Below are 71,515 nucleotides of genomic sequence, written 5' to 3'. Positions count from 1 at the left end.
TACTACATTCCAGCCATGAGGACTGCAGTTTCAGAAATGGACGTGCCATGGACCTGGCCCTCCAGGAAGACACAGCTCAGTGGGGTAAATGATGTCTGAGGAGGTAACGCTACATACCGACAAGGACTGTGACAGAGGCACACGTGGTGTTGCGAGGGCCCAGAGATGGGGTTAAAACCAAACTTGTTGGAAAAATGAGAGTTGTACACGTGATTTATAAAGGGCATTACATAATAGCATTTGGGAAATGAAAGCCCTGGGAGCTGGGGGGAGGGGGGACCTTTTCTATTTTAAGGATGAGGAGCTTGGAATTCATTTCTGCAGTAAATTCTCAGCCGTTTGAAAGCCTTTTGAGAAAAGGTGTTTCGTTCTGTAATAAACATACTTCTTTTTCACCAGAAGAAATTGTGGCTGTATAAAAGGGGGGAGGTCTAAAATTTTTTTTGGACTTTGTGAGAATACTTCTGTCATTCTCCAAAGGAGACTATTTTGAAGAATGGTTTTTATTTACATATTAAAATCAGGTACTTCTGAAATACTCAAGATACCAAAGCATGACGTGCCATGGTTATTGCTGAGATTAGCTGTGTAGCTTGTGGGAGACATGAAACTTACGGCATCTCTAAGTATAACTTGGAAAAGAAAAGGCTTCTTCATGTCCTCTCTCATGTTTCCTGCCCTAGAGACAGAATTTCTGTCCTGTAGCCAATAGTAGATCTTCCTGTGGATAAGTTCATTTAACAGTTACTTGTGGCGTGTCCCTCAATGCCAGGTACAGTTCTAGGAGCTGATCAGAAGCTGAGCTGATTAGCTATAGACCCTGGATGCTGGTGCTACTCAGAAGGACTCTGTAGGGTTGCCACCGTTTCCTGGGTGTTTTTTCTGAGCATGGCAGTGTGGGCGTGGCCACGATGCTATCCTTGTAGAACTTGGAGTAAGATTCCGTGCACAGGTGACAGGATGAATGTATTAACATAGAGAGCTAACTAAACATACCCCGTGTCTGCAGAAAAGAAAGCTTGTCTGTGACCAGGATGATCACGAAATCATTTATGGATTAAGGAGCATTTGAGCTGGACATTGAAAGAAGACTCAGGGAGCATGTTCCAGTCCAGGGAAAGCCAGGCAAAGGCCTAGAGCGGGATGGGAAATTCCAGTGTACCGAGCAGGCAGTAACTGATTCGTTGTTGCTGGGCAACCATGTGTGCAAAAGTGACTAATGAGAGGATAAGGCCGCCAAGGTCCCTTGAGGCCAGATCCGGGTGGACCATGTATGTCCAACAACTAAATGCTTTAAACTTGATCCTGAGCCATCGGGGAGCAGTGGAAGTGTCCCGGTCAGGAGAGTGACAGTGGGATCTCTCCTGCAGGAAGCCTTGTCTGATGTCAGTGTGGGGGGTGGTTGGCCAGTGAGAGAATCCAAGCGGAAGGCATGTGAGCTGCTGAGACACAGTCCAGGACAGAGGGGAAGAGGGTCCGGGTGAGGGGGGACGACTGGAATGGAGAAAACTAGACAGGTTAAAGAGGTGGGCTTTAGGAACTGCCTGGATAACAGAGATTAGCTGGTGGGGAGGTGGGAGCAAAAATAACTCCAGATTTTAGAACCAGGCTCTGTTTATTACTTCTCGGCCATTCGCCAGGCATTTCACATAGATCAGTTCATTCAGGTGTATCCTAATTCCATAAGGTTGGTATTTTTGTCCGTATTTCAGAGATGTAGAAAACCAAGGCTCAGAGAAAGATTTGTCTAAAGTTGTCCAGAAGCTAATAGGATATTGAACAGGGCGTTGCAGGTGTTCCTGATTTCCATGCCTGTGTTCTCTCTACTGGGTTTGGAAGAGAGCAGGCGTGAGAGAAAAGGTGATCTCTCGTTGTTTTGCACATATTCAGTGTAGATGCTGGTGAGATGTCCGTCAGGTGACTGGAGACACAGAACCAAATCTCTAGGACAAAGTCAGGAGGACCAGAGCTTAAGAGCCAACTGTATGTTTATTTAGCAAATACTTGTTGAGTGTCCTTTGGACCAGTGCTGCATGGCAGGAGTACACTGGAAAGCAAACAGGCCATAGTCTTGATTCACAGACCCGCAGGCCAGGGAGTGAGACGCCACCCTGTGGGTTGAGTATAATGCAGGGGGAAGTGCAGATTTGCCACGGGAAGAGCCACTGAGGGGAAGCGAACCACGTCTGGAGACACAGAAGGCCTCGGAAGAGGTTGTAGCACTTAACATGACTCTCGATGATGAGTGCCAAGATAAAGTGGAAAAAGGCCTATTTGAGGCAGGGGACCTAGAATGTACTACACCCAGAGGCAAGAGAGAAACACAGTACGTCTGAGGAACTGGACATGGTATGCGTGGAACGAGAGAGGAGTAAACCAGATAAGTTAGAGAGGTGGGCGGCAGCTAGGTTAGGAAATGCCCCAGAAGAACAAAGGTCAGCATGCAAGTTTCTGAAGGCAGCCGTGTTGTTGCTGGTACCTGCGGGCGGGGGGGGGGGGGGGGTCAGATTTGGGGCTTAGAATTGTTAGGTTTGGTTATCCTGAGTAACCAGTGGCCTAAATAATTGGTGAATACAGTAATGGAGAGCTCAAGGACACGAGGTTGCGGCCGAGAGTGGGATGTCCAGATTTATTATTGCTCAAGTGCAGCCGTTGGAGGGATGATGAGAGAAGAAGGTCATGAGAGCGGGTGGGTGAAGCGGAGGGCAGAGGCTGGCTGTGGGAGGTGAGGGGGTTGAGGAACTAAGAGACTCCGTCCTGTGCTGGATGTGGGGTTCACGTGGAGGTGGGGTTCACGGAGGTTGTTGGCCCGACTTGGAGCAGAGAAGGTCAGCGTGAAGGTCGGCTGAGGAGGCGTGGAGGCCGGGCACTGAGGTGGGCCCTGAAAACGTGATTTCCGCAGATCGTGTGACGGCGTTAGTGAACGAAGACAAGCAAGGGCACAAAGACAGAGTGAGTAGGACCTGGGGCCAGGGGTGGGAGGAGATCAGGAAGGCGTTTTCAAAGAGGAAAACAGGGAAGTTCAGAGTCCCGAAGGCCAGAGGAGGTCCGTGCCAAAGAAGGAGGCGTTGAGCAGCAGCCACTAACTCAGGGCTCAGGAGGAAAGGACTGGCGAGGGACCCTCCGGCCAGCGAGCGCAGAGCGTTCGTTGACTTAAGGAGTGTAAGGGAATCCCCAAGTACAGGCAGCGAGTATAACCCCCACTTGCAACACATTTTTGGTTGGAAGAAAAGAAGAAGAGGCCTATGGTAGCTTGAGAAGTAAATCTACTGTAGCAACGAGTCTTGTTACTTTGTTATTTCTTTGACAGTCTTCTAGGACTCTCCACTGTGTGTCCTGTTGCTGGTCAAACTGTTTACCCTTTCCATGCTTCGTTTGTCAAACGAGTACCTGCCTCATGGGGCTGTCTGTCATAAGGAGTAAATAAATGGGTTGTAAAGCGCTGCCTTGGACACAGTAAGTGATACACAAATGAAGGTGACAGAAAGCAAAGAAGGAAGCAGATACATACGTTACAATAATCGATCATATGTATTATATGTAACATGTAACATGCACACATGCACCCTCGCATTTTAGGCACTTATCCCTGAGTATTCACGATAATTCTGTAATGTGAGTGAAACAGAGGCCCTGAGAGTTGCAGGGAACTTATTCCAGGGCGTGCTGCTGACGAGCGGTCATCCCGGGAGACAGGGCCCCGTCTCCCGACTCAGAGTCGGTGGCCCTCGCACTGAGCCAGGCTGCGTCCTTGGGCTGTTGCAGGAAGAGTGCTGGACCTGCAGCTTCACAGAAGCAGCTCTTCTGTATGTGGTGTGCACTGTGCTCTCCACACAGCCCCCGCCCCGTTGGTGTCACCCCTCTGTGCTGCGTACTCGGCTGGTACCGGCGCTGAGTTTGCAACCCTTGTTCCAAAGGCTTGGTCCCCGGTGACTGGAGTGCCTTCCTTCTCCTGACTGATCCTGCCGTGCAGATGCCATCGTCTTCTGCATCTCCTTTGTAGGGTTTCTTCAGACTTAGAATTCACCTCTAAAGAAGGGGGTGCCTCGTCAGAATTTCTTGCCTCTAATCTCATCTCAGAGTGAAATTGCTGTGCGTTCTAGAGAATTTTCCCACTGGAAGGAACCGTCTGAACATCATCTCTTTTGCAAGGATGGTGTGATGGTCAATCTTATGTGTCAGCTTTAGCTAGGTCACGGTACCCAGATATCTGGTGAAACCCCAGTGTGCGTGTCACAGTGCAGATAGACGTCATTTAGTTTTAGATGAGGTTGAACATTGAAGGCAGTAGACTCTGAGTAAAGCAAATGATCCTGTATAATTACCCTCATCCAGTTGTGACAGCCTTAGAGAAAAAGATTGGTCCCCCTGCCCCCACCACCACCAAGGAAGAGGGAATTCTGTCTCCAGACAGCCCTCCAGCTTGGACTGCAACACAGCTCTTCTCTGGGTCACCATCCTGAGTGTGGGTTTGCCAACCCCCATAATCGCCTGAGCCAGTTCCTTAAAATAAATCTCTCCGTCATTCTCCATCTCTCTCTCCACCATACGTGCACACTGAGACAGACAGACACACACACACACACACACACACACACACACACACACGTGCGCACATCCTATTTGTTTCTCTGGAGAACCTTTATTATAGATAGGAAAATACAGAAATTGAAATTGCTCAGCTGCTGTTGATAGTAGCAAAAAGCTGCATCAGCTCTCTCGGCATTCTTGGTGTACATGTGTGTGCATGTGTATGTACATACATATGTATACATACATGTACTTATATATATATACACACACTTTTATTTATGTATAATTTGTTTTATAGATGGGAAAGTGAATTGTAGAAAGGATGTGGGGTACTCAGTGTGATGCATAAACTTGATGGGAGAGTTAAAGAAAGAACTTGATTTCCTCTGGTGTGGTTCAGTTGTTGTCTTGCTATTTGGCTCTCATGTTTTTATTAGCAAGATAATAAAGTTCCTGGGTTTGCCATACATAATTATTGCTAACATTTATGGAATATTTTCTATATGTTGGGTACTAATCTAATTGCTTTATAGCTGTTTATGATTTTTATCCATACAACTACCCAGTGAGATAGGATCTAATATTATCCTCATATTACAGATTTTTTTAATGTTTATTTATTTTTGAGAGAGAGAGAGAGGCAGAGTGCAAGTGGGGGGAGGGAGAGTGAGAGAGGGAGACACAGAATCCGAAGCAGGCTCCAGGCTCCGAGCTGTCAGCACAGAGCCCGATATAGGGCTCGAACTCAAGGACTGCTAGATCATGACCTGAGTCAAAGTCAGACACTTAACCGACTGAGCCACCCAGGCGCCCCCCTCATATTACAGATTTGAAACACTGAGTCCCAGTGAGCAACATGGTCACTGCTGTGGAGAACTGAGTGATGGAGAGTGCTTAGGGCCCCGGCAGCCTGGCTCCAGAGGTTATGTTCCTAACCATTCCTTCTGCCCTACTGCTTCTCAGCATAAGACGTCTTGAGCAGAGCTCTTCATCTGTCCTTGTGGAGTCATCATCCAGAACAGTCTTTATGGTAGCGGTACTTTCCATAGGGTTTGTTTTAAAAGAGAAAATGCTTGGGGTGCCTGGGTGGCTCAGTCTGTTAAGCGTCCGACTTCGGCTCAGGTCGTGATCTCGCGGTTCGTGAATTCAAGCCCCACGTTGGGCTCTGTGCTGACAGCTCGGCACCTGGAGCCTGCTTCGCATTCTATGTCTCCCTCTCTCTCTCTGCCCCTCCCCTGCTCATGCTCATGCTCTGTCTTCGTCTCTGTCTCTGTCAAAGATAAATAACATTAAAAAGATAAAAAATAATAAAAGAGAAAATACTTATAAGTTATATCAGTTATAAGAGGCCATCTAATACCTGCATGCTACCTCCTTGAGAAACAGAGAACATACCCATTGCAACAATGGTATGGGCCTCTTGCTGGGGTAAACTTTTAGCAACTAGACTTTCCTGTCTAGCTTGGTAACCATCTAATTTGTAAAAATCATACAGAAATGTGATAAAGTGGTGATGTGGTTTAGTTTCTTGTCCAGCAATTTGGTGAGTGTCCCGGGGAAGGAGATGGCATGCTTCTGTGTATATGTCCCTTGGTTCTCTGCAGCAATAACCATCAAAACTGCCATTTACTGGGCCTTGTGTGCACCAGGAACTGCTACAAGTGCTTTACAAACATGCCTCATGGAGTCTTCTCAACATTATCCTTCCATTTTACATTTAAATAAGGCAGTGACGAGGGAGTTCAAGAACGTTTCTGCGGTAAGTGGCACAGCAGGACTTAAACTTCATCTTAATGACACCAGCCAGTGCTCTCAGTCTCTCTGCTGTATATCCCTGAGACCCACTACTCTTCCCTGCTAGACTGTAAGCTCCGTGAGGACAGGAACTTTTTGTTTCACTGGGTTCACCAGCATATTTGAGCATCTACCAAGTGCACTGCCTGACACATAGTAGGTACTTAGCGCCCGATGTTGAGCGACGAACTCACTGTGTTCTCTGTGATCGCCACCAGCCAGCTATGGGCCAGGTAGAGAGCACCGACCTGGGAAGGGTACTGTGGACTCCTGCAGATTCAGCCCTCAGGTACCTGTTGGAGGATATTTTCTCTGTGTCTCAAGATGAGCATATCAGCCTGACCTTCAGGTAGATACTGCATAGCTCTGTCAATAGTCTCCTTCGCCAGAGAAATCTAAATGATGTTATGTACGTCCCTGTCATTAGAATTCAGGACTGATATTTTATAGCTTGTACTCTACACTGATCTGGACAACATCTGAATAATATTGGTGCTTTTTAAGGAAACATCAAATTATAAATTACATATAAATAGTTTTAATTTCTAATGAATTTTTTTTTTTTTTTTTTAGAGAGAGAGTGAGAAAGTGAGCAGGGGAGGGGCAGAGAGAGGGGGACAGAGGATCCAAAGCAGGTTCTGTATTGACAGCAGCAAGCCCAGTGTGGGCTCAAACTCATGAACTGTGAGATCATGACCTGAGCCAAAGTTGGATGCTCAAACCGACTGAGCTACCCAGGTGCCCCATCAAATTACATGTTCTTAAGACATTCCCAAAGGTCTCTGTTTCTTCCATTTTTCCAGATCTCTCCCTCTCTCTTGTGTCTTTCTTTCTTCACACATGCACTCGCACACACACACCCGCACTCAAACATGCACTCACACACACACTCACACACTACTCATACATGTACACGCATGTACATGTGCTCACACACACATGCATTCACACTCATACCCCTTAGTTTCTCACTAATTAACGAATCTTCTTTGTAAATACTTTGTAACCACTTTATAAACCAAAACTGCATTACTTGTATTTGTATTTTGTCCCATTTTTTTTCCTTAAAGTTTAGTTTCTTTGCTTCGCATAACTGGACACTAAGTATTGCAATCTGCACCATTATATAAGCTTGTTTTTCCTCTTGGAAGTAGTAAATTATGATGAGTTTGATAAAAAATAGAAATCAGAATAAGCAGCATTCAGTACTTAGCCTTCTAGTCTAGCCTATATTTGTGCAGGTGTATGATTATTTATGCAGACCTATAGTAAATAGTGTGAATTTTCTTTGCAAAACAAATGGTACGGTCCAGAAGAACCACCTCTGGGCTTGTATGTTTTGTAAACTACGTGGGTCTGTATACACACTTGACTTGTGAGCCACGGCTTACACCTTTTATAATTTTTTTCACCTTAAAAAAACCCTGCATGGCAAGAAACTCCATTATTATTAGTATAAAAAGCCTTATAATTTATAGCCAAATCAAGCCCAGGAAAGAATGCAGATTCACTCAGTAAAAACTCGTTAACAGCCTGCTCTGTACCAGAATGCACTTCCTTGTAGCTTTGGAAAGCCTCATAGTAGGGCGGTTTCTGTTTGAGAATGAACAGTCACAAGAGCAAGGCAGATATAGACAAGAATGTAATTTTCCAAAATTTAAATGAGGGGTGGTAGAGTATACATCCAAACAAAATACAGGGGCAGGCACCTGGGTGTCTCATCTGACTTCAGTTTAGGTCATGATCTCATGGTTCGTGAATTCAAGTCCCACATCAGGTGAACATGAATCCTGCTTTGGGTGAGCCCTCCTTCTCTCTCTCTTTCTCTCTCTGTCTCTCTCCCCGCCCCTCCTCTCACTCTCTCTCTCTCTGCCCCTCGTGGGATTCTCTCTCTCTCCCTTTCTCTCTCCCTCTCTCTACCCCTTGCTCACTTGCGCCCTCTCTCTCTCAAAACAAAACAAAATACAGTCCTATTAGAGTTACAAAAGTAATAGATAAATTTGAAAAAAATCTACCTTTGCAATCTTCTCAAACTTAAATTTTTTCTGGCATTCCTCTTTTTGAATCTGTATGCTGAATTGTTTATTCTTTTTTTTAGTAGGAAGGAAGAAAACGTTCTCCTTAGGAATTCATTAGAAATTAAAATTAATTTCAGCATTTAGTATTCTTTAGACTCTGGTGGAGGCTGATTTGAAAGGGTGTGTTTAGTTGGATCGGCCATGGAGAAAGAGAACAAGCAGTTGTCCTGGCCAGTACATCTTTGCTATGATGGGGAAATGGCGTCGCTTTAACGTTCATTTATTTTTGAGAGAGACAGAGACAGAGTGCCAGCTGGGGAGGGGCAGAGAGAGAGGGAGACACAGAATCTGAAGCAGGCTGTGGGCTCTGAGCTGCCAGTACAGGGCCCGATGTGGGATTTGAACTCATGAACCTTGAGATCATGACCTGAGTTGAAGTCGGACGCTTAACTGACTGAGCCACCCAGGCGCTCCGAGAAATGGCGTTGCTTTAATTGCAACTCTTTCATTGCCTTCCTTGCCAAGCCCAGTGGCTCCTGTTATAACATGTGGTGACTTTTCCCTTGGAGACTAACTCGCTCCAAGTTACCGTAATATTTAGGACCAGCTACAAAGACATTTCTTCCCCTAAACCCATGCCAAATCTAAATCAAACTATCGTCTCCTCCCTGGCCACTCAAATAGACCCGGCTCATATTTGAAAAGGACAAGAAATGCACAGGCCTCTCATGCCTGTTTGAACAGATAGATAAACAAGGCACATCATGCCTAGTGTTGCTTTGAGCTTGGTCATTTCCTTCTAAAATAGACTCTGATACTATGTTCACTTAAGACTTGGAACTTAGATGTTCTAGAAAGAAGCATATTTTAAGTCTAGCTACAGCAAATTTAGTCTGCTGTCAGTGCTGATGCAGGAAAGAGGAGTAAATCTAAAATCATGGGCCTTCAATAGGTGTGGCTCTGAGCTTCTCCTACACAAACCTCAGTCTCGAGTGCGGGCGGGTCAGCTAGACGTCCCCATCCTTAGTGGCCGCAGGTTGTCTGCTCACCACAGGTAACGCTAAACAAATAATGCTAATCCATTTTGTTTTGAAGAAGGCAAGACTGGGTGGCTCAGTCGGTTGAGCGTCTGGCTTCAGCTCAGGTCATGATCTCACTGTTTGTGGGTGCGAGCCCCACATCGGGCTCTGTCCTGACAGCTCAGAGCCTGGAGCCTGCTTCGAACTTTGTGTCTCCCTTTCTCTCTACTCCTCCCCTGCTCATGCTCTGTTTCTCTCTCTCCTTCAAAAATAAATAAAAACATTGAAAAGAAGAAAAAGAAAAAAAATTTTTTTAAAAAAGAAGGCAAGTCTAGCAAAATAGGAAAAATATTCCTGATAAATAAATTTGTTCTGACCTGTAAACCTGGTGTATTTCAGTCATCCTTGATCAAGTAGTTCTGTTCCATAACCAGCATTATTAGCATACATTAATTTCTTCCTAGTTTTAGCAAGATTGACTTCCTGTGCTGCTTAGCTTATCGTTTTGAAATGTAACTTTCAACACAATTCAGGTTTATAGGTTGTATTTCTTTTTAATTGATTGATTATTTTACATATACAAAAGATTATGTGTAACATCTATAAGCGAGCGCTAAAAATAATTTCAAAAAAAATGTGCTCCAGTGAACCACCACCCAATTTAAGAATTTAGAACATGACAGTTTTGGATCTCTACTTCATTCTGTCCATTCTCTGCCTTCCTCACAATTCTGAAATTTGTATTTAGAATTCTCTTGAGTGTTTTTAACAAATATATATTTCATCAGATAAATGTACATTGCTGCAGGTGTTTTGAGATGGGTAGACAGGTACGCAGTTTTTTGCAGCTTATGAAAATTTTCCTCCATATTATGTTTATAAAATTCATTCGTGTTGTCGGGGGCGTGGAGTAGCTGTTCCCTCATATACATTGCTGCAGCATTCCAGTGTGTGTGCATATATCCTGATTCACCCGTTGTCTTGTTTACGGGGGGGAGGAGAACAAAACAAGGAGTCTCGTTTTGGACATGTTGACTTTGAGACGTCTGTTAAATCCTCAGGGAGACGCCGGGTTGACGGTGGATATTGAGGTCTATAATTCAGGAGAGAGATCTGAGCCAGAGATACCAGCACGTGGACGGCATGGAAATCGTTACTTCCCCAGCTGTTCCTAGAGTCTCCATTGAGATACTTACTTAAGAGACTTTTTTTTTTCCTTAAAACTTCTTTTCGGTTTTGTTTTTTCCAATCTGCCTGGTGTCTTTGCCGAAGTGTGACTTGTGAGAGAATAAATGAGAATATGAGCTTCAGAGAAAATAGGGAAAGTGTTCTGCAAACTCTGAAGGGTCGTGTAAAGGTTAGGTGGTGTTATTATTACCTGTCTCACAGAGTCGCGTGAGGTACAAATGAAACTGTATATATAAAATGGCTTTGTAATATGGAAAAATACATACTTAATTATACTTGATTTTTATGCCTTGTTAACTTTTGGCTATGAGCTAATACTCGCCTCCCCGAGTGCAGACAATAACTCAGCGAATCTTCACAACCATGTGTGACCAATAGATACTATTTCTTCCTGTTTTACAGATGCGCAAACTAAAGCTCATAAATGGTGGACCCAGGATTCAAATCCGTAGAATTGGCTCCTAAAAGCTGTGCTCTTGGCTGCTATGTGGGACTGCCCCCCTTTTAAATAAGTTTCATCCAGTTTCTTCAGCTTCAAGATGTAAAAAATTTTAGGGACGTATTTCAGGGTGGCCACTTAGAACCCGGCTAAAACATGGCGCTCCAGGCAGGGGCTCCTGGCAAAGGGCTTTGTCTGTACTGAGTTTCACCATTGAACCTGGCCTCAGACCTCACAGAGCACTGCCCACCTACCAAGTGTCCATTCTGTGCCTGTTGAATGTGATGTCTACTTGATTTAAGCGAATTTGCCTGCAGCCACCCAGTGAGTCAGTAGTGGGCCAGGGACTAGAATCTGGGTCTCCTGCCTTTCAAGCATCACATTTGTTTGGTATTAATAAACCATATTTCTCCAGGGGATCTGGCAGAAATTTGAAAGTGCTTAATTTTACTGCAATAAATACTAAGAATCCTTTTTAAAGCAAGGAAGCCAAGCCCCAACCAGGGAAAACCCGATTTGCTCTGAGGGCCTTTGACAAACCCACACTGGCACTAGGGTTAGATCATAGATTATTGGCTTCGATTCCATCTCCCTCCAGGGCTTTCTGCAGGGGTTAAGACCTCTGTTATGGCCACAGGCCGCAGCTGGACCAGGAAATACTCTTGCACATGAAGCTGGAATGCACAGTGTTCTATCCACAGAGTCAGCAGGTCACGGCCGATTGCCAGCAGGAGGGCGTGATGGCAAAGGTTACATTCCTGGCACACTGCTGATGCAGGTCGGGACCCAGGTGTGTTAGCTCGGCTGTCGGAAGGGAGACCTCTCTGCCTTTCTCACTGTGATGGGTGCTGTGCTGTTAGCTTCCTGTGTTTGTGAGTGCATGGTGTTTTCTGAAGCCACATCCGGCAAGGAAAAGGTGTGGGCATCCAGGAGGAGGGAGAGGAGCATCTGAGTTACAAACGACTTGAGTGCAGAGAGTGAAGGGGGTGATTTATTTTGTCATCAGAAGACTGCTAGACATGCGGTGGACCCTCAGCTAACAGTTGATTTTGATAAATCGATTGAGAAGCAACTGAGAGAAAGGTTCCGGCAAGATGAAAGCTGGATTTCCAAGGTTGGTCTGACTGCGTTCAGACGGGAGCTGGGTTTGAATGTATTTTTCACAAGGGAGATTACCACGGGAGACCCGCAGTATTGGGGTACAAAAGGCACGTTTTCTTTCTTTTAATTCTCACGATTCCCAGGGCAGGTGACAGAAGGTTACGTCTGTCTCTGTCTCAACAGAAGGGCTTCAGGCAGTTGTGGCAAAAGCGGACCAGATGAGGGCTGTTCTCAGCTCAGCGGGTTGTGTTTTCTGCCACTAACCGTTCCTGGACAAGATACTTCAAACCATACTGGTCTGTTTGGACTTTTCCTTTCCCTGAAGAAAAAGTCAGCGTTCACATTTTCTCTGTGGTGCACGTGATTTTGCCGCCACTTCCTGCCGCCCATGTCACCTGCAGAGACTGAGCAGTGAGGCCCGCAAGGAGGCATGCGCAGCCTCAGATCTGGGGCTTTGTGAGCCTGGCGAGTCCTTACCTGTCCTGCGTGGATCACACTGCCCACTTGGGGTATGTTGTGTGAAGGGGAACACTGCGGGGCTCCCTCTCGGAGCCAGGCGCCTGATCAGGGTTCACAAGGATCCCCTTGGAGACATACTCGCCTTCCTAGCCGTTGAGTCTGAGGTTGCCCTGACCCCAGTGACCCTGCTTATTGTTGGCAAATGGTTTGCTCATTGACCGGGGTCTTATGTGAGTAGTAAAAATGGAAAGGATTTTTTTTTTAATCTCTATATTTTTTAAGTAGCAGTATTGAATTTTTTTTAATGTTTATTTGGAGAGAGAGAAAGAGATATGGAGAGAGTAGGAAAGAGAGAGAGAGGGAGGGGGAGAGAGAGAATCTCAAGTCGGCTCCACGCTGTCAGCGCAGAGCCCAACGCTCGATCCCACGAACCGTGAGGTCATGACCTGAGTCGAAACCAAGAGTTGGACGCTCAACCGACTGAACCACCCGTGTGCCCCGGGAAGGGTTTCTGGAGAACTAGTTCTTCCTGCACATAAATTGATCCAAAGTTAAAAGTGGGGCTTTGTGTTTCCAATATACGTTGAATGAATAAAAAGGGAAGAAACTCTCGACCTTTATCACAATTTTAAACCATCCACTTAGAGAAACGGCTCTGTATTTACAAACAGGTAACTTGAAAGGTCAGTAAGCAGAGCAACCTGCTTTAAGTGGCTGTTGTATAGACACAACGTAAAAGATGTAGGAGCAAATTATTCCTCACTTCCGTGCTTCTGTGTCATAAATAATCATTTTAATTTAATGCTAAAAGATCCCTTGGGGTTATGAGATTTTATAAGGTAATAGTTACAGAGACTTTTAAAATCAATGAGTGTAAAATCTGATGAAACTGTGAAAGTCTTCCTTCTGTTTACTGAAGCTGGAACTAGCATGGCTCCTGTTGAGACACGTCTTCCCTTCCTTTCCACTTCTCTCTTCTTCCCTCCTCCCCTCCCCCTTCCTTTCCCTTCCTTTCCCTTCCTTTCCCTTCCTTTCCCTTCCCTTCCCTTCCCTTTCCCTTTCCCTTTCCCTTTCCCTTTCCCTTTCCCTTCCCCTTCCCCTTCCCCTTCCCCTTCCCAGTTGCATCCAGCCACAGTGTTGATCCAAAGATAACACAGACATTACTCCTGCCTTCGTGGGATTCACAAGCTAGTGGAAGAAGCAGGTGGCATACAAGCATGCAAAGGCGGCTGCAGGTTATGATGTGCCATGAAGGACAAGACCATTACGGACAAATCTAGAGAACACCGGCATGTTACTCTCTGTGAACATATTCAGAACCTCAGGGTAATGACAGAACTGATCTCTTGTTACCTATTAGAGGGTAGATTTGTAAGCATAAAGACCTTGGTTTTATAAAGTATCTAGTAAAGAAACACTCTTGGAGATTAGTATTATGAGTTTGTTTTCCTATAGATAAAGAATACATAGGTAGGTACACTGATACACAGATGTAAACATACATAGACATTTAACATCCAAAGTTTTTTTTTATTTTTTTTAAACTTTTTTTTTTCAACGTTTATTTATTTTTTTGGGGACAGAGAGAGACAGAGCATGAACGGGGGAGAGGCAGAGAGAGAGGGAGACACAGAATCAGAAACAGGCTCCAGGCTCCGAGCCATCAGCCCAGAGCCTGACGCGGGGCTCGAACTCACGGACCGCGAGATCGTGACCTGGCTGAAGTCGGACGCTCAACCGACTGCGCCACCCAGGCGCCCCCAAAGTTTTTTCTAATAAGCACAAGTGACAGTGTATGGAAACTTAATTTTTCATGTGTGCATTGTAGGATCAGATGATGGCATTGGTTGAGTTGTGATAGACTGGAGGAGAAAGATCTTTTTAAATTTTTTTTTTTTTTTTTTTTTTACAAATACAGTTAGAGCTCTACCATTTTCAAAGAGGAATTGGAAAAAAGAGCGGTCATTTCTGTGGTGTTTACAATGGCTGTCTGTTCTAAAGAAAATTCATACAACAATCCCATCAATGCCCTTAGACGGAAAACAGGGATCAGGTCTGCTGTTCATACAAGACTCAATGGGCGAGAGAGCGTGGATGGATGTAAGGAAGGCACCATCCCTGAGGGTGGCCACCCTGGGTGGCAGGTCGGCCGGCACAGGAATACCTTCTAAACACGGGTACCTTTGCACGTGTGCTGGGGGCTGCTCGGCCCTGCGCATTTCCGATTTCCTGTTGGAAAGAGGGGTTTGGCCTCAGGTTCTTCCCAGTCGTCACTCATCATGCTTAAAGTAAGCAGAAAACAGTGCCTTCAGCTCAGGGAATGGGTCCGCTGTCCATTAATTCTCAGGTCTGTCTTTGAGTCCCCTGGGGGACAAATGTTGTGTCTTTTTCTTTGGCCTCCCGACTAAACGCAGCCAGGGTTTTTAAACCCACTAATTTTCAAAGATTTGCTAACAGAGTAGCAATAGGAGTGGAATACTCGACCTTTGAAAGCTGGTTCATGTTTGTGGTTGATGCTGTATTTTTAAGTGATTTAAAAACAAACACCTCATTTTAATAATAGTTCACTGTCCTTCTCACCACCGTCATTTCCATGAGGTTCTAGGTCTTTTGTGAGCAAATTAAACACGGTACTTTCTTTATGGCATGAATTAAATCTAGACCCCAATGATATTTGGCACTTTCTAAATACCCAGATGGGCACAGCGTTTGCCTTGAAGTGAAGACGTGCGCAGGGTTTTAATCAACATCATGTTTTATTTTTTCCTCTTTTAAATATCGCCTTTTCAATAGTTGCTCCTTAATGAATGACTGATTGTTTACTGTGGTTTATAACCAGAAATTTGAACATCAGAAAATTCTAACCAAGATCAGGATGAAAAAAAATTTCCCCTCTCATTCTCTCATCCCTTACATTAGACAAAAATAAATTGTCTTCCTTAAGTTTGAGAAATCCCTTCGTTTTCTTCTTGAAAGCTTAAGTGTAATAAATCAGAGGAAGTTTAATTATAGTTCTTAAACCATAAAAAGTTCTTATAAAATAAAAACACAGGTAGGGCTAGAATAAGTTTCATGAACTCTTGAGTGTAACCAGCACTTGAAAGAAAATGTAGTTAAAAATCTATTTTTGCTGCATCTTCTCCATTATTTTTCCATTATTTGATCACTGTGAACATAATTTGGGGGTTTTTTAACAGTAGAAACAAGACACGGAGTTTGTTACCTACTCAGGTAAGATCATCTGAGTCCAAAGACCAGATTCCAGAACAGGGCTCAGACACCTGTCGAGGGTGAGGGTTGTTCAGGACAGCCTGAAGGCAGAAGGGCGGTATTGTTGTAGGGGGTCTTAAATGAGAGTTTGGGATCAGAATTGTACCCTCTTTTATCTTTGAAAGTAATAAGTGAATCTTCGTAGCAGATTATTCTCTTGAAGCAGATTGACTTGATGACCACATTGGAAGTGAAGTGCCCATCTAATTAAGAAAAGAAATAGCTGATTAAAAAAAAAAAAGGCCAGGTAGCTGAGAAATGGTGTTTCTTCTGCTGAACTTCTTTTCCAAACGTGAACACAGAGTCATGGAAGCAGGTGATCCCATTGCTATCCGTGTGTTGTGCTTTGCCACACGTCACACACACACACACACACACACACGCACACCCTCACAGACAGCCTCTCAGCCCTTGGTTTTCCAGCTTCATCTGTCCCAGAGGGCCCCACGCACTGTGGGTTTAGGCTAGGGCTTGGGTTTGGTGACAGTCAGTGCTCCCAAGGCAGAGGACTGAACTTAGGGCAGACGTGACAACAGAAAACTTGTCTGCACTTTGCCTGGTATGTCTGTAGTCAGCATTGCATTTATAATGGAAATAAATGATCCGACACTCACCTAGATAAATATAATTTTGATGTAAGGTCGAAACAGGAAAGATTATGCTTTTCAAACTGCTCTGAGGACTAACCCACACCACTCATTTTAAATAGTGGTGAGCTGAACCTGGCAGCATCTGAAACAGTGTTCACCATTTGGTCAAACACCTGCAGTTGGGTACTAATGTGCATGTTTAATTGCTTGAACTTAAGTGATAAAATCCCTAAAAGGGTGTTCTTACCCCAGAAAACAAGACAAGTCTATTGCAAAGACTGTCTGCCCGCTCTTACAAGCTCCATGCGTTTCATAGGACTTAACACTCCAGTCCCTCTTAGAAGAGCCCTGTTTTGAAATACAGGAAGTTTAGCTCTTGAGGGAAAAGCCCAGATGGCTGAACCATCAGCAGAATCCCTGCATACGCTCCCTTGAGAAGTGTCCTCTGTCCGAAACACGTTCAGTTCAGGAGCTGTAGTTCTGTGGGTTTCTTGAAGGTGCTGATTAGCGTGGCCAGAAGTCTGTTTCATCAGCCCGGAGACTGCCGTTATTTTCACCTCCAGCCCCTCACCTCCGCTCGTGTTGACTCTCTGGGGCCAGAGGAGATACCAGAAGGCGATTAAAGCAGCCCTGCAACAGAGCAGGGCGCTCTTGGCTTGTGCCTTGTTATCTGTCCCTCCAGCGGTTCCTCACTGTTGTGACGTCAAGGCCGCCATTCAAGGCAGAGAAAAAGGAAACCGTGGCCTCTCTTCGCATCAGTAGCCCGGACAAGCTGTTGTTTCTCAGGCATCCAGAACGCTCTCTGTCTGGCAGAGCTGTGCATTCCATGCCTGGGTGACCTGGTTAAATGGAGGAAACCAAATGCTCTCCACTGGATGCTCTCCAAAACAAGCATTCCACCCTGAGCTCCTGAAGCAAGGGCTTCGCGGCTCCTGAGGACTGCAGATGGAACGGCAGCACGGCCGTGCGTCGTCTACTTGATCTTGGGCTTCTGGTTTGTCTTAAAAGACAGAATACCCTTATCAGTGGCCTTCGCTAATCTACTCTGCAGCAGCATCCTGATGCTACCCTTTGGACCAGTGCTAGAAAATCCTGTTTGGAAAACCAGTCCTGTGTTACATGTCTTTTGGAATCATGGTCAGAGGTCCAGAACCGTTGACTTGCCACCTCTTCCCTCCCATCCCACTTCTGCTCACCCCCGTTCCCTGGTTCCAGACTGCTGGATTCCAGAAAGGCTCTCGGATATACTTACATATTAATTTTGACTGTGCATCACTCAGCTTCTGTACCCTTTGCACGTAGGAGAAAGGAGCTCTGCTATGATGTGTCAGTCACCGGCTCTCGATTTTTCTCAATGAAGAGTAAGACTTTTGCTTTTCAGAGGGAAGGAGCTATTTGAAAGTGTCACAGACCTGCTGTCTCTTTAGGAACAGGCCAAGATCGCTACAGAGGATAATAATTTTGCAAGGCGAGAAACTCACTGGTAGTGTTCTGATTGCTGACACAATTTACTAACTTGAGAATCCGTCTTCTGAGGGCACACCTTCTTGGGTTTCTTTCTGGCATGGGAGACCACATTATTTTATTAGATTTCTTGGAAGTGGACATTATAGTCACTAGAAAAAGCACAACAACCACAATTTGTTTCCAGAGTCGTCCTGGTTAAGTCAATATGCATTTGAGGTTTTATATTATAAATCCCATTAAATCATTCTCAAAATAGCCCTTTGGCGAACCTATGATTGAAGGATATTTGCAGGAACCCCAACCATTTAGTTGTATTTTTTCTCATCATTGTAAGTGTACTCTTTAATCCCCACCCTGTTTCCCCCCACTCTACCACCCCCTTCTGGTAACCATCAATTTTTTCTCTATAGTTAAGAGTCTGTTTTTTACCACTGCCCCCTTTTGCTTATTTGTTTTGTTTCTTAAATTCCACATATGAGTGAGATCATATGGTACTTGTCTTTCTCTGAAAGAGTCTTAGCATTATACTCTCTAGCTCCATCCATGTGGTTCCAGGTGTTAAGATTTCCTTCTTTTTTATGGCTGAATGATATTCCATTGTATATATATATATATATATATATATATATATATATATATACCACCTCTTCTTTTTCTTAGTGTTTGTTTATTTTGAGAAAGAGAAAGAGCACATAAGCAAGGGAGGGGCAGAGAGAGAGGGAGAGAGAGAATCCCAAGCAGGCTCTGCACTCTGTCAGAACGGAGCTCGACACGAGGCTCAAACCCATGAACCATGATACCATGACTTGAGCTGACATCAAGTTGGATGCTTAACCAGCTGAGCCACCCAGGGGCCCCCAAAACCATTTAGTTTTATATATGAGCATATATACAAGTTTTTGTTGGGAAGGATTTGGATACAGTGGGGCCTTTTTATTTTTTTATTTTTTATTTTTTTATTTATTTTTTTTTTTTTAAATTTTTTTTTTTTTCAACGTTTATTTATTTTTGGGACAGAGAGAGACAGAGCATGAACGGGGGAGGGGCAGAGAGAGAGGGAGACACAGAATCGGAAGCAGGCTCCAGGCTCTGAGCCATCAGCCCAGAGCCCGACGCGGGGCTCGAACTCACGGACCGCGAGATCGTGACCTGGCTGAAGTCGGCCGCTTAACCGACTGCGCCACCCAGGCGCCCCAAAGTGGGGCCTTTTTAAAGTGAATTCTTACAAGACAGAATTCTTTCAGATTATAAACTCTTGTCTTCCGGGGGGAAAAAAAAGTAAAAATCATCAGGAAACTGGGTAAAGATGGAATGGATGGGGGTGAGTCTTATAACGTTGGGACTTAAACTAAGTTTACTGGACTGCAATCTAGCTTCACATAGACAGTCAGACTTGACATATGATGCCACACCTGTGCCCCCATAGATGCAGTGAGGGGAGCGGGGCAGGAGCTGATGAGCGTAGCTTCTTCATGGGTGCCTTGGACTAGGGGAGCCTGAGAATCTTGAAGTGAGAGGAAAACTAGGACGTTACTTTTCCTTTGTGGACCAGAGAAGTTCTCCCTTTTTTTGTTGACTGCCATTTGCCCATCAATAATCCCTTCATTCTTCTTTTTCTATCCCTGCCATTTCAGAAGGTCCTTATTATCTGAAGAGAACTGGCACCAGAAAACTGCTTTAAGAGAGTCAACTTAAAACTGAATCAGATATTTGAAACAAACAGTAAGAAAAAACTATTTTAAGAGATTGGTATTAGGACTAAGCCTTGAAAAGTTAAAAATAAGCGGAATCTAAATTTGTCTTATATTATAGAAAAGAAACTTGGGATATGATGCGCCAATATGTTACTTCTTAGAACAAAACTGCACGGTGACTTCTGCCACAGAATCGTAAAGACGGTGATTTTGGTGTAAGCGTTCAAAGTTTCCCAAGGGCCTCTCTTAGCCTTTGGATATACAAACCATGGTCTTGAAGAGGCTCCCTCTCATGAAATCACCTCTGTTGACTTTGACTTCCTTCGTCGTCAACTATTCAGCACAAGTGAACCACATTGCATTTGCGTTCTGTGATACGTAGCAACCAAAGAGTGAGCCAGAATAGATGCTGATGTTGAGGACTAAGCATTAAGTGATCATTTTATTTGTCAGTGTTTTCATGTTATGATGACATTTGCTTCCTTGTGCAGCCTGGTCACCACAGAGACCCAGAATGATTACTGAAGTAATCATGGACCGTTCCATATTATGTTACATCTAAAGCGCTCAGTACGGCTTAGTGGGCTTGATAATCAAACACACGTACGTGTGTATGCACTTCCCTGGCACTTAACGAGGTTCTAGAACCCTGGGTAAGTTATTCACAGAACCTCAATCAGGTTCTTGATATGTAATGTAGAGTAATAAAACCAGCCTTTCAGACTGGTCATGGAAATTCGAGCCCATGGATATAAAACTCCTGGGTACTACATAGCACATGCAAGTCAAAATGAGAAACGTTCCCTGTTAGGGTTCGTGTTGCATTTGTGTGGTGCCTTCCGGTTTATGTAAGACTCTCACGTTTAATTCAGACTGAAGAACTGAAATTTTAGGAAAATCACTAAAGATTTTTAAGGTCTACAGTGACCTGAGGAATCTAAATTTTGGAAGACTATATTCGGCGACCCTGTACGTCATGGATTAGGCCACATGATTTGATCACCATTTCCTTCATGCTGTAGGTGGGAACAGTGAGGCCCAAGGAAATTACACAACTTTCTCAGGATCACATGGTTAGTATCTGGCAGAGCTCTACCTAGAACCCCATCTTCTTACTCCTTACTGTGTTTTCCCATCACATAGTTGCTCATTGTCAAGAGAACCAATTAAAAAGGCCACTGTACTTGTCCAGGAACAGAGGTCCACCATGTTTATTGGCAGTGGGAAAGGGAGGGGGAGGGAAAAGGCAGTGGTCATTGAAAATGGGTGCTTTTTTACCAGGCTCCGTGAAGAGGGGAGTCAGAGGCTGAGCTTGCAAACTTGGCTGGATGGCCATACAGTTAATTAAATTAAAATAAGTAGAATTTGTTGGTTTTGGTTTTGTTGCTTCCTAACAAGTTTAAAGGGACCGCCCCATCCAGATGGAAATAGGTAGGATTAAAAGTAGGAGAAAACGCCAGTGCTGAAGACATAAATTCGAGACCAAAATGCTAAAGCAGGAGCATTGAAACAGTTTTTGTCTCTATATGTGAACATATGCACCTGGACTTTGTGACATATTCTCAGTTTGACACCAGCCCACATTGTTGTAATTTCCTGCCCAGTTATAATCACTAACTGTTGTACCTTCATCAGAAAGAATTGTCCCCATAGATTCTTCTGCATTTGTGTGTTTGTTTTGTTGGATGGCTCCTGCTGTGGCACCGAGAGACAGACTTTGCCGGGCCCTGTTTTATAAACAAATCTGTTCGTGCACACTTTTCTTCTATCATTGTGTGTGTACAACTGTCTCTGCTTTTCCCTCTAGACACACGGAAGCCCAGGAAGTTAGAAGCTTGTTTTCTTTTAGAACTATGCAGGCATCAAAGAAAAATGTGTCCATGCATTAAACATGTACACATCTATCCTGTGTAAGGTTTTGAATCTTCACTATTTTAACTCCAGGCAGTGACCTCTCCAAACATACATTGCAGCCCACTACACACACAGTAGCCCTGAAAGACATCCTTAAAGCTGCCACAAAAGTTTTGATTAAGCTCAGTGAATAAAGCTCTTTTTACTTTTAAAGTTCATTCTGTGGACCATAAATGGGACTAGTCACCCAAGATGATGAAAGCATAATGCTGAAAGATAATTCGTCCCTTGCTTAGATTGGAAAGTGAATTTATAATAATATATATTCATATGGTCACTTCCTACCTGTAGGGGGTGTGTGTGTGTGTGTGTGTGTGTGTGTGTGTGTTTTATTTAATATTCCAGCCAAGTTCAAGTTTTTATGACAGGAAGTATGTGAATGGTTATGATAGGAGCAAATAACACTTGATTTTATGATTATATAGTGCAGGAAGTAACTTTTCATGCCAAGTAAATCTTTGGGGGAAAAAAAGTGCCGGCTTATAAATCTAACGTATGTAAGTTTCCCAGAATCTTTGCTCTATTAAGTAGAAATGACACCAGCATGTGGTCTTATTTCTTCCTTTTCCTAACTTTTCTTGTCAATAAATGTCTCTGTTTTAGGAATGGGCATTTTCAGGTATTTTGGTGTGACCCAACATGACCCAGAACCACTCAAAAAGTTCTAAGTGAATATATAATAGGGCCAGACTTGATGGAATATATAGCATGAAAAGCTTGAAGGCACTGAATAGGAAAGTTCTTTTTCCATGAAGAGTAAATGGCCAAGTCCTCACTCGCCATCAAAGCGGAGGAGTCCCCTAAGTTCTCTTACTCGTGGGGCCATCCATGTTCAGTAAGCAAGTGGGAAAGACAGTTTGTTTAACATCCAAGAGTCTGTATATGAGCAGGTTTAAGAGAAAAGAAAGAATTGGGTAGAACTTCGGGTATGTTCCTCACCGGCAGACCTTTAATGGAGGCTTTTGTTTTTAATAGTGATGATGATGATGATGATGATGATGATGGAAAGAAAAGATGATTTTTCCTCATCTTTCTCTTTTCTTCTTAAAGCCTGAGGGACTTATAGTGAGAAGAAAGTTTATAACTGATGCTTGTTCTTAGGACCGACCGGTATTACACACACATGCATCACATGAGTGAATGGATGCCAGTTAGTCAGATAAGAATACCCGAGAAGTGTCTCATAATTCCGCGTGCCTCCACAGCTCCTGTGGGCTGTGACACAGTGACACAGCACCACTGAGGGAGTGACTGGGTGGAGATTCAAACTTTAACCCTGTAACCGTGAGCCTCCCTTAACTACACTGATTGAAAACACAGTGTCTAAATACCTTTTACCTCTAAAACTTAGTATCACAGATTTTGCAAAGAAGTAGTTTGCAAATTTATGAAAACAAATGTATTAGAGTTACCAGTACTTGGTTGTCCTTAATTTCCTTTAAATCCGGTAGAGAAAATATTTGCATGTGGCCTGATGAAAAATCTGCCTCAAGGAATAGTGCACAAGGCAGTTTCCCGAGTGCTATTTTACTTCACGTGCACCCAGCCTGGTGTGACTGGTGGGCATCCCCGTGGAAGGCTCCGGAGCAGAGTGGTGAAGGTCAGGCTCCCTGGTTTTGAATCTTGAATCCTGGCCCCACCACCCACTGATGGTGTGACCCTGACCAGGTCTGTAGAGTCCCAGAGGCTCAGTTTCCTTGTGTGTAGGCCAGGGATAGTGATGGAATTCAGGGTTGCGGTGGGAATTCAGCGAGTAGGTATGTGTACAGCTCGTGGTAGTGTAAGCCAGCCCTGTATGTCGTTTTGCCTTTACCACTGATGATTAAACTGGGCGAAAGGGGTCGGGTGACCCGAACCAGAGCAAAGCATAGCCAGAGGAAGAGCCGCAGCTCAAGCACAGGCCTTCTGTGTGCCCTCCCCATGGGAGGCCGCCCCCCCTCCCTTTCTGTAAAAGTGCTACTAAAGATTGCACTCCTTTTCACTGCTTAAAAGAAAACTTGGAGTCAGGTTAAACGTAAAAAACATTTGTCACAGGGTTTTATTTTGTTTGGGAGGAGCGGGGCAGGGGATGGTGGGCCCAGAGATCTGGAGGGTGAACACTGATCTATAAACTTGGACCTGAATGATGTCTGCAGCACACCAGATGGCAGCAAGACCTGGGTAGTCTGTGTGGTTCAGTCACGTTCAAAATACTCACCCTGAGAAGTAATCCCCTTAGCACCCCCAGTGCACAGGCGGCAGCTTCTTGGGGGCAGCACAGCTGGAGGGTCCGTGTTCTGTGTGCTGTTCCCCCCCCAAGCACGTATTTCGTATTTCATGGTCTTTATTCTGTGTTGCTCTACTTTTCCTTTCTCTTCTTAAAACATCTGCATTGGCCACCCAGACCTTAAGAGAGAGATTCCTGTGAAGCACAGTCTGAAAAGGGAACCAAGGCACAGAAGCTTTGAGAGCTCTGGGCATGTGTGTGACTAAGGCCCAGTGTGAGAGAGAAGCTGGTGTTTTAGTGAGCGAGGACACTAACCTATTCTGACACGTGAGTAGTTGTCAGGCCTCTAATCACTGCTTTTTTTAACGTTTATTATTTTTGAGAGAGAGCGCAAGTGTGGGAGGGACAGAGAGAGAGGGAGACACAGAATCCAAGGCAGGCTCCAAGCTCTGAGCTGTCAGCACAGAACCTGATGTGGGGCTTCAACCCACGAACCGTGAGATCATGACCTGAGCTGAAGTTAGGTGCTTAACCAACTGAGCCACCCAGTTGTCCCCCTCCCCCCTTTTTTTTTTTAATCTTTTTTAATGTTTATTTATTTTGGAGAGAGAGACAGAGCACAAGCAGAGGAGGGGCAGAGAGAGAGGGAGACACAGAATCCGAAGCAGGCTCCAGGCTCCAACCTGTCAGCACAGAGCCTGACGTGGGGCTCGAACTCCTGAACCGTGAGATCATGACCTGAGCTGAAGTTGGATGCTTAACCGATTCAGCCATCCAGGTGCCCCTTCCCCCCATTTTTTTAAATAATTTTTTTTTAGGGGCGCCTGGGTGGCGCAGTCGGTTAAGCGTCCGACTTCAGCCAGGTCACGATCTCGCGGTCCGTGAGTTCGAGCCCCGCGTCGGGCTCTGGGCTGATGGCTCAGAGCCTGGAGCCTGTTTCCGATTCTGTGTCTCCCTCTCTCTCTGCCCCTCCCCCGTTCATGCTCTGTCTCTGTCCCCCAAAAAATAAATAAACGTTGAAAAAAAATAATTTTTTTTATTATTTTTATTTTTGAGAGAGAGAGAGAGCGTGAGCAGGGGAAGAGCAGAGGGAGAGGGAGACAGAGGATCTGAAGCAGGCTCTGCAGTGACTACAGAGAGCCGGATGCAGGGCTCGAACTCACAAACCACACGAGATCATGACCTGAGCCGAAGTTGGACGCTCAACCGACTGAGCCACCTAAGTGTCCCATCATTGCTCCTCCTTTCACCGTGCTTAGTATTGATAGGATTTTTTGAAGTTGTAGATACTTAAAACTGTTCTCCCTGTAATGGGTTCCTCTTCTTTTGACATTATACAGAATGTTCCTCTTGCTGTTGAGGAGGCTCATAAGGTCTTAGGAGTGAGGGCAGAGGATAGACTCTTACGCTGTGTTGTCGTTTTGGATAGAATTCTTAACATCAATTATTGATGCTGTTTTTACTCGTTCTCAATTTGAAGATTATATTCATGTCATGCAAATGGTTCCCTACTGTTCTTTTTAAAATACCAGTTTGAAGGGCACTTGGGTGGCTTAGTCAGTTGAGCATCTGACTTCGGCCCAGGTCATGATCTCCTGGCTTGGGTGTTTGAGCCCTCTGTCAGCCTCAGCACTGACAGCTCAGAGCCTGGAGCCTGCTTGGGATCCCGTGCCTCCCTCTCTCTCTGCCTCTTTCCCACTCACAACTCTGTCTCTCTCTCTCAAAAACAAAAAAACGTTTAAAAAAACTAAAATAAAATAAAATATCAGTTTGGCAAAGGTTATAAAAATATATCGCATTAGTGAACATTGGCTCCCAAAGCATAAAACACAATGGCTTTATTAAAAAATCTTCCCATGTGTTTTCCATGTTTACCTTGAGTATTCAAAACCAAGAAGAGTCAGGATAAAAGTGGCAGAGTGCCACCACATTAGAAATCACGGGCTGAAGGTGCTGGGTCACAACTGTCCATTCATTGGTCTTTAGTCTTGAGTTTGCACTAAGTGGAAGCTGGTATTTTTCTCCTCATACCTTCAGGAGCCCCGCCCCTTCCCCACCACTTCCACCCAAGACAGAAGCACAGTAACAACCTGAAAATAAAGGACAGGATTTTTTTTTTAATTAATTAATTTATTTATTTTAGAGAGAGAGAGTGTGTGAAGTGGGGAGGGACAGAGAGAGAGGGTGACACAGAACTCGAAGCAGGCTCCAGGCTCCGAGCTGTCAGCACAGAGCCCGACGCGGGGCTTGAACTCACGAACTGCGAGGTCGTGACCTGAACCGAAGTTGGATGCTCAACTGACTGAGCCACCCAGGCGCCCCAGAGGGCAAGCTTTTTTAAAGCCCCTCTTTCAGCACGGTATCTACTAGTCCCATCAGAAAATGGTCTCTGTCACCATTGGAACTCTCTAGGATAAAAGCAGTTTTTTTTTAAATTTGCCCAGTTGTTAAGAAATTCTGCTCCTCTCTGACATAAATGATCATGTTTGGCTGAAGCCAAGAGAAATACAAAATGTCGTATTTTAGCCCTACACGACCAGTTTTCAAAGGGTGCTTTGGTGTGAACGCCACATGGCCATCCTGTTAATGTGATGGATGGGGTCTTACAAATAACTATTTTTCTGCCCCCATCATCAACAAATCTGAAAAACTTCTCTCTTTCCACAAACCCTAGGGATGGCCCTCAGAGCCTGGGGTCTTCCGTGTCTCAGTGCCCAGTAGGAGAGAAGATTTCCATATTCGAAATTTGGGGACAAGTGAAAATAACTCTGTCTTTCCTTGAAGGGTTAATGCTCCAACCAGCTCTGGATTGGTTCGCTCGAATCTTAAAATTACTTTTCTGGTCACGCGCACTGAAGGTCTAAGCATTTGTGAAATGTCTTTTTTTTCCCCCCCTTCTTTCTCCTGATGCTGTTCTCTTGGCTGTCTTAATTACACAGGGGTTGAGAAACCAAATTAAAATTAGGCGTGGCTGGTAAACAGTGATCACGTTGCATGCTTTTAGTTTTGCGTGTTGGAGTTACTTCTCGTCCCTGTGTTGCTTGCCTCCCACTTTTTTTTTTTTTTTCCGAAGGAAATATCATAAGCTCTTTTAGAAATACTCACAGGAAGTGAGTATCCATATGCTGGTTTCTCGCCAGCGACTGAGCGTTGACAGGTGGAGAATAGGGCTGCAGCCCTCCCAGATTTATTTGCACATTTCCACCAGAGCAGAGGATTAATTCAGGGTGTGATAGACCAAAGGGGTTTTGTAGAGCCAGGGAGTCATAAGAGGAAATTGGTCAGTACGCGTCATCTCGAGAGGGAGGGTGATTCAGGTTGCTGCGGTGGGGTCAGCAAGGCACGTGGCTGCTGTGTCTGAGGGTTCTGCTCGCTGCTCCGAGGGCAGGCTGCCTTCTAAAAATGAATGCTCCCTCCACCGCCAACAGCGATTCTTTCGCAGTGAATCACTTCCAGAAATGAATAGCCACAGTTTTTCTGGAATGAACGTTGTGAAATCCCTCACTCATAATGGCAGGTTTTCAGTTGGTGGTTTTATCAGAAATTTCTCAAGATCAAAACGAAACCTCCTCTTTAAAAAGAAAGAAAGTACTCTCGATACAGAAAGCAAAAGTATTTCCAGTCTCTTCACGAAGAACTGTCACAGAAGATCTCCGTACCTGTGTTTAGAGACGCACGTCTGTGTATTTTGCCTGAAACGCGTGAGTTCTCAGAATTAATGGATTCGTTGCCGGTGGCTGGTGGTTTCCGATGCAGAAGGTCGCCAGCTAGAAGAAATGTTCTGTCCGGTGAGTAGGTGGTAGATTCCGATGATTTTTGCTAAACCAGCGTTCGTGGTCTTGAGTTGTGGATTCAAAAGACTGCCAGCAAGCTCTTAAATGCTACTGCTTCATATGATTTAGTGGATGGAACCACAGGATGCACAGAAGCCTGTGAAGGGTTTTTCAGAATGTGGAGTAACTGAATAACCATTGGATTTTTTTTTTATTTTTATTTTTCTGAGTTACACTAGTCCTTTTGAGGAGGAAAGGACGTTTTACAGAAGGAAGCGGTTTGTGGGGGGCTTTTAGAGCTACAGCTACTGCTCTTCTATATGTAAAGTACTGTTCTGCCCTCTTAGAAGATAGAAACAAGTGTACGGTCTCAACAGAGAAAAAGTTATGGCAGCTCTTTCTAAATGAAGAAACTTCATCCACGTCTTACTCCTAACTGGATTTTTTTTTTTTCCTCCTCAATACTCACAAGGAGAAACTGGAAGAAGACTAACCTTCTGGCAGTGCCTGCGATGTGTCTCATTCAGAACCCGGTGAGCTCTCCGTAGATTACCGGCCACCCTTTTATCCAGGGGGCGAAGAGAGGGAAAGACAGTTACTGGAAACAGTGAGTGCAGTTTAAGGAACTGTTCTCTCTCCCAAGCGGATAAGTTGTTTGACCTACTGACTCATTTCATAGGAATTGGGAAAACAACCTAGTGTGGTTTTCATTGTTAGTCCTGGAAGATTCCAAAATGTGTGTGTGCCTGCAAATAAGAGGAGTTGGAGAAAGGTAGTGTTGCCATTTGCTGTCTCTGCTTGCCTGTTTTCCTGACGGAATTCAATCGCTTGTTTCCAGGACAAGACCAGCCTGTGCTCCAGAATCCTCTGTGCACTGCTCAGTGGTGAGTATGGATGACAGCAGTTTCCGATTTCCACTGGTTCTTGCTTCTAAATTTCTAAATGGCTTTTCGTCCTAGGAAAAGCTTTAAAGAGCATCTTTTCCTGGCCCATTTATACTACATTTCACATTTACCTGTAGAAAATACTGTGGATGTGGTGATGATTCTAAAAGATGGTATAACCTACAGACGACAATAGAAGTTAGGAGTTAAGATAGATTGATTTTTGCAGCATATCGTCCTAAAGGCAGTGTTGATTTTGACATATTTACATTAAGGGTTTTCGTGATGTTCTTTAAAACACACGTATGGAAGATAACAGTACGTTCTGGCAAAAATAATAAAGTTACTAATAGTTGGTGAAAGGCATATGTGTTTGGTTAGTAACATTTGTGTGCAGAGAAACTTTTTGATTCCTGATGTTTGGGTTTTAAAGCAATGTTACCAGATAAACTAAAGGTATCAAAAGAGGACAAAGAAAGTATTACTGAACTTTGTTTAAAAGTAGAAAGCTATTTGAAGTGATTAACACTCGAAGTGTTAGATTATCGCCTCTTATCTTTTCGTGTACGTTGGGTTTCCCAAATCACACCTTGAAGTTACGGTCTCCATTAACGCAGAAGATGCTTAATGTAGAATTGTGGCAGAATTTCTCTTTCTCTTTGGAAATGGCAGAGTAGAAAGTTGAATCGGTCATTCTGGTGCTGCTTATTCGGTTTACTGCTTTATTGTGTCCGAGTGCCTTAGAACTGAGGTACTTAACCTTTTCAGGGTGTTGGGCCCCTTTGAGATGATGGTGGAAGCTATGAGCCCACTTAGCACACTCACAGTAAGTTGCCTACATTTCAGGGCATTTGCAGCTCAGTAGGGTTCATCTGGGGCCCCCAGGTTAAGGACACAGCCCAGAGCCAGACCTTACCATGATTCTGCCATACCTGAGTTCCCTAGTAAACACTGTGATTTAAAAGAGGAGGCATCCGAGTCAGAAAGAAGTCATTCTCTGTTTGCTAGGTAGGGGTGCAGAGCCTGAAAAAGGGAAGGAAGAAAGGTGGAGTGGAGAAAATATGTGACTGATACTAAATAAGTAAGGAGAATGGATAATATTCTCAGAACCTCCGAACAGATACCGCAGGATCCCTAAACACTTAACCGTGTATCGTTGTAGAGACTTTAAGACTCATGGTTAACAGTTGGGGAGGATTTTTCACATACATAATGAAATCTCTTTTCTTTTTTTTTTCTTTTCCATTGTGTACGTTACCAAATTAGGACTACAAATCATCCAGACTCCAGAAATGTAATTGAAAACAAGTGTAACAAACTGGAAAATGGTTCTCCATTAGCAGAAGAAATCTGGTGGGGATAGATGGAAGGTAGTTTAGTTGAGTACAGAAAAACACCATTTAAAAAGAACTGTAGTCCTCACTGCCCATCAAGTCAATTCAAGTCAGTACTGTAAGGCTGTTGTGGAAAAAAATAGACATATGAGTCTTGGCTGTATTAACAGAAGTATGACATAAAAGGGTAAGAAAACAAGGCTTGCATTAGTCACACTCGTTATTGTGTCCAATTTGAGTCACATTTGAAAAAAAGATTTGGGGTGATTATAAAGAGCAGATACACAAGCAACAAAAGTTGTATACTCTTTCAGCAAAAGATAAAGTGGCTGAGAGTTTTAGCCTGAAAAAGTCTAAGGGATTTCTTGCTAATGGTCTATGAGTAGTGGGAGTCTGATTTATCTTTAGATCCCTGGGGCCCAGCACACTGCCCTGCTTTTCAGTAAATTGCAGTGTTTTAGATGACTGTCTTGTGTGAGGACTTTGGTAACACTTCCACGATAGGCTGGGCAGGAGCAAATGGATTCACGTAAAACCAAAGAGATATTGTCAGGACGTAAGGTATATAGGGGCGCCTGGGTGGCTCAGTTGGTTAAGCGTCTGACTTTGGCTCAGGTCATGATCTCACAGTTCATAGGCTCAGGCCCCACGTCGGGCTCTGTGCTGGCAGACAGCTCAGAGCCTGTAGGTGCCTTCGGATTCTGTGTCTCCCTCTCTCGCTGCCCCTCTCCCACTTGCACTCCCTCTCTCTTTCTCAAAATAAATAAATAAAATTTTTTTTAAAAAGCATATTGGGGTGCCCGGGTGACTCAGTCGGTTAAGTGTCCGACTTCGGCTCAGGTCATGATCTCATGGTTCGTGGGTTCAGGCCCCGCGTCAGGCTCTGTGCTGACAGCTCAGAGCCTGGAGCCTGCTTCAGATTCTGTCTCCCTCTGTCTCTTCCCATTCCCTGCTCGCACTCTGTCTCTGTCTGTGTCTCTCTCTCTCAAGAATAAATAAACATTAAAAAAATTTTTTTAAAGAACATAAGGTATATAATAAATTCGTTGGCTGATGAATAGATAAGAAAGACTACTTCCGTTGCCAAGATTATCAAGTAGATGAGTGGCTGGCCGAGGGAGTTGTTGAGATCTTGGGTTGAGATCTTTCCCAAGATGAGAATAGGTAACTGTGTCTGAGATGGTGGAAACGTTTATTAATTCATTCAACAAACACTGAGGGCCTCCTTTGCGAGGCCTCACATTCTGGGAGAGGAGGCAAAGGCACAAAAATAGAGATCACAGTGTGCGATGGGGGCTGCGGTTGCGTAAAATCAGCCTGCCGTGGGACCTGGTAACACCTAGCTGCCACCCGTGAGGCCTCCTGATGAAAGGGATGTCTGAATTGACTCTTGTTAGCTAGGAGTTAGCCAGACAAGGGAGGCAAGCATTGTGGCGAGACGCTGGGTCAGAGGCTCAGCGCCTGAGCTACAGTGGAGGGTGTGAGAGAGGAACAGTTAAGAGAAGGTGAAGCCGGAAGGGAGTCCCTGACAACGGTTCTAAGATGCCACACCACCTTAGCCTGAACGTCTCTGTCTGGGAGGGTAACGTGGGCAGACGCACTTTGGAAAGCTCACAGGGGCTGCAGTGAAGAGAATGAACTGGGGGGAAGGGGAGCCGGGCAGGTCAGACAAGGCCAGGAGACCAGATGGAAAGAGAGCTGCCCTGCCCTCGTGGGAGCCCTCCAGTGGAGAAACGACGAGGACCCCTGCGGCGGGGGATGCAGGAGAGGTTGGTGAGGTGGGAAAGGGCAAAGGGGGAGTAAGGACAGTGGCTTAGGTTATTAAGTGGTATCATTCACCACAAGAGGAACTTCCAGACGAAAAGCAGGGCTGAGGGAAGATGAGGCAGCATTTGGACGTAGCAGAGTGCACACAGACAGGCAGGTGTGCAGGAGACCGGGGGAGGGTCAGGGTGGTGGGCACGGTTGTGGAGCTGGAGGTGTAGACCTTCAACACCAGCTCACAGTCATTATTTTACCGGTGGGTGGTCTTGACTGGTGCGAGACCTGTTTCTGAAGCAGTGGATCTCTTCCAAACTGTTACATGGTATTTTCTATTTTTTCTAACTTGTTTGTAATAAAACGCCTTTAAAATATGAAATAGTATAAAGAAGAAATATAAATTATCCCTGATCTCATCACCCAAAGCTCTTAACATTTGTATTCTCCTCCAGCGTCTTCCTGTACACACACAGTGTTTACAGAATTAGCATCATTCTGTGTAGGACCTTCTATATCCCATTTCTTCAATGAGCATTTTCTCCAAGTGCTTCTTAAAAATGCCCTAAAAACATTTTTAACAGTGTGTTATATTCTCCAATCTGAGAGTGTTTAGTCAGCTTCCATTTTTTTTAAAAGCCAGTTTTACATTATAATAATTGTCCTTTGAAGTTTATGAATCTTGGACATTTTTCATTGAAATATAGTAAAGTAATGCAATAATATTAATATATATTAATAATAATGACATATTAACATAACATATTAATATTAAATAATATACTAAAATACTTCCTTAGGATAGATTCCTTGTAGTGAGTTTATTAAGTTAAAGGAATTAAACTTTTTATTTATTTATTTTTATTTTTCTTACTCTAAGTAGGCGCCACACCCAACAAGGGACTCGAACCCACAACCCTGAGATTAAGAGTCGCATGCAGTACCAGCTGAGCCAGCCAGGAAGCCCAGAATTAAACTTCTTAAAGATTCTTGATGCCTCTTTGCCAGATTGTTTCCTAGAAAACTTGTACCAGGTCACCCACATTCTAGCAATGAATGAAACGCCCATCTCACTGTATCTTCATCAGTATTGAGTATTACCTTTTAAAAAAATCTTTAGAGAAAAATGTTACGTTATTTTTGGCTCACTTATTCGACAGCTAGGCAGTGGCTGCCCTCTCTGTGCTAGGTTCATGGCATTCCGTAATTGCTTCCAGTAAAGGTTAAATTTTTTGTGTGTTTCTTAACCCAGTTTCTTTTTGTAAATTTCTGTTCACATCCATTATCAACTTTTCTATGGAAGTGTGACTGTTTCTGTAATTTTTTTGAGGTGTGTGTGTGTGTGTGTGTGTGTTAGCAATATTTGGGCAAATATTTTTCTCACCTTCTTTGATTTTTAATTTTTGCTTATGATTCTTTTGAGACACAGAATGTTTACCTTCTATTTAGTTAAATAAGTGATTTTTGTCTTTTTCTTTTCTTTGTGACTCTCCTGTTAACTTGGGCTTTGGAATTCCTTCCTGACCAGAAGTTACAAGATATTCTTCTGAAAAATAATTTCATTTTGTATATTAAACTCACCAAATTAGAAGTTAGGTATAAGGGATTTTTTTTTCATGTAGTCAATCACCCAACGTCCTGTATGAAATCATTTGTCTTTTCCCTGTTAATTTTTAGTGCTTCCTTTATTTTATACTTCAAGACCTTTTGCTATTATGTTTAGCTCTAAGAGTCCATGAATTTGAGGGGATATTGGTATCTGTGTGGAGGATGTGATACACTTTTTTTCCAACATTTCATTATGAAAAATCTCAAGTATATAGTAAGGTTGAAATAATTTTACAGTGAACCCCCTCATATACCCCAGCTAGATTCTACAATTAGCATTTTATCATTTTTCCCTTTATTATTTACCTATTCATGTGATCATTTTTAAACCCCCTGAGTCATCATTTAAATTCAAAAGCGGGATATCAGAGACAGTTCCTTTCATTCTGTTCTCTTGTTTTTCCTTTAATTTGTAGGTTTGATTTCCAAGAAAGTTTCAGCAATGTATCTTAGTACAGTAAAAGAATGAACAGTAATATGCACCAAGAGAAACTGCATGCCAAGATACGTGTCGGTCATCTAATTTTATGAATATGGTTCGATTTTTAAGGCTTATGATGATTACTCACATACGATGCATTTGTGTTTCAAACAGAATTCCCTGTTAAGGACTCCATCCTCCCAGAGCTGACAAAGGGGCTGCCTGGGCACAGTGGGCTTTGAAAGAAAACTTTTGTCAGAATCCGATCACTTTCCCAAGTGGCCGCCATCAGGCCCTGCCATGGGAGCCCTTAGCATACAGGTGCTTTTGCCCAGGGCAGCGCGTACTGATGTTTGGCATTGAGTGTCCCTGGTTCATGGTGGCGATTAGGTCAAACCTCAGGTAAAGGAGCTTGATCACCTCTTCCAGCCTAATTAATGAGCTCCCTAAATTCCCATGAGTTCTTAAGGCCTGATGGGATCCCAGCTTAGAGACAGGTTTGCAACCGTGTGTTAACAGTAAACCGAATTACCACATCTGCCTCTTAGCGCAGCATACAGCTAGTTGAATGGAAAATGTACAACCTGATTGAAAGACTCGCCTTTGGTCACCACTAGACATTAATGATGGTTTAATTCTCATACCTTTTTTTTTTCCATCTGAGCCTTAACTTCCTGTTTGTAAAATAAGTTGATTTTATTAGATTATGTAGAAAGTGTTTGTCTTTACCCAGAATCTGTGATTTTCATCTAGAACTTTGAATGTCGTTCAGTATCCACCACTCTCTCAGAAATCTGGGAAGACAGTTTTTTGCAGCTTCTCTGAATAATCCTTTCCAGGGTATGACCGCTGATGAAGTTCACCAGACGCTGGATCTAGGGCTAGAGTGTCAAAGCCGTTAGCTCCTGTCAGGGATGAGGGGCATTCCAGAGATCATTCAGAGGAAGCCTGACTCACAGGAAGCAGATGAGCTGACTAGCTGCTTATGGAGCAAATTCCCCCTTGACCTTCAGGAGACTCCCTCTGTGGTGGTCCCCAGCGTCACCTTTGTTCTAAATTCCCTGCTCCTAGGGAATAATGCTATAGCACTTTAGAAGCCTAGCCAGCAAATGCTTAGGCACTTAAGGATCACTTTACCGAAAAAATTCAACAGAAACTAAATTGATACTCTTGTACTGTCAATATTCAAAAGAGGCATTCTGTTTGAGTGAATGATTTTCAGAAAAACAGTGAAACAACCAGAGTTTTTCTCTTGCTGCTGTCCCCTCTCAAGTGTCTGTGCTTCAGCAAGAGTCAGCCTGTTACTCCCCATACCTGCCATGTTGTTTCCTGTTACCCTGCCTTTGAGAAGCAGCTCCCCCCGTCCTTACCTGTGCCCACCTCTCCGGCCCAGAGGAGCCCCACCAATACTAACCTCTCCCAGCCTAGGGCTCCCTTTCCCTCTACGGATAGGCCAGTCCTAGCGGGTTGGTTTATTTGGCATCCATTAATTTGCCAGGAGCAAGGGAGGAGAGTCCGAAAGCACTGCTATAACTTGTTATTTTCCTTACCGTCGCGGTGGGAGGAAGACAGACGCTTCCCACTGGCCACCACCGTGCTGTGCATCAAGTGCCTCAGCCCACAGCTCTTTTTTTTGTTTTTTTCAACGTTTATTTATTTTTGGGACAGAGAGAGACAGAGCATGAACGGGGGAGGGGCAGAGAGAGAGGGAGACACAGAATTGGAAACAGGCTCCAGGCTCCGAGCCATCAGCCCAGAGCCTGACGCGGGGCTCGAACTCACGGAGTGCGAGATCGTGACCTGGCTGAAGTCGGACGCTTAACCGACTGCGCCACCCAGGCGCCCCCCACAGCTCTTTTTAAAAGTTAGCTCCCGGGCTAGATCTGTAGGAAATAAGATGGTGAGATCATAAACGCTATGGAATGAGGATGAAGTTAGCTTACCAGATCCCAGCACGTGAGCCCTGGGAGTCCTGAGGAGGCTGCTTTACAAGTGAGTCGCACCTGTACGGAACCTCGTGTCTGCAGAGGTGGTAACGTGCCAACGATACAGATAGCTTTAAAATGAGTTTAAATGCAAACAGCAAATAAAGTTGGGACATACTCACAGGCACTGGGATTATTTAACGGGTTAGGAAGGAAAATACGAGATATCTGAGGTAGTACATCCTTTAACTTTTAAGGCAGCTATCTTGAAGAGAAGGCTCTAATGAAATACACCCTGGTGTCGCCGTGAAGGACTGTCTAAAAAGCCAGCACAGGGCCCGCAAACAGTGTTTTAGAGAGATTAAGAATCTTTTCCAGGGTAGGGGCGCCTGGGTGGCGCAGTCGGTTAAGCGTCCGACTTCAGCCAGGTCACGATCTCGCGGTCCCTGAGTTCGAGCCCCGCATCGGGCTCTGGGCTGATGGCTCAGAGCCTGGAGCCTGTTTCCGATTCTGTGTCTCCCTCTCTCTCTGCCCCTCCCCCGTTCATGCTCTGTCTCTCTCTGTCCCAAAAATAAATAAACGCTGAAAAAAAAAATTAAAAAAAAAAAAGAATCTTTTCCAGGGTAGCCTTCGTCCTGGGCTGATTTAACTGAGAGCTCTCTCTTGCGAAACTGAAGTATCCCCACCATAATGATAAAGTGTCAGTTAGCTATGACCTAATACGTACCAACCATGACTAACCCAGAATGCCAGGTCGCTGTGGTTGCATTTCCCGTGGCGTCAGTGTTCTGGGGTCAGGGTTAACAGGGGTAATTCATTTCTGGGTTCGGGTCTCCACTCTTCACTGATGTCAGCCATGGGTGAGAGGAGACCTGCTCTAGTCCAGGTGTCAGGGAGTCCTGATGATGGCAGTCACAACAGGGGCTGGCGCTGTCAGCTGAGCAGCGGGTGCCAGGCGCTGTGCAAAGTCCTCGACTTGGTTATCTCTTCTAATAAACAATCCTGTGAGGCAGGTGCTATCATCATACCCATTTTTCTGGTAGAAAACTAAGGCTTGGAGAAGTCAACTCATTTCTCCCAAGATGATGCAGCCTGGTAAGTGGGGGGAGGGGGGGGGAGCCAGGATTCAAATCACAGCTCCTAAGCCCAAGCTTTTGATTTGTATCATTTTCAGTTTCCATAAATGACTCTTCTTTGGAGGCGTGTTCGTCCTGTGGGGCCACCCAGTTTCATTTGGTCTGCTGTCTTCTGTGGTACATCCCCTAGTGCTGGGCCTTCTCCTGGTACCTTGTTGTGGGTCACCAGATCACAGCCTGATATTGATGGCGCGTATTACCACAGCCTGCCCGCGCGACTCCAGCAACTGTGCTGATACTTACAAGAGAGTATGTCCCAAAAAGGTAATTAACAAAGCAGCTATCCCAACCACTGAAAAAACCAACTTGGCATGGCCCATGATGGAATCTCCTTTCTTTTATTTTTGGAAATGAATAGGAGCTCATTAACGTTGTACCTTCCGGTAAGTTCAGGCCCACTGTCAGGACCCCAAAATCTGTTGTCTTACGATATTGTTGCTGAGTTGGCTACATAGAGTCTCATGAGGGAAAGCTGCTGTGCCACCAACGTGGCACAAAGGCCCTCCACGCGCTGCTCTCGTCTTAAAATTCCTCCCATCTTTACCTTCATTCAGGGCTCTCTGGTCCAGATTTGTGGTTCTGCAAATGAAGCAGGTCGTGCTTGCCCTTTGCATGGAAACTCTTTCTTTTGTCCTCTTCCTGGCCAACCACTCCTGTTCCTTTCAGATGAATCCTCCTCCAGGTAGGCTTCCCTGACTGCCCAGGATCAGGTCAGGTGCTCCTGGGTGCTTCCACAGCACCCTCTCCTACCTACCCCTGTGGGTACATACCATACTAGGCTCTAGCTTCCTGTTTCTTGTCCGTCTGCCCTGACTCGCGGTGGCACTGGGAGAACCAGGCTCGGTACTGTTGACTTTGGGGTACACACCCCGACACACAAGACGGTGCCTGACTCATGGCAGACACCCAACGAGCGTGTGAATGAGAGAGGTAGAAATGACATACTTGGTAACGGTGGGAACTAATACATGCGGTGTCTAATATTTGCAGATCATAAGGCGTTTTTGTACGTGTTCTGTTACCGAATCCTCACAGCAATTCTAGGAAGATTTCTTGATCCTCACTGTACTGACCTGGAAACATCTGCTAACACAGTTAGTCCTGTGGTCCCCTTATGTGCTGGGGGAATGTGTCCAAGATCCCCAGCAGATGCCTGAAACTACGGATAGGACCAGACCCTATAAATACTGGCTTTTTTCCCATGCATACATAACCTAGGATAAAGTTTAATTTATAAATGAGGCTTAATTTGTAATGTATATAATTAGGTTTAACTTATAATTTATAAATTAGTGTAAGAGATTAACAACCATAACTAATAATAAGATAGAACAGTTATAACATTATACTCTTGTAATAAAAGTTAATATAAATGGGGTCTTTCTCTCACAGTATCTTCTTATACTGCACTCACCCTTCTTGGGATTATGTGAGATGATAAAAACGGATTTGTGGTGAGATGCAGTGAGGTGAATGACACAGGCACTGTGACGTAACCTCAGGCAGTCATTGACCTTGTGACGATAAGTCAGAAGGAAGATCATCAGCTTCCAGACCATGGGTGACCGTGGAAGACAGACCACAGGTAGCTGAAAGTGAAACCATGGATAAGGGGCAAAGGGGGACCACTGTAGTGGCAAAGCCAGGATTTGAGCTTAGGTCTTCTGACCCCAGCTCTTGTGCTCTACTGTACTGTGTGAATATTCCGAGGCTGGTCTGTAACACAGGTGTTAGAATCTGTAACAGAAGCAGCGGCATTTCTGTCCTCACCAGCGAGACCCAGAGGGAGAATCGACAGACTTTTCATTTCTCTGCCTTTCCTCCTTGACATCTTCCTACCTCCCATGTTTCCAGTGGAAGCCTTACGCTGACATGTGATGGATTCTTTCCAAGTTTCAAGGTGCTGACAGTGAATCTTTTGTTTGTATTCAGACCAGACTGGCTATAGCCCTTCTTTCCTTGGGGTTTGAGCTTTTTGGAAAGGTGGAGAGCTTAGGAGTTCAGGTGGAGTCCCTGAGCACGTTGATATGTTAAGATCGCGGTGTGTTGGGGAGAAATCGGTGTGGTGCTGAGACCGTGAGTGAGAGGATGCAGGTGGGGGGGCCAGTTGGGTTGTCGAGGAAGAGGCCGTAGAGAGGTTGCTGGCTGGCTGGGCTGTGCAATTAAGCAGTTGAACAGGTCTCAGTAGCACACTGGGGTGTCCTCCACAGGCCTGCAGGGGAGCAGAGTGGAAGCAAGCTGGCTGGCAGCATCTTTGGACACACGGTGCTAGGTGTTAGGGGCTTAACCTGGAACGTCTCCACAAGCAGGTACCCCAAGGAGCAGAGCATAATCGGAGGAGGGACAAAAGTGAGATTGGGGGTAGCAGCTCCTGAGCTTTAAAATTCACGATTTAATCTTCAACCCTGCTCCGTTCTGGGTGCTCCCAACACCGTTGCCGAGGGGGAGGAGTTTTTAATTTCATAGAGAAGTTAATTTTTTGCCACCACAGTAGAACATTAGACCCAAGTTCACAAATCTTTCCAGCAGTCCCATGTCCGTTACGAACTTCTCACTTTATAACTGGTTATTTGCAGTCGGAGGATATACCAGCATTTATTGTGGTTTTATTGGAGGGCAGGGGAGTCAGGAACACATGGAGATGGGGTTAGAGGTACCTCCTATGGGACATTCAGAGATCAGAGCAACTCGGGGAGAGGAAGCTGGTGTCATTGTTCATTCACTCAGCAGAGATTCCCTGAGCATCCGCCGTGTGCCAGGCACTGGTCGGCACCGGGATGATGATGATGGTGGTGATTAAAAAAACAGGCGTGATCTCTGTCATCATGGAAGCTAAGTACGTGTGTGGGAAAGCAGTCCAGTTGCGGGGGATGAACTCAGGCTTCGTGCTGTGAAGGAAAAGGTGCTCCAGGATGAAAGGGGGACTTCCTTTGAGTGGTTCTCTGAGGAGGTAATTTCTAAGGTGGGAGCCAGAGGTTGAGAAAAGAGTGGGTGGAGGAGTTGGGGGTGAAGCTTCCAAGCACAGAGAACAGCACAGTTAAAAAGCACTGTAGTGGAGATGAGATTGGCCTTTGAGGATTGAGAAGAAGGCAGATGTGGCCCACGATGATGGTGGGAGAGGCGAGCAGGTGCAGCCCCTCCGAGGCCTTCGGTTTGGTGTGGCCCTGCTCTGAAAGGCGGCCATCCTAGAAGTCTCCTGGGGTCTCTCGATCACCCCTGTAAGTGTCCCCAGCCCAGGACATCCCCAGGCTCCTAGAAAAGCCCTCGTCCCCAGGAGACTGCCTGCCACTTCCCTCTTCCTGCTCATGCCCCTTGTGGAGGGGAATAAACAAGAAGGAGATTTTACAGTGAACGCAGATTTGCATGAACTTGAAAGCAGGAGTCCTTTCAGGTGCTAAAAACCACGAGAGACAGGCCCAAGGGACTTTAAAATGGCTCTGAATAGATGGGGTTGCTCTGTCGTGGCTCCCACACGCAGGTCTTGTGAGCTCAAACCGGTGGTGAGTACAGCAGGGCAGTAGGAGTAGAAAAGTACAGTCTTGGGGGGACGGGGGGGGGGGTGCCTGGGTGGCTCGGTTGGTTAAGCGTCCGACTTCGGCTCAGGTCATGATCTCGTGGTTCGTGAGTTCGAGCCCGCGTCAGGCTCTGTGCTGACAGCTCACAGCCTGGAGCCTGCCTCAGATTCCTTGTCTCCCTCGCTCTCTGCCCCTCCCCATTCATGCTCTGTCTCTCTCTCAAGAAGAAACCTTTAAAAAATTAAAAAAAAAAAGAAAAACACAGTCTTGGTTCTGAAAAAGCGAAACCTGCAGCATTGGCTCCCCGAAGTCCTGGGGAAGATCGTTCCCTGAAGTAAGTGCAGCTGCTTTCTTGGGGGCTGTCATCTGGCCCTCTTTCTAGTTTTAAACTTCCACGAGTTAGGGGATCCCAAGCGAGCATCAGGCCGGCTTTAGGCGGGCGCCCGTCTCACGAGCCCCTCTCCCTGCTCCCCTCCCCCCCGTGACACCAGTGGGCAGGCCTGCCGATAAGCAGGTCTCCTTCGCTCTTGTCCTTTGTGCTCTTCAGCTCACCTCTGCCCCTGTTTTAGAAGAATGAACTTTGAACCTGGGGGGGTGGGTGGGGGCTAGAAGGAAGAGAGCCCTGGATAGTGTTGTGTAAACACTTCGGTCTGATCCTTCTAATCTTTTACTACCTGTAGGGACAGGTGGCTGCAGCAAGGCTGCTGGCAGGAAAGCCTGATTTTTTCTAGGCTGTGGGTTACGCAACAGAGCAGATCTTTGAAGCTGCAAAGGGAGGTCAGAGCAGCCTGTCCACAGGCATATTACGCACAAGTTTCCCTTTATAAGACCTAATTTGCCTGAGTATCACTAGGAACTTCTGTGCCAACATTGAGCTGGCTCTCTGGAGTGAGTTGTTACCGCCAGGCTCTAGTTAAAGCAGTCAGTCTTTTTTTTCTTTAAAAAAGGTCTCTACTTTCCAAGGTCTCAAGCAGCTCTCTTCGGCAGCTGTGTTTGGATAACGGGGTGCGTTCCATCCTAGCCTGTAACCTCGCACTCACATCTGCGAATGTTCGCTCTGTCCAGAAGTGGAGGTAGATGGCGATGTAGCAGGTCCGGTGGACCAGGCGGTGCTGAGCTTGCGTCTGGGACGGTGACCAGACCGATGAAAGGAGAAGGAAGAGATATTTTTAGCGCGTCAGGGCCGCTTGGAAACACTGGTTCCCGCCATCCCCCCTCCCCAAGTAATTCCAGCAGGGGGTTCGGTGGGGAGTGCATCTGCTCTAATTTAGTGTATAACGCATTTCACTTCCGTATTATACTTCAGAATATTCATGAGGGCTGGTGAGTTGCTGACTTGACAAAGGAGTAGCTTTGAAACCCACATTATGGGCTCGGTTTTTAGGGTCCCTAGATGCAGCCTGAATGTGTGATGTTATTGCAGAGGGCCTCTAGGGGGGCTCCCGGGCCCCAGTGTGGACTGGGAGAACCAGCCACTCCTTTTGCCTCAGAAGTGTGGTTTTCCCTGGAGGTTGGGGCCTGAGGACATAGTCCACTCTATTTCTCTTCTCCCGGGAGTGGATTCAAGCAGGCGTCGCTGTTCTGATGTTGAGAACAACATGACCTCTGCCGTTAGGTTCTTACAAGTTGTGGTGCGCCGATTTAAACCACCGGTGATGTTAAATCAACTGAAAAACTCCAGTGAGGTTATAAATTAAGTACAACTTAAGGGAAGGGATGGAAGGGATCCTGTCTGGGGCGTAGGTGATCCTCTCCAGAATCACTTTCGAGACCGGAGGACTTTTGTATGTGCTGAGAAAAGCGTGAGTTGATTTCCGTACAAGGGAAGGGTTTCTCTTCGTAAGCTTCTGCTTAGCTGCTCGGTTTTGATTGAGGTTCCATCTGTCTCTCCTGGCCGTCAAGTGTAGAAGAAACAACAGAGTGTGTGGAGGAAACACAGGGGTTGGGATTAGGAGGCCGGAGCCTGGGCTCTTCCCTCCAGCCCCCGACATGCACCGCGCCCCGCGGGTGCCCGGTGTGGTTCTGCAGGTTACTGGCCTCTCTGTCCCTGCTGATGTGATGAGGCAGGAGACCACATCTGAATCCCACGCTTGTTAGGTGTGTGACTTTGGCCGCTTAAGGTTACCTAATGTCTTTTTGCCTCAGTCTCCTCATCCATAAAATGGGAATTGAAATAGTACCTGCCTCGAGGGGCTGCTGCAAGGATTTGAACGTGCAGTAAGTGAAGCGTGCAGGTGATGGGATCTGTTCCTCTTCCTTCAGGCTCTTCAGGCTCTTTGGCCTCTGAGTGAGAAACAGTAAATGGGCCACAGGTTCACGGGAGAGCCAGTCAGAGCGAGTGACGGACCAGGGAAGCTGAAGGGGCCGTGGGCGCTCGATGCCCTTCCGTTGTGGAGCAGTGCTCAGCTTGGCACCTCCTCACGTGCCCCGTCTCCCTCCCCTGGTGCTTAGACAGCAGTCCTTCCCTCAGCGGAAGAAGTGGCCCTTCTCAGTCCCACGTGGAACACATGCCCCAGCGTTGCCCTCAGATGACCTACGTGGTGGAGACAAGGGGCCTCGGGTAGGCGTCGCCGCTGACCTGGAGGTGGTGCCCCCCTCACCCCCCACTTGCTGAGGTCCCCCGCAGCGTCCGCCAGTTTTCCTGCACTTTCAAGGGTCGTTGTCGGACTTAGTCATGGCGGCCAAGCTCTTTATTAGCTGGTTCTCCTTGGTGAAAGCCCTTTCACTGAAACTTCCTTCTCAGCCTACACGTTTTAGACTCTCAGCACATTTCTGTGAGGGCTCAGCTGGCTGCCCTTAAAAGAGCCCCCCTGAGGGGTAAGGAGAGCAGTTTTCACGCTCCTCCCCCCAAATCAGCCGATACGTCATGGCTTCCACCATGAAAGGTTTTCAGAGGGAGGAAACCGCTTACGAGGCAAGCTTAGAGAGCTTGTGGCTCCTTTCCAGAATGTACTTAGTGGTTCTGCCCTGCGTGGTGGAGAGCCCCGTTCTCTTATGTTTGGGTGGCTCCATCCACTCTCCACCAAGAATGACGTCCTTAAAGGCTGCCCCCAGGCAGAAGGTCCTTCTGCTGCCCTGCCAGGGGCTTGGGGACTTGGTAAGCGGCACTGCAAATCTCGGGGGGGGGGGGGGGGGGCTAATCAGGTGATCAGTCTGGGGATGGAAAGACAAGAAGGTGGTAGAAAGTTGTGCTGATTGTCTTGCAAGTCACAGATCTGAAATTTTGTCACGTCTCATGGGGGTGAGGAGAAGCCAGCCTGAGTAGAGAACGTCTTAAATTGACTTCACAGTGAACTAAAGTATGAGAATGGTAACTGTTCTTTGTCACTCAAAATTACTAGTCCCAAAAGCCTTTAAAAAGGCCAGCCACTTCTGGTGATCAAAATCAACTGTCCTGTTTTTTGCAAACAAACCTGGACGGGGCTGGCCGCCAGTGTGGCTGTGTGCAGCTGCCACCTTGTGGCCAGAACCAGGCAGTGCGTGTGTTACCTGTTGCCGGATCCCCTGTGTGAAATGTGTCAATCTTAAAGCTCTTTTACAAAGATTTTTCTCAGTCACCCTCTCACTACACATTCCATCTCCAGGGCTTAACCATTCTACTTCTGTCGAATCTGTACGGGACAATGTCACTACCAGGCTCCAGGGTCACTACCTTCAGCCTCCAGACTGATCTTGCTCCAACATGTTAATCTGATTGTGTTTTTTCTCTTACTTAAAGCCCTTTAATGGCTCTTCCTTACCCAGGTTCCAGCACATCTCTCAGAATTTCCCCGAGCCCAAGCTCCTTTGCCCCAGGGCTGCATCTTTGCACACGCTCTTCTCTCTTCCTCTTCTGTTTAACACCTACTCATTCTCAAGACTCGTTTCAGGGTTCACCTCCTTCAGGAAGCCCTCTGCACTGTATTAGATATTAGACTTTCATCTTTGTGTCACAGTGTCTGACATATAACTGTTGCTTGCTAATTATTAGCGAGTAAAGGGAGGGGGAAGACAAGTAAGCAGAGACCCGAAGCGCCAAATGTTCCTCTTGGGTGTGATGGAGCTCAGGGAAGAACGGAGGTGAGCCCAAGGGGCCCTGGAGCAAAGAGCCTCGTGTCCCTGCAGATGGCAGAGAAACAGTCCCCTCGGTGAGCGACGCTTACCTCTCCTGTACTGTTCCCTCTCTCTGTTAGCCCCTCCTGATGCTCACTGATTCATCCTTTTAAGCATGCATCAGTCACATCACTGTCCTGCTCAAAACCCTCCTGTGCAAGAGTTCGGATTCCAGGACCTCACAGCATGAGCTCACCTTACCTGTATTTCATACCATTTCTTACCTGTGCCATACGTATCATCTGAATCCTAGGACTCGAGGGTCATTTGCTGTGAGTTTACTTACTTACTTGGCCGGCCGTGTGGCAAAAGCACCGTCTAAAATTTCAATTAAGACATCTGTTATCAAGCGTCTGTGGGTGTAAGCCGCTGTGCTGGTCACCGGAACCACCAGAAAAGAAGGTGTCGTTCTGTGCCTGCAGAGAGCTGATAGTCCAGGAGAAGGGGGAAGACGACAAACATGCAGGCAGCGTTAAGGAACGAGATAGCAGAAATGAACATGTCACAAGGCGGTGTGTGATTAATTGCCAAATAAATGGCTCAAGAGTGTGGTGGTGACTACAGAAGATAATGTATGTGGAAGTGCCTCTCGGCTGAAAAATTCCCAGTTCCGGGCAGCACTGCCATCCGCCCCTGTCCCACTCGGACGTGACTCTGGTTCCACTTCACACACCTAGGCACCTGGACGGCCGTGCAAAGTCCTTGTGGGACGAGGCCCTGCTGGCCCCCCACCCTCGAACCCCGTGCTGCAGCCATGCTGAAGAGCAGGTGCCACATACGGTTCCCTCCTCCTCATCTCCCTTCCTTGTCTAACTTCCTCCTTTCACACCCTGCGCTTCCTTCACCACTCAGCCTAGTGGTCGGTCGTCAGACTCAGGCACACTGCGGGCCGACCTGGCGCATCCTCCGCCGAGCCTCCCCGCTCCCTTGCCAGACAGGCCTCCCCTCGTGTGCCCGGCGCCCATCCCTCTCCTCCCTCCGAGGGAGGGAGCCTCCTGCGGCAGGCGCCCCGTCTCTCTCCTTCGTGCTCCTTGCACTTGACACAGCATCAGACATGGCGTACGTGTCCCCTGAGCGTTCGTCCCTTAACGCATTAGGGGACTCCGTGAACATGAGTTGATTGACACGGTACAGACGTGACCGTCGCGAGTGGGGAGGCCGGAGCTGAGCCCTGGGGGGGTCCAGGTAGGCTCGCTCCGGCAAGGAGGAAACGCTGAACAGAACGAACATTAAAAGGGCCGAAGAAGGAGAAGGGATCCCAGGTGGAGGAGCTCAGTGCCCGTGAGCGCTGACAGCTCGGCCGTTTCTCACAGTACTCGGGAGCCGGAGGGCCTGCCGAGCAGGGGACGGCAGACAGCTTATTTTAGTTGGAGCAAGGGGTTGTCTAAAGGAAGGAGAGAGAATGCCCTGAAGGTGCTTTGGACGCCGCTGGTGGAAAGGCCTCAAAGGTACGTGGGTATCTTGGAGACAGCGGATGCCATTTATTGTTTTCAACATCCGTGGTGACTTCAAGTGGCGTTGAAAGTGGGAGCTGCCCCGTGGCCCTGTCTTCATCATAAGTCGCGGCATTGACACTCACGCAGAGACCCCCGAGACCATAGGATGCAGGTGCGAAGCCCCTCTGCCTCCATCGCCTCACCTCTCGGGTGAATCTTCCATAAGACAAAGGCTTTCCTTCCGGCGCTGCCCTTGACCTGGCCCTGAGCCGTTGATCCTTTGGGTCCATTCAGCTCTGCCCTGTGCCTCTACCCTCGTGACTGGTAATGACCCGGAAGGTGGCGGCACCCACGCAGCAGGTGGCCTCCAAAGCTGAGTCACCACCCTGGGAACAGTGCCCTGGGGAGGCCAGCTTGGGCGAACTAGGAACTCTCCACCTCGCCCGGGCCCTGTAAGGGCTCCCAGTGCAACAGCGAGAGCAAAGGAAAAATGGGTTCTTGGACGCATCTAGTGTTGTCACCGAGCTGATAAGAAGGTGAAATCAAGCCCACTGAAGAACTGAAAAGGAACTTATCCTAATGGTAGGCTCGCTGGTGTCTTTGGCAAAGCACCAAGAGTTGTTCTCTCACGATTACAGTCCGGTCTATGGTGGTTTCACTTAAACACACCAAAATCACCCATTTGCGGATATCTTTAAAAATGCAACGAAGAGGATTTTGAAATGGTGTTTTAAAATTCTGTTTGAGCTTCTGAATTAAGAGAGTTTAAGAAGTAAAATGGAGAGCTATATAAGCTATATCAAATGAGGTATAGGGTGGGGTTTTTTTGTTGTCTTTCACTATTCATAGATGCTCTGATGGATGTTGGTGTTAAAAATTATGATGCCTTTATTTCATTCCCAGGGAGGATAAAAATGTACTGTTGCTTTTAAAAGGAGGTTTAGGGGCACCTGGGTGGCTCAGTTGGTTAAGCGTCCGACTTCGGCTCGGGTCATGATCTCACGGTTTGTGAGTTTGAGCCCCACGTCGGGCTCTGTGCTGACAGCCCAGAGCCTGGAGCCTGCTTTGGATTCTGTCTCTCCCCCGCTCTCTGCCCCTCCCCCACTGCCACTCTGTTTCTCTCTCCAAAAATAAATAAACATTAAAAAAAAATAAAAGGAGGTTTAAAAAAAAGTATGGTTTGTTTACTACACCAATGAATAGAGATGACCTCAGTCCAAAAAAAAAAAAAAAAAAAAAAGAGAGAAAAGAAAAACAAGCGAACTCTAGTATCTCTCCTTGCCTGGCAGAATAAGCCTTTATCAAGTAGCAAAAGAAGTACAAGCCGGACTGCCTACTCATCATCTCAGCTGATCATGATTTTCCCAAAAACAAAGCAAAAAGCTCTCTACATTTTCACAACTGAACAATAACTCTTAGGAAATACTACCAGCTTGCTCAGTTCCTATAAGGCCATTTAAAAAAAAAAGTCTGGTGACAATCAGTCGGTTGCTTGACTGCAAATTTTGTGCGTGGTTAACTCTGCTGTCCCCGCTGTGAGCTTTCAAAATTGGAGAAAGTAGCATTGCATCTATCGCCTTTTGAGTATGGGATTTTTTTAAATTAAAAGTTGGTTTTGGTTTTTTGTTTTTGTTTGTTGTTGTGTTTTTTTGTTTTTTTTTTTTTTTTACTTTACCCATCCTATGCCCAGTTATTCCTATACAGCTGAATGTCTCTGAAGGCAAAAATGAGGTCATTTTCTCGAGCAAATTGTCCTGAGTTCTAGTATGCACATGATCTGTGACCTCCCTGGGGCCCAGACAGCTAACACTCATGTTTCCTCCTTTATTCTTCTGTTGACTTTCCATGAATACTGTATGTATAAAAAATGAGCCATACAAACATTACAGAACATTAAAAGGTTTCGTGGTTTTTCTAAGGCGGAAGAATTGAGGTAGATTCTACTAGAAACCAGAACTATGTGCTGATCCCTATATCCTTTGTGATTTCAGATCCATAAAGGCTGAATCTAAATGCATTTGGAGGTTAGAGGTCAGATGATTCTGCCGGAATCCATTCCACTCAAAAGAATGTCTCGACTCTCTGGGTTTGGCATGCGGTTTGGAGAAAGAGAATTTTTTTAAGGAGAGAAGTTTTATTTACTCCTTGACCTATGGGGTATGGGAGGACTCACCTTTTGGATAAAGGTTGCAAAAAAAAGCCTCTATCAGGTGAACATACTGAGAGGTTAATAAGCATTCAACACCCAGTGACGTGTGGCCAGCCTTTCAGGAAGCTGTGTTATTGGATCAGTGTGACAGCATGAAGCATCGAAGCCGTTCGAAGTTACTTGGGAAATACTCGGGCCCTGATGAGTTAAAAAGGCAGAGACATCCAGTAAGTGAGTTCCCGCCTGGGCACGGGTGTGTTTATCCTGCCCTTCAGAAGTCAGAGCCAACATTCTTAATGGTTTTGAATGATTCAGAATGTTTCTCTCTCTCTCTCTCTCTCTCTCTCTCTCTCTCTCTCTCTCTCTCTCCGCACACGGGTTATGACTGAAACTCCTTAGGTGAGGTCCACAGCAGAAACCAGCCTTATACTTAATGTCGTGTTTTATAATCATCTTACTTAGAGCAAGAGGAAAACGATCAAATACAGCTTCCTTGTTTCAGGGAGAAGACCAAGGCATGGGGGGGTTGGTCGTCTGGAGGCCACAGAGCTGGAAGGAGAGTCGCCAGTCTGAGCCCGGCCTCATTCCTCTGACCACACAGCCCCTTGTCCAAACCTTGGGGGGAGGCTCCAGCAGGCCTTTGGCCTCCCGGCCAGGAGAGGCCGCTTGCCCTTTGAGGAATGTTTAGAAAACTACTTAGGTCAGAGCAGAGAACTTCATTTTTTACAAAATGAAACAAATCATTTATTTGACCTAAGCAGCTTTTTCAAAATCTCTTTTGTCAGTGTTGTGAATTTATTAGCTTCTGGGCAGAAATAAGAGGTAACATTTCTATTTCTATCTCCGTGCCAGAGTAAGAGAACTGATCTCTCTCTCTCTCTCTCTCTCTCTCCTTCCTTCTTTTTTTGGATGAGAATTAACTTATGTCGCACTAGATCTTAATAAAACAAACTTTGAGTCCTTCCCACAGGAGAAAGAATTGAGCAATGTTCTGAGAACATGTTGTACTCTTTTGGGTACCGAGTAAATGTAATATTTAGAAGATGCTCCAGAAGGCTTAAAAGTGCCCCTTGGTAATGGAGTAAAGGGAGGGCAGTGGGGGCACAATGGGATAGAGAAGCTGGACAGACCAGAGGAGGAGGGCTTTGGGAGAGCAGCTGGAGCGCCGTCCTCCTGCCTGGGGGAGGACCTGAGGGTCCTGCAAGCCCCCAGGAAGGAGTCGTTTCCCCATGAGCCAAAGTGGGAGCCGGCGGTCGTGGAGCCCCTCCCCCGTCCTGTCCCCAGCACGGTCAAAACCACTTCTTCCTCGGACTCCATGCCACCTGCGCCATCCATAGGGGCCAGGAAAGCACGTGGCACAGGTCCCCGCGCTGACCACGCCGACTGTCTCCCAGGGCTTCCCCAGGTGCCTAGAAAGAAGAAGGGGCCTTTACTTGTGTAAGGGTCACAGCCTGAACCGAGAGACGAAATAATTTAAGGAAGAAAACGCCAGTCAAAGAGCGGGAATTTGCACCAGATCCCTGTCTGGGAGCCCTCCTGGGGGGCTGCACTGGCCCCGGGTGGCAGTCAGGCAACTGTCATTTATCACTTTGTTACATTAATGGCATGGTTGTCACAAAAGGCGTTTTGCCCTAAGGACGTAAAGCAAAATATATCATAAGTGAAGCATCCCCAGCGAGATCTTTGCATGGAAGGAACTGTTTCTTAGTCCTAGTAACATCTAGTGCCATGCTGGCCAGGCCCCCCGGAAACCATGTGGAGGAAAAAATCTTCTCATGTTTAGCTTCTAGCATGATCCCGGAGATGAGTAACAATGCATTTTTCCCTCTCATCGCCCTCATTCCCTTCACTGTTAAGGTAGACCATTTATTTTGTAAAAAGCTAGTGGGGAGAGGCGTTTGGCTGTATCGGGGGCCCTGTGGCCCTGTGGCCTTTCCCAGGGGTCACTGTTGCAGGGAGGTGGGGGCTGTGTCATGTGCCGCACAGACGTGAGCGCACCTTGGCTCACACACACACACACACACACACACACACACACACACACACACACTCTAAATCTCTGGGGGTTTTCTTCTTCTTGCTTTGTTGTAGTTGTGTATACTTAACAAGTTACAATCTAGCAAGTGTTTCAAATTGAAGCCGTGGGTAAAATTTTCCTAACAGAAGATTACACAGTAAGCTGGAAAAATGAAATAGGAAGCAGCTTGTGTTGTTTTCTTAGGATTTTCGTGTTCGCTTTGGATTAGCATGCCCCTCACCCACCCTCGCTGTTTCTTGCTCAGGGTGGTGCCGTATTCACAGGCTTCTTACGCGGGGTTCAGAGGACTGGGGAGAGGATGTGAGGGCGTGCTCCTCCCCTGCTGCTGTTCTCTGGTGGTCCTGGAGAATTCCCCTGCACTTGCAGGCATGTGGGAAGGTCTCAGCGGTGCCCGTGAAAGTCCCACCTCCGCTTCACCTCTGGGAGTGTAACTCAGCATCCCGGGACACGCTCGGCCCCCTCTGGACTCTAAAGGATTGGAGTCGGTCCTTCTAAACAGTAAACAGGACTCCTGTCCCGCTGAAGGGCATTGTACAGGGGATCGTTCAGTCTGTTCTGTCCCCAGCCAAAACCGCATTCCAGACAAATGGACCTCTTCATTAAGGGACCCTGAGAAAGGGACTCCCGGCCTCTCCAGGAAACCCACAGGAAATGACCACACCCATGCCCATTCCTTTGTGGAGATGGAGAATGGAAGGACCTTGGGAGGGCTTCTCCAGACCCCAGATCTGGTGCCTCCCCTGTGGCTCCCACAGAGCCTGCGGTTTCCTTTCTGCTGGTACGTGTCCCATCATCCTGATGCTGTCTACTTACTTGTCTGTACCCCTGCCAGCCTGCAAGCTCCCGGAGGGCTGGTGCCCTGTCCTCGCTCTGCGTCTCCAGTGCAGTGCTTCCCCCACACTAGGTCTTAACAGACACGTTTCTCCTGCTCTTCATACGTGGGTTTTTTTTTTTTCTCCTCTTGTGCCAACCCTGATCTCAAAACTCACGCCCTGTGTGAGTGCGGGGGGAGGGGGGATACATCTGTGAGTGCACCGTCTCTCTCTCTCTGTCCTGCATCCAGTGTCACTTCAAGTCCCTTGCAGTCTAACTACCCAAAGGTCCCCCTAAATGCGGGGGCTCCCCCATTCTCCCCGACCTTCGCCTCCTGCTGCGTTTAACACGATGTACCCTCCTCTCCCTGAAACCCCCTTTTGCCACCTGCCCAGGACACCTGCAGAGCCCAGCTCAGGCCCCTTTCCTCTGCAAAGTCCTGGACCTAGTCAGCCTGTCCCAACCTCATCTCATCCTAAATGACTCTGGTCCTCTCTGTCAGCGTGACCTACTTCAGCACGGGGTTTGTCCCTGTGTATTAATTAGACTTCATTCCGCAGTTAGAGTTTAAGGTCTCATGCACATCACCTACGTGCATCATCTTCTGGCGGTGGCCAGCAAGGTGCTTGGGCTCTTGGGAGGCAGTCTGTGAGTGCCACTCGATGGGTTCTAACCCGTCTGTCTTTATCAGTGGCGCTGAGCAGTGACTTGGTGGCTCTGCACCACTCTGGTGGCTACTCCCTCTGTGAGATGTGTGACCGTCCCTGTGTGCAACCCACTCACGTACTGGGGCTTCCCGCGTTTGCCCCGTTGCGTGCCGCTTTCCCTCAGAGCCCGGTTATGCTCCGTCGTCATCTGTTTATGTGTTTGCTTGCACTGGACTCACCTGCCTCGTTTGTACACATACCTTCAGGGCCTCATACAGCTCCTGGTACGTCGTAAATTCCATGAGTCAATGGTGTGTGAACAGGTAGACGGAAATGTTGGAATATCCTCATCCCAGTTTCTGATTGTGTGTCTTTTCCCAGACTCTTGAATCCCTGTTTGTGACGTCCTTGGCTTATACGCCACCCTTTAAGTTGAGAGAAGCTCTCGACCCACAGCTTCTATGGACTGATGCCCAATGTTATTTTAGTCTCTCGCACCAAATCTGTCACACTGATTGTATATACTTTTGGATTTTTTTTTTTTAACGTTTATGATTGAGAGACAGAGACAGAGCGTGAGCAGGGGAGGGGCAGAGAGAGGGGGAGACACAGAATACAAAGCAGGCTCTAGGCTCTGAGCTGTCAGCACAGAGCCGGACCTGGGGCTCAGGCCCACAAACTGCGACATCATGACCTGAGCCCAAGTCGGACGCTTAACCGACTGAGCCACCTGAGCCACCCAGGCACTCCAGACTTTTTTTTTAAGTAGACTTCACGCCCAGTGCAGAGCCTAGCGCAGGGCTTGAACTCACTACCCTGAGATCAAGCCTTGAGCTGAGATCAAGAGTCAGACGCTTCACCGACTGAGCCACCCAGGCACCCTTGTACTTTTGGACGTTTTATCCAAAATGTTAGATGGGCTGTTCCCTCCCAGGGGAGTATGGGGAGTCGGGGTGGGAGAGGGGTTAACATTTACTGAAGGTCTATGTACCTTGTGTTTTATTTGGGTTAGTTACCTTTTCCCAACTCTAAGAAGTAACATGATTGTCCCTACTTCACATATGAAGAAACTAAAGCTCAAAAAAGGATAAATTCCTTGTCCCAGCTGTGCAACAGGCGACTGAGGGAAAATTTGAATCCACGTCTTTCTGGCCCCTAACCTCATGCTGCTTGCCTCTGCTTCCAGTCTAAATGTGCCATTAAATGGGCAGTCACTTCACTGCCTGTGACATTAAAAAGGCAGCGTGTAAGCATATTAATTCGGACAAGCAGGTGCTCATGAGGAAAGGCAAAGACCAGGAAAAGATATTCATTGGTAGGTTTGATTCTGAGCAGGGATTGACAGAGGTCTGCTTCTAAGACCTTAAAGGTTCAGGGCGATGACTCCTCTGGGGGCCCTCTGTGACCAAGGCTGTCATATTGAGAAGGCATGTCGACCCTTGACTTCCTTTCAGGAAAGCCACAGGAGTCCCAGTGGTGAAGTAGGCGTGCTCCTTGCCTGTCACTCTCCCCTGTGGGGTAAGTTTGGTCCAGGCCTCGGCCCCGCATTTAGATTAGAACCACCAAGAACCACTGTGGAAGGCACGGAGTCCAGTGCTCGCAAGGGGGTGTTAGTGGGAAGCTGAAAATGGGCTTGTCAAGCTCCTATCCTCGTAGTTGAGAAACCTTATCACTAACTCATTCAGTGTTCCTAGCCAGACCTTCCTGTGCTCTGGTCTTCCCATCTGTATGTGATGTACAGACATCTAAACCTTAGGAGGCTGTAGGTCCCAGTGCTCACAGGGGGCCACAGCAAGGATGGGAGAGACCTGCCCAGAACCAGGCTTTGTCACGTACATTTATAGGACAAGGTTAATTAAAGGAGGACTTCCCAGCACCTTGAATGAACTAGTCCACATGCTTTTCCAAATGCTGAAAAGCTCCAGAAAAACAGACTGGCACTCCTCACAGCCTGACACATCTCCGTTTCTGCTGAAAAGGGAAAGAGCGCCTCCGTGACTTTGGTTCCTGTCCTCGTTTTTATGATCAGACCGTTGTGGAAACATGCTGTTATTTTGTAATAGTATTTAAATATTTTCAGAATCGTGTGTGATCTAATAGTCCACGGTGGTTTGAATTTTATGTTTACCCTGATCTTCCTTCTCATTTGTACCCCTCAGGTTGAATTTTTTTAGATTCATTTTTCTGTTGTTTGACAGTATGGAATAGAACTATGGCCTCTCTTGACCATTTCGCTTACTTGTCAAGGTGCTTTTGAATTTCAGGCCCAGCTCACAAGAATGTGCCCCACATAACATGTCCCTGTTTTGATAGCATCTTGAAGTGCACGGGCATAGTTGTGGGAGAACGTGTCCAACGGTACTTGGCTTACAGACCACACCTGCGAAGGGCGGTCTGTTTTCTTCCCCAGCCGGCTCTGATGCGTGTACCTAGACCTAGACCGCACCACCCCATCTGCTGATAAGCACGGCCTGCTCTGCGGCCTCGGCTGTGTTTAAGTTCCTCTGCGGAGTTGTAATCATTAACTTAGAAGTTGCAGTTGGTGCTAACTTGACAAGGTGGACTTCTCTTCATCACGCTGCTGAGTCACTCAGCCTTGCGCCGGGTGAAATGTGAGCTGGTGAGATTTAAGCTCCTCGAGAGGAACCCTCCTCGGAGCCCCCCCCTGGTCCCTCCCACCCCCTTGCTGTGACAGGTCACATGTCAGGAGACTGAGGTGCCCTTGAATGATCGGTTTTCAGCAACAAAGACCTCTCTAATGGGCGTCCCCTCCTGTGATGTGGTGCAAGGTGCATTCCAGCTTTAAAGTTAGACCACGGAAGGGAGAAAGTCTTGCGGTTTCAGTTCTTAATTGCCCTCTGCCCAGCTCTGAAGCAGTGAAGGTTTACTTCCAGGCCAGTGCTGCCCTCTGCTGGCCTTCTGGAGTCCCATGCTGCTGCAACATGAGGTTGCAAAGTCAACTTTTAAAATAGAAACTTCCTCACATCTTCTAGACAGGCTGCTTTTATGCCTTCTTTCATGATTAGAGCTAGAGATTTATACCGTATTTTATTTTGTATGCCCTCTCGCTGAGCAAACCCTGGCGATCTGCGAAATGCGTGGCTTCACGTCAGCAGACTGTCTCCACAGCGGCTGCCACACCTGGACAGAGAGAGCACCAGCACGAGGCCCCTCAGTGCACAGGAACTTCCCCAACCTCTGTGTCTTAAGCAGGAAAGAGAAGGTGCTGTTTATTTCTCGTTTTTAAAAATTCGTCTCTTTCTGACATTGGTGGGGCAACAAGAGAAAACAACTGACTTTTACTTCCTCTGTTGCTCTGGGATGTTTCCGAAGGGTTCACACTGTCATTTAAATTCCAGGCGCTGATCTTCTGAACAAATGCCTCCTGAAGATTTCTGCGCCTGGAAAATATCCATCAGATCGCTTTTACATCCCCATGTAAGTAGAGGCTTGTGCTCGTAAATCAGCCTTAAGGGAGTTTTGTTTTATTTTGTTCCTAGATGATTTCTCCAGTAAAAAGAATTTAATGGTCATCGGTGTTTGATCTTTATTCCTTTTTTTTTTGAACACCCAATTCCCGATTTACTATTGCAAAAAAAAAAAAAGCCTATAATATGAACTCCTGCTTAAAAATAAGAGTATTGATCCCATGTTCGGGTCTTAGAATAGGAAGAGGAGAGAAAGTTGGAAAATATTAAAGACACTCATTTCAGTTAATTCAGTGGGAGATGCCGTTTGTACATCCAAGGGTGTCTCTTCAGATTTTAGTAGTTTTCAAACACCTCTGCAGCTAGCGACTCTGGAATGCCTTCGTGTACAACAAAACGTATGCAGGCAGGATCGTGAGCCCTTTCGTTACAAACTGTGGCAGATCTCTCAGACACGTCTCTGCTCACGGTGTGCTGAAGGAAGACTGATTTATTATTCCCAACAGCACAGCCATCATTTACTGAATGTTTGCCTTGTGCTCTTTCTAGTTGAAGTTGCTTTTCCTTCTGTGTCTTAATTCTCACAACAACCCTATGTGGCAGGTACTGCTGTTCCCCTGATTTGACAGGTGAGGAGACTGAAGCCCAGAGTCAAAGTAACTCACCCAAGGCGGTGCAGGGAGCCAGCTGCAGATTTGACATGCTGGATCCAGAAGCTTGCACGGCCCCTCCTGCCCCACTGCCCCGCAGAAATGGGAAACTTGGGAGAATTGCCTGGGCTGTATTTTGGAGATGGTATTTTAGCACTGTCCTGATAGCATGCCATGATCTGTTGGACGAGTTCACCATGCTCTTTTGACTTGAGCTTCCCGAAGATAAATGGGAAAACGAAGCTTCCAAGAAGGTATGACTTGCTCTAGGTCATGCTGCAAATCAGAAGTGTGGCTGAGGGTCCAGGTCCCTGACCCTTCAGTGCTAGCCAGACCCAGCTTATTTCCAAGTTTTTTAGTTCCTTTAGGGGCGTTGTGTGGTGCTGCTTCTGCTAATCGGGGCCAAAGCTGGTTTTAATGAGTGACTGATGTGCTCCCTGATGAAACCCTGAAACCTGGAGCCAGTGTATGCTCAGACATCCCGGAGGCCATTGAAGGTTAGCCATTACAGCATCTATAAAGCACTGAGCAGGAAAGAATAATGACTAAGAGCCTGGGCTTGGAATCAGCCATGTCAGTGTTTCAATCCTGGTCTTGCCATTCATGAGCTTTGTGGCCAAGAACAAGTCTTGTGCCCTCTCTAAGTCTCTGTTCCCCCACCTGGAAAATGGGGATACCAACCAGCCTTGTTAGGTGGTCGTGAATGTTGAGAAAATACGTTGAAAGTACGTAGCACAGTGCCTGGCACAGAGGAGGTGTTCCCAAAACAGAAGCTTTTCAAAATGCCTTCCCGTCTACTTCTGAGTTTATTTTGGCCTTTACCCTGAAAAGACACTCCAGAGTTCTGACCCATCCAATAAAATGACAAATGTGTGTAGCGCTTTAAAAATTATAGACCAGGGCGCCTGGGTGGCTTAGTCTGTTGGGCATCCAACTCTTGATTTCGGCACAAGTCATGATCTCACGGCCGTGGGATCAAGCCCTGTGTCAGGCTCCACACTAGGCATGGAACGTGCTTGGGATCCTCTCTCTCTCTCTCTCTCTCTCCCTCCCTCTCTCTCTCTCTCTCCCTCCCTCCCCCTCTCCCTCTCTCTCTCTCCTTCTCCCTCCCTCCCTCTCCCCCTCTCCCCTCCCCCACTCGCATGCACACACTCTCACTCAATTAAAATAAAATAAAAATTTTAGACTGTTTCCATATGACCCTAACGACCACTCCAGCACAGGAGTGCAGATCTCCATTCTCTAGCTCAGGATACTAAGGCTTGGAAAAATTAAATGATCACCCGAGATCCCATGGTTAGTAAACAGCAGAGCTGAAGCTTCACCTGTGAACCACAGCTCCAGATTCTGCCAGCTTGCTCACTTGCTTCCTGCAGGAAAGCATTCTTTAAAGGCATAGGAGTCAACAGAGAATGAGAATTAAATGCTCTAGCACCATACCAGTAACAGTTGCAATTTTAGTCTGGCCTGAGTTACTCAAGTCGGGCCTCTTGTATACTGATGCCTGTAACATTTTGAAGCTGCATTCTTAAGTGTCCTAGGCAGATCCAGTCTTCTTGTGAAATTCTTAAGCCTCCAGGGAAGTTATCCTAATCCAGCTTGCTCCTGCAAGAACAGACTGGCATTTCACTTCGACGAAAACAATGTACTTGTGCCGTTCCGCTTTTGCCACACAGGAGTTACTGGTGTGGTTTATTGATTCACATTTCAGGCTCCAACTTTCCTATCAGATTTGGAAGAAAAAATACAAAGGGGCAGCTTGCTCAAAAACAGCATGAAGTATGCTGGCACAGACTGGATTTTGAAACAGAAACCCATTCTCATGGCTTGCGGGCCAAGAGACACTGAGGAACGATTTGCTTCTTGAAAGGTGATTAATGCTGGAGAGGGAGAGCCTAACGATTTTAAGCGTGTGTTCTGTGTGTGAGAAAGAATTGGCAAAAAAATAACACTCCTTTCAAATGGTGCAGCACCTTAAAATTGTTGATGGTTAAAATAGAAACCCCCTGAATTACAGAAATTCGGCCCTCCCGTATCCTGGCCTAAAAATACAGAACAGTCAGGCTGATTGTTGGAGATGGAAAACATGGGAGAATGGAAAGCACGCCAGTCTTTCCTTGTCGTTGAATGTCACCAAAAGACTCCACAAAGTAAGCAGATACTTCCCTACCCAAGTTAAGGAACCAGTCACCGTCATCCTGTGTCCCTGTGCACGTCCCAGAGAGAGAATGGATGAGCCCCTGTTGTTTTATCAACTTACTTTTGTTCATTTCCCTCCTAGTGAACGGTGAGACGTTGTCCCCGTTGCTTTGGTAGCCAGTCTCCTCCTCACGTAGACTTCCTTTCAAGAAACTGGCCTCCTGCTCTAAAGGATGGTGTGAACACAGAGGCCCAAACTCAAGACCTCCGTTTCCGTGTGTTCTAAGTCATTTTAGAGTCACCAACAAAGTATCTCAGTTTCTTCCCAAGGGCTTCAAACCTGCAGAGAAATATACTAAATGACTTTGCTTATTAAGTTTTTGCCTGCTGAAAATGCCTTGTCAAACAGGGCTCACAGGAGGAGACAGCGATAGGTGCGAAAGAACATATCCACCTTTGTTCTTCTGCCGAGTTTCTTGAGAAGCATGCTTAAAGCATAATGCAGAAAACCTACCGTGTCTGATCGGCTCTGCAAAACCATATGGTTGTACGTGTAGTGTGTACGTGCGTGTGCATGTATGTGTGTATATGTGGGTGTGACATACATTCGAGGTACGAGGACATGTATGGTCTCATCAGACGTAAATAAAAGGAAGAAATTCATTCTTTAGGAAAAGTTTTCCCCGTAACTGAAGTGTCCATCATTTGAAAAACACTTCTAGGGGTGCCTGGCTGGCTCAGTCGGTTAAGCATCCGACTTTGGCTCAGGTCATGATCTCACGGTCCGTGGGTTCGAGCCCCGTGTCGGGCTCTGTGCTGACCGCTCAGAGCCTGGAGCCTGTTTCAGATTCTGTGTCTCCTTCTTTCTCTGACCCTCCCCTGTTCATGCTCTCTCTCTGTCTCAAAAATAAATAAATGTTAAAACAATTAAAAAAAAAAAGAAAAAAGAAAAACACTTCTAACTGGCAGCAGGCAAGAGCTGGGACTAGTCCTTTGTAAAAAAAAAAAAAAAAAAAGCAAGCAGACCTTTCTGTTCAGATTTTGGATGTTTGCACTGATGAGAGTAACCTGGCCGTCCCTTGCCGCTTCAGTGCTGACCTTACAAATGACAACAGCACACACGGAAAGATGCGGTGGCCCCCCCAGCTACTCCCAAAATCAGTGAAATAGTTACTGAAGAGTTGCAGGGATTCGTCTTTTTTAGGTTTGAATGCTTGAATGAATGGACTCTCCAGTTGAAACCTGTAACTGACTGCCTGTCGCCTCACAAAGTGCATGCGTCCCTTCGTGGTCTGTGAGCTGTTGCATCTTTGATGCGATGATTGCCGCGCATCTCTGTAAGCCCATGGTGTTCCAGTCCCGTACTCACACGGATGGAAAACCCAGCATGGTAGAAGGAGGTGTGGGCAACGGATGCTTTTCCCTGAGGAAGGAGTTTGTGTTGGGATCTGCTTAGGAGGAGAAAACCGGTCCAGCCTATAAGGGGTAAGAATGTTAATCAGACCTAAGCGAAGCACCCCCCCCCAACCCCCATGGCACCCTGCTGAGCCCACCTGAAATCATCAACCACAGGCTCATTGTAATTGGGTGTTCTTCCCAAGCTCATAGGGAGATGATAAAGGAGGATGATGAATGAGGAGAGTCAAAAAGAGAGGCTGAAGTTCAGTTCATTTATTCATTAAGCCAACAGGAACAGACAAAGCAAATGGTGCTGCCAGGATTAGAACCCGTCTTCACAAGGTGACGTGTCATGACAAAGCCAAGAAAAGGTGGGGAGCAGTGTAGGGTAAAAGGGGTCTGAGCGGGTGAACCTGATGGGATCTGGGCTGATGGGAAAAGTTGAATGTGGACTGGTTTCTAGAGGGTACTAAGGTTGTCCGTTTTCTTAGGTATGATGAAAGTGTTGTGATTGTGCAGAAGAATGGCCTCATTGTTTTAAGATGGCCTCGTTGTACACATGCTCAAGACGTTAGGAGCAGAGTGTCGGGACGCTTGTCAATTTGCTTTCAAACAACCCAGCAGAGAAATAACACGGGGTCTTACGCATACATGGCGGGGCTAGAGCAAGATGGCAGAAATGAACGATGGTTGGGTTGAGGTGGTATGAATTCAGGAATTCATTTTATTGTCATTCAAACGTCACGGAGGTCTGAAATTTTTCATAACAGTTAAGTAAAGCTACCAAAACTCTTTAACTCATAGACGCAGTCGAAGGAATTCTATTTTGGGAAGAAAGCATTAGGCTCTCACTAGCATCAGCCCGTTCCTCTGCCTCTGAGCTATCCTGTCGCCTCCTTGGACCCTAGAATCACAGTAATCCTTTGAACCATACAAAGTTACCTCGAAGAGAAAGTAAGGTTTAGGAAAGTTTTTTCTTCAACTTGTACGAGACCACCTGCTTATCTGGGACCATGTACACGTATGTGGTAAGCTTCGTCAGCGCCCCTTTCTGGTTGTCTTCTGCACCTGGATGCTTCGACTCCAGGAAGAGCTCTGCGTCTTTACCCAAGTAAAGGATTTCCCTTGACTTCCCATCAGAAAGAAAGGGGTTGACACGTGCCCTTGCCTCTGAATGATAAAACTGAACCTTTGTCTGGGCAGATCAAGAATAAAGACTCCACAGGCGCGCCCCCCCCCCCACCACCACCAACCGCAGATTCGGTGATAACAGTACACCCGTACAGGAGTCACCGAAGCTCTGTTTACACCACAAAGTAAATAGCCGCAGCCGGGTTTCAGCTTTTTCCTTTCTAGGTTGTCTTGAGTCTATTGTAAGAGCGCATTCTGAAGAAAAAATAGATCATAAAGCTTCTTCAGGAAGCTGGTTTCATATGGTGGTTTAGATTTAAATAGTGATTGTCTAGCACCATTTGAAATCAGTGTTCTTGGGGGAGGCCAGCTGCACAAGGGATGCACGGGACAGCCCCGGGAGACCAGACGGCCACGAGAGTCTGCCTGACACAGCCAATACCTTCCTCGCCCTGCCAACAGCAACGTCACATCTGACGAGCTAATTGTGTGGACGTCTTATTGTTAGAACTTCATCCTCGTTTGTGTAATAATCCTTCTGCCGTACAGACTCCATCGTGTGAGGGTTAAAAGGCCAAACGTACGGCGGATTTATTACTCTCTGGTCCCTGCCGACCCTCACATCCTCCCGTGGCCCCTTAGAGGATGACTGATTTCTTTTGGTGTTCAGAGTCAATATAATTTTCTAGCACCATCTGAAATCGGTTATAATGATGGGGGAAGAGCACCGTGAAGCCAATTAAAGGAGAGAAAATACACTGGTGACCTTTGGGACTGTGAATAAGAACCGAGAAGACAGAAATACAGAGCAGAAAGACCAAAGTACTTCTTCCGGTTTTTAAGTTGAATTTCATTGCCCTGAATTGCATGTGTTATAATGCTGATAAATGGTTAACTGTTAGCGTGTTGCCAATAGTTCTATTTTAGAGAAGTTCTGCAGTAAGTATTTCTGAGGATTTTTGTTTTGATGCTAGATACCTAAAAAAAAAAAAAAAAAAACCAAACAAACGGATAAAATCAAAGACCGCCTCAGGTCATTCGAAAGGAGCAGCAAGGGAATAAATTCTGTTCACAGTGAGAAGTGCGGTGACCTCATCTGTGAACCTTTCCTGCCTGGCAGTGAGCTCATTCCATAGTTAACCAGGTCACTTTCTTGAAAGGCAGGGCCGGGCTCAAGCTGGCAAAAAGTTCAGTCTAACAAGGCACATGAAGAAAAATGGTACAGATGACTAGGTTTCTGTGGCTCGGACAGAACTAAGTTTAATACGGTTCAGTTTAGAAAACAGGGCGAAGGGGGCACCTGGGTGGCTCTATCGGTTAAGCATCTGGCTTTGGCTCGGGTCATGATCTCACGGTTCCTGAGTTTGAGTCCTGCTTTGGGTGAGCGTGAGCCCCGCCCATCTGTCTGTCTGTCTGTCTGTCTCTCTCTCTCTCTCTGCCCCTCACTCACTCGTGCCCTCTCTCTCTCCCTCTCAAAACAAAAACAAAAGCAGAACACAAGGTGAAGAAAGCCAGAGGTTATATTTGAGCTGTTGTAAATTACACTTTCTTACTACGGAAGGGAAGTGGTCAGGTTAAAAACAGCACTGGTTCTCTAGCACCAAGCAAGGTGGGGAGAAAAGGCTTAAGAACGAGCTCGCAGGGGTCATCAGCGCTGCCTCTGCCCACAGGTGCTGACCCAGGCAAAGGCCAGCCTGCCGCTGCCACTGCGTGTCTCCACGTGGCATCCCCGAGGAGGGGGTGGGGTGCACCTGCTGCACTCCGCGCACTCTGTCGCCCGGAGAAGCCGCGCCACCTGACAGGTGACCGCCAGCCCTGCCTGACGAAGCTCAGGCCTCTCGACCTCCCTTGCTCTCCTCACCACCGCTTCCTCCTTCTGACCTCCTTCTTACTTGTCTGGGAAAACACTTGGAATTTGCAGCCCAAACTTTCTGTCTGCCGCCCACATCAAGTGAGGTCATGTCACTACTTCTTTTGCAGTCCTGTGGTTACAATTTCCCCAAAACCCTCTCTGTTGCTTTCCTACCCGCTCTTTTCCCTGACTAATCGTGCTCAACTCCCCTGCTTCCAGACACGCCCACCAGGTACTGATTTCCCCCAAACTGGAGCTCTAGCTGCAGATGGTTTTCCAGAACTCACCATTTCCATATTTTCAGCGGCTCCTAGGTGCTTCCACCTGTTAAACCCCTCAATTTAACCCATTATCTTTTCCCCAAAACCAGCCCAGCCCCCGCTCCACCCGTGGGTTAAGGCTGAACACCTTACACTTGCAGGACGCTTCTCACTCCCTTACCCCTGCTTTGCCACACCCACCTACCTCACCAAGGTAGGCCTGTGGCTGTTCGTACTCAACTCTTTAAAACCCACCCTTCCTCTGTGTCTCCGTTAGCCTCCCGTGTGACCTTGTTCCTTCTCCACCCTTTGTGATTTTCATCCCTCTTCTCTCGCCTGTTTTCTGAGCTCACCCAGCCCCTTGCTGTTGCTGTCCCCCCAGGTACCTTCACATTTCCTCTGCCCCGCCCTCCCCCTCCCCCTCCTCCTCCCCTTCCCCCTCCTCCTCCTCTCCCTTGCCCCTCCTCCTCCTCTCCCTCCCCCTTCTCTTCCCCCTTCTCCCCCTCCCCTTCCCCCTCCTCCACCTCTTCCTCCTCTTCCCTCTCCTCCTCACCCTCCTCCTCCTCCTCCTCCACCTTCTCCTCCTCCTCCTCACCCTCCCCCTCCTCCTCCCCTTGCCTCTCCTCCTCTCCCTCCCCCTTCTCTTCCTCCTTCTTCCCCTCCCCCTTCCCCCCTCCTCCACCTCTTCCTCCTCTTCCTCTCCTCCTCACCCTCCTCTTCCTCCTCCTCCTCACCCTCCTCCTCCTCCACTTTCTCCTCCTCCTCCTCACCCTCCTCCTCCTCCTCCTCCTCCTCCTCCTCCTCCTGGGAGCTCCAGCTAATTCTTTAACCCCTGGCTCACATGTGTACATGTCTGTGAACTTCACTTTGTCTTCAGCTTTGAGGCTTGAACACTGGCAGTGGCTTTCTTCTCTGTCCTCCTTTAGAACCACATGGTGCTCTCCATGTTGTCCTTTCTGTGATCACTCAGTTATTTACTTGTCTTCTCTGCCAGACTGTAAGATCCTTGGATTTGAGAGGGGTGGTAGGTGACACACACTGTGTATACGTTCAGTTCTTACACACACACACACACACACACACACACACAGAGGACCTTCTGTGACAAATGTTCCTTCTAGGTTATGCTTCCAGTTTTCGGCCAATTCATTGTTTCTCTCCATTTTCATTTGCCAAACGCATGGGGAATAAAAACTACTTTTAGTGATGACCCAAATTAAACAGAAGAAAATAAATCTGCCTCAAAGAGCATGTATCCTTTTCTAAAACTTTTAAATATGATTTTGATGTATGTTCCATTATGGGTTTTCCAGGTGTTGTTTTTTTTTTCCTTTTATGTGCATAAGTATTAGGAATTGATACGTTTAAGGAGTTAGCCTTGGGGAGAATAATTATTCCTGAAAGATCGTTGTCCCTATTTGAGAGCACAGCAAAGACACAAAAACAGACGTGCCCTAACTCTAAAAAGCAGTGAATGTTTGCCGAGCAGACCTGCGCCCGTTAAAAATCATAATTTACAGCTACCGCGTGCCAACCACATGATCACCGCCCATCACGCCAAACTGCCCTGCCAGGTGGGTAGTATTTTCCCCGAGTCCTAGATGAGGAAATGGAAGCACAGAAAAGTTAGGTAACTGGCCTGGGGTTTCACAGCTTGTCAACATTAGCTTTGTATTCTAAATCGGATAATAAACAATTATGGTGATGATACCAAACACCGAGCTCTTCCTTTGTTCTGGTCACTTGCTGAGCATTTTACACGAATTATCTCATTTACTCTAACTTTCAAAATAGTCTTGGGAAGTGGGTATTATTATTATTATTATCATCATTTCTCGTTTTGCAGATGAGAAAACAAACTGCAAAGAATAAAGTAATTTGTCCACGATCGTGACTTGTCCACGATCAAGGTTACAGGCAGGCGTACGAACCCAGGTCTGTCTGATTCCCATGCTATGCTCTTACTTAGGACTGTTCTTTTCATTGTGGTGGATGCAATGACAGGCCTGCTCATCTGGGTAGGCAGCCTCTAAAATGGCCCCCATTGAGCCCCACCTGCTGGTGTTCATGCCCTGTGCAGTCCCCAACCCTGGAGTATGGGCCGGACCTTATAACTTGCTTCTCATGGACGGAAGACGGCTACAGAGATGAGTCACTTCTGAGATGAGGCTGGTCCTGTCTTTATGTTGGCTCACACTCTCTAAGGATGGTCTCCTGCCATGTCGGGAACTGCCCACTGGAAAAGCCCAGGTAGAAAGGAGCTGGTGTCTTCAGGCAACAGCTGCTAATGACCTGAGACCCACAGGAGCTTGGAAATGAATCCTCTCTCGGTGAGCCTGCCTGTGACCGCAGCTCCAGCCAACACCTTGACTGCAGTCTCTGAGAGACCTTGAACTAGAGGACCCAGCTAGGACCAGACTCAGACCCACAAAAATTGTGACATGATGTTGATTATTTTAAGCCACTACATTTTTGGGGGTTATTTGTAATGCAACAATACAGCTCATAGCACTCATATCTACACTCAGACTCTCTGTTTAAGGTACCTAATTTGTCTTTAGGTACACATTTTGTTGGAGAATAACTTTAGATGGACAGAAAATTTGCAAAGATACTAGAGTTCTTTTCTGTCCTTCATCCAGTTTCCTCTGTTGTTAGTATCTTCTATAACCATGGTACGTCTGTCAGGACTAAGAAACCAACATTAGGTAAAGGTAACTAAATTTCAGACTTTATTTACATCTCACTAGTTTTTCCACTGATGTTCTTTTCCTGTTCTGGGACTGGTAGCATATTTTAATAGCCTGACATATCTCATGTCTCATAACTGTGTGTGTAAAAAGAAATATATATATGTTGGCTACAATTTGGGAAACCTGTTCAACAGATAATAAGAGAATTTAGCAAAGTCTTTAATTAGGGGGTCTTGTTTTACAATTATTTGGAAAAATAACCATTATATTAACTTAATGAAAAATGTCTATTATGTGAAATGACTAAGGGGAGGTAGGAGTGGCTACAAATAAAAAATGATGAGACCCTAAGAAGTCAGAAATACTTTCAGAAAGTCAAGTCTACCTGGGTGCCTGGATGGCTCAGTTGGTTAAGTGTCCAACTTCAGCTCAGGTCATGATCTCATGGTTCATGGGTTCAAGCCCTGCATTGGGCTGTGTGCTGACAGCTCAGAGCCTGGAGCCTGCTTCGGATTCTGTCTCCTTCTTGCTCTGTCCCTCCCCTGCTTGCTCTCTCTCTCTTTCTCTCAAAAAATAAACGTTAAAAAAAATTTTAAATAACAATTAAAAAATCAAGTCTACCTTAAAAAGAATGTTTTAATAAACTAAAACTTTTTAAATTTCCATTTAATAAGAATATTGAATGTTACCAGATTTGGAAATGGTTATCATGTTGGTACATTATCATGTTGGAATTAATTTTTATTTATATAATATGTAGATACTTAATTTTCTTACAAGTATTTTAATGGAAAGTATTCATCTAAAAGAACTGATTTCCTTTTTGTTAAATCCCTATGCAGTGTGATCCTGGCCTTCTTGGGTTTTTCCTTTAGTATCAATTTATATTACTGGGATTTTACGACAAATTAATCACGTACTACAGATGCTTAATATTTGTAAACATTTCGTATATAAAACTGTAAAAGAGTAATAAAAATTCCTCTTCCCCAATTGATTAAACATTCAGCCACATTCATTTTCAGGTGATCCTCAGAGAACAATCCTGGGGCACCTGGCTGGGCCGGTCAGTCGGTAGAGCAGTGCAATTCTTGATCTCAGGGTTGTGAGTTCAAGCCCCACGTTGGGCATGGAGCTTACTTAAAAAAATTATTTAAAAATTGTTTAAATAAAAAAAGTAAAATGGAACAATCCACACGCAAGTGAGTGATGCTGCTTGAAGGAGAAAGGACATCCTACTTCTGCATATAATCTTTTTTTATTTTTAAACAAGGTGAAGGAGAAAATCAGGTGGCTTTAGCTAAGTGTGTAATCCTCAAAAGCCATTAAAAACAAGACAGGACTTTGAAAATCTTCTTGGTGGCCTTACCCAAATAAGCCATTAAAAAATGAACAGAAACCAATTTGGACTCTGGAGAAATTAATGCACACGTGAGACCCCGAGTCTTAGTGGCTGAGGTTTGCTTCTTGGCTTGACTCTGAGGGGTCTCGCTCTTCTCCGTAGCCAGGACTTGCTGATTTTCAATAGTTGACTCCTGGAGAAAACAGACAGTAGAAGATGTTGCAGAAAGAGGGGGGTGTCAGAGGAGAGAGAAATCAAACGTAATTGGGAAAAAAGGAGGAAAACACAATGTAACCTCATTGACAACATATTAGTTCCCAGAACTCTGAATTCATTAAATTTTCTGCCCTTCTCAACTTCAAATGAAAGTGTCAGATTACAAGAAAGCAACCTGTGAGGCTTACTAAAGAATTTCACGCATAAATATTTCTAATATTACATTTGAGGTTAGTACATAATTCATTTCTGCCTGTTGTGCCTGAAATACAATCTTGGCTTATTCAAAACAATGACTGATCTGCAGATACTGTAGAAGCCATAAATCATCAAAGACTTCAATTCAATTCATTGTCCTGTGCTTAATGAAAACCAGAAGAATGTATAAACATGTTGTAGAGACTCAGACAAAAATAAAATAGAATTTGTATACTACATAGACAAAATCCATTATATTTTGTTCCTTACATTTTTTTATTACTGAGGTAAAATTCACATAACGTAAAGTCCACCATTTTAACCATTTTAAAGCGTACAATTCCCTGGCTTTTAGTACATTCGTGACCTTGTGCCGCCATCACCACCAATTCCAGAACATTTGCATCACCCCCAAAAGAAACCCCATAGCCATTATGTAAACACCCCTCATCCGCCCCTCCTCCATGCTCCTGGCAACCACTAATTTGCTATCTGTGGATTTGCCTCTTCTAGACATTCCTATAAATGGAATCCCACAATATGTGGCCTTTTGGGACCAGCGTCTGTCACTTGGCGTGGTGTTGTCAAGGTGTGTCCATCTTGTGGCTCTGTCAGAACTTCATTCCTTCTCATGGCCGAATCCCATCCTATTACGTAGGCGGACCACAATTTGTTTATCCGTCCATCAGTTGGATGGGCATGTGGGTTGTCATTCTTTATGTTGTTTTTATTTCCGTCCGTGTCCTGTGTGCATAGACCAACAGATCAGCAGCACCAAATCCTGCAGTAACAAAGGGCTGTCCTCTGCCCACCCTCAAAGCTGCCACTCAGCCCATCTAACTATTTCCTTCCATGTGAAATGCTCATATTACTATTTCTTGGTTTTGGCTTTATTTTACTTTCCTACCGTAGAAATGAGGATTTAGCTCTTAACATCACCACCATGTACCCCGCTCCATCCACCTTCACAACTTAGTTCTGGCACGATTTTGATTAGTGTGGAGGGGCACCTGGGTGGCTCAGCTGGTGAGGCATCCAACTTTTGATTCCAGCCCGGGTCATGATCTCACGCTTCATGAGATCGAGCCCTGCATCGGGCTCTGCACTGGCAGCACGGAGGCTGCTTGGGATTCTCTCCGTCTCCACCCCCTCTCCAAGGAAATAAACTAAAAAAAAAAAAAAAAAAAAGAATTGATAGTCGTATCAATACTGTTGACCTTACAGTTACATAGTTTGCCATTTCCTGTTAAAACTTTTTAAATTCTGAAATTAATAATTTCTTTTTTTAAATTTGCTTAATTTTCCATATACTTACTTAATTCCACGTCCTTACTACAGAACCATAACATCCTTCTCTGGCTCCTAGTGTTGTTGAAAAGCCTGAGATAGTGCTGATTACTGACCTTTTTCTCTGGAAATTTTAGGAGAGTCTGTTTATCCCTTGAGTTTAAATTTCATAATCACGTGGCAGAATAGAGGGCAACTTCATTTATTTGGTCAAGAGTTTAATGTGCCTTTCATTCTGGAGGTTTGTGTCTTTTAACTTTAGAAAATACCCCGCTGTTATTTCCTGGGTAAGTCCTTTTCCTCATTCTCCCTATTGTTTTCCCAAGTTTCATCCATTTGTCCTCCTGGAATAATGCTGTGATTTTTCCCATTTGTTTCCTTTACAGTTTTTCATGTTTTTGATCTTGTCCTACTTTCTGGGAAAATTTCCACCCCCATTTCTAAAACTTAACACTGAATTCTAATTTCTGCGACTGTATTTTTAATATCTGAAAGGTTTTTCTTAGCATTTTGTTTTGTCGGGAGGATTCACAAATGTCTCTCAGGATGTTAAATAGTTTTCTTTTTTTCTTTTTCCTTTCCTTTTAAAAAAAAATTTTTTTTAATGTTTATTTTTGAGAGAGAGAGTGCAAGCTGGAGAGGGGCAGAGAGAGAGAGAGGGAGACACAGAAGCCGAAGCAGGCTCCAGGCTCTGAGCTGTCAGTACAGAGCCGGACGCAGGGCTCGAACCCACGAACCGTGAGATCATGACCTGAGCCGAAGTCAGACGCTTAACCGACTGAGCCACCCAGTAGCCCTTTCTTTTTTTCTTTTTAAAGATTTCTGGTCATGACATTGTCTCTGTTTCTCCTAGGTTCTTTGTCTGCTTTTACTCTTGTCTTTCGTGTTAGAAGTTCGCTCAAGTTGGGGCATCTGGGGGGCACTTGAGTGACTAAGTCGGTAAAGCATCCGACTCTCGATTTCAACTCAGATCGTGGTCTCACGGTTCGTGAGATTGAGCCCCAGAAGCACAGAACCTGGTTGGGATTCTCTGTCTCCATGCTCTCAGCCCCTCCCCCATGCCTGCTCTCTTTCTCTCTCAGACTTAAAACTAAAAAAAAAAAAAAAAAAAAAAACAAGTTTGCTGAAATCGGAGCACCTGGGGGTGCCTGGGCGGCTCAGTCGGTTAAGCGTCCAACTTGACTTCAGCTCAAATCATGATCTCGTGGTTCATGAGTTCAAACTGACAGCACAGAGCCTACTTGAGATTTTCTCTCTCTCTCTTTCTCTCTCTCTCTCTCCCTCTCCCTCCGCCTCCCCCCTTCTCAAAATAAATAAAAATAAACTTTAAAAAGTCCCCCTCTTTAAAAACAAATTGGGCCAGCTGGGTGGCTCAGTCGGTTAAGCGTCTCTTGATCTCAGCTAAGGTCTTGATCTCAGGGTCGTGAGTTCAAGCCCCACATTGGGCTCTGCACTGGGCACGAAGCCTACTTGAAAAAAAAATTTGCTCAAATGTCTCTAGATTCTTGACTATCCATTCACAGTTACGGATGGGGCCTTAAAACTGTTGGAAGCTCTCTGTACTTTGTCAGGACTAATCAACTCTTGGGCCTCATTTTAGGATACGTGGTAGGCAGAAAAATGACCTGCGAGAGATGCCCACGTCTCCACCCCCGGAATCTGTGAAAACGGTGCTTTAGACGGCATAAGGGACTTTGCACAGGTGATTCGGTTAAGGCCTTTGAGATGGGGAAAGAAGCATGCATTACCCAGGTAGGATCAATCCAATCAACATGAGTTCTTAAAAGCAAATCTTTCCCGGCTGTGGTCAGAGAGACATAATGTTGCTGGTCAAGGAACGCCGTCACCTCTAGAAGCTGGAAAAAGCAGGGGGTGTGGGGGGGAACGATCTTCTCTAGAATTTCCAGAAAGGAACACAGCCTTGCTGACTCAAGATTTTGCCCCAGTGAGACCTGTATCCGACTTCGGGCCTTCAGAATGGTAAGCCAGTAAAATTGGGCTACGTTGAGCTACTGGGTCTGCAGTAATTGTCTCAGCAGCAGTAGATCCGGGGGATTGAGTGGAGATTCGGCTGTTCCACTGAGGACTCCCGATATCATTATTTATGAGTTTGGGTTTTTTTTTTTTTTCCCTCTCTTGGTCTGGTCAGCGATGAATCCTTTAGTCTCCTGCCGGAGAGGGTGTATCAGGCTCAGACAGACCCTTTCCAACGTTTACAAGAGTAAAGCGTCTCATATACATATTACGGCTTCCACAGTGCAGGGGTGTCGAGGGAGTGAGGGAGGGACTTGAAAGGACCAAAGATGTGAGCTTGCTGCACTGGAGCGGGGAAAGCTGATGCTTCCACGAAGCCACAGCACAGAGCCACCAAAGCGGGGTGGCCGCAGAGTGGGGGCTGGTGGGGGGAGGTCCGTGAACCATCACATCTGACACTGGGATGATGGTTCGTGTCGCTTCCGCCTCCCAGATCGAATGCACCTTCCTCTCACTGGCAAACTCAACGTGGAGCCACGTATGGAAAGGGGTTCTGGGAAGCGTGGTTCCCAGCCTTACGTGGGCTGGTGATGGGGGCCAGTTGATGGACGATAGTCCAGCACAGAGGGACAAGCTTGGCTGCTGGATTCTGGAAGCTGAACTGAGTGAGGAAAGGCTCTGGGAATCCCCATTGTTCAGAATATGGACTCAAATTCAGCCCCTCTTTTTAGCGAGGCACCCATTCCTTCCTTGGCCTTGCCAGTACTCCTAAGTCCAGCGCTGCTCCAGCCCCAGCTCTCCGGAGCAGGACTGGGGTTGGAGAAGGGGTGGAGGGGGGGGGGAGAAGAGCGGGACGAGCCTCACACGGTCCTGTTCTCAGCCCTGCCCAGGCCCCCCGAGCCTTTCCGTTCCTTTCCGTACCGATTGCTTCTTTCGGGCTTGCTTCTCTGAGGGTTGGGTTGCGGCTTTTTCTGCTCTGCGTTTCCCACGTGGCGGTCATTCTCTCAGATTCTATGGACAGCTGACACCTGCTGCTGTGACTGTCGGTCTCCCCGTCCTTGTCGGTTCATACTTGAGTCGTTCCTTTATCAGATTAGTGGGGTTTCAGGACATTGACGAGCCCATGTGTTACTGTGTTTAAGTGAAAGTCTGTGCAATGTTTAATATAAATGTTGTGTAGTGCAAAGAGCTTGAAGTCGGGCGACCCACATCTGGTTCCAGGCATCTTGCCATTTTACTTGTGAGAACACCAGTTTTCTCCTCTCTGAAGCAAGTTGGTGCCATTGGGGGTCCTTTTTAAAGACTCTAATGAAAGGTCTGACCCCTCTCTGTTTAAAAAAAAAGGGGAGGGGCGCCTGGGTGGCGCAGTCGGTTAAGCGTCCGACTTCAGCCAGGTCACGATCTCGCGGTCCGTGAGTTCGAGCCCCGCGTCAGGCTCTGGGCTGATGGCTCGGAGCCTGGAGCCTGTTTCCGATTCTGTGTCTCCCTCTCTCTCTGCCCCTCCCCGTTCATGCTCTGTCTCTCTCTGTCCCAAAAATTAATAAAAACGTTGAAAAAAAAATTTTTTTAATAAAAAAAAAATAAATTAAAAAAAGGGGGTGCAGGAGCACCTGGGTGGCTCAGTCTGTTGAGTGTCTGACTCTTGATTTTGGCTCAGGTCATGGTCCCAGGGTCATGGGATTGAGCCCTACATCAGGCTCAATGTGGAGCCTGCTTGGGATATTCT

General features: G+C 46.2%; 2 long non-coding RNA genes across 4 annotated transcripts; both read left to right on the top strand.

Annotated features, from left to right (window-relative positions):
* Positions 1-25,957: 25,957 nt before the first annotated feature.
* LOC116737946 lies at positions 25,958-58,089 on the top strand. Of its 3 annotated transcripts, XR_004343311.1 has the most exons (4): positions 52,045-52,739; positions 53,535-54,444; positions 54,581-55,796; positions 57,317-58,089. It is a non-coding gene; the product is annotated as an uncharacterized LOC116737946 (long non-coding RNA). The 3 variants fall into 3 exon arrangements; XR_004343310.1 differs by lacking the exons at positions 52,045-52,739; positions 53,535-54,444 and adding an exon at positions 25,958-28,349; XR_004343309.1 differs by having other exon boundaries at positions 52,045-54,444.
* Positions 40,238-49,286, top strand: LOC116737947. The gene is made up of 2 exons (XR_004343312.1): positions 40,238-46,156; positions 47,566-49,286. It is a non-coding gene; the product is annotated as an uncharacterized LOC116737947 (long non-coding RNA).
* Positions 58,090-71,515: the final 13,426 nt, after the last annotated feature.

This window comes from Lynx canadensis, chromosome A2 (assembly GCF_007474595.2).
Source record: "Lynx canadensis isolate LIC74 chromosome A2, mLynCan4.pri.v2, whole genome shotgun sequence".
Lineage (NCBI taxonomy): Eukaryota > Metazoa > Chordata > Mammalia > Carnivora > Felidae > Lynx > Lynx canadensis.
Note: the sequence above shows the minus strand (reverse complement) of the source record. Positions and strands in the feature narration are given on the sequence as shown.